This window comes from Mustela erminea, chromosome 6 (assembly GCF_009829155.1).
Source record: "Mustela erminea isolate mMusErm1 chromosome 6, mMusErm1.Pri, whole genome shotgun sequence".
NCBI classification, from domain to species: domain Eukaryota; kingdom Metazoa; phylum Chordata; class Mammalia; order Carnivora; family Mustelidae; genus Mustela; species Mustela erminea.
This window is the reverse complement of record NC_045619.1, coordinates 74,653,529-74,725,617: the sequence shown is the minus strand read 5'-3', so window position 1 is coordinate 74,725,617 and position 72,089 is coordinate 74,653,529. Positions and strand designations below refer to the sequence as shown.

General features: G+C 36.8%; 1 protein-coding gene and 1 pseudogene across 2 annotated transcripts; one reads left to right on the top strand and one right to left on the bottom strand.

Moving 5' to 3' along the window:
* Positions 1-44,634: 44,634 nt before the first annotated feature.
* Positions 44,635-50,023, bottom strand: LOC116593439 (dol-P-Glc:Glc(2)Man(9)GlcNAc(2)-PP-Dol alpha-1,2-glucosyltransferase). Of its 2 annotated transcripts, none has more exons than XM_032347721.1 (3): positions 49,656-50,023; positions 48,218-48,415; positions 44,635-46,444 (listed from the first exon to the last, which is right to left on the bottom strand). In XM_032347721.1, the coding sequence occupies exons 1-3, from the start codon at positions 49,836-49,838 to the stop codon at positions 45,389-45,391; spliced, it is 1,437 nt and encodes a 478-aa protein (XP_032203612.1). In that variant the 5' UTR covers positions 49,839-50,023; the 3' UTR covers positions 44,635-45,388. The 2 variants fall into 2 exon arrangements, with proteins under 2 accessions (XP_032203612.1, XP_032203613.1); XM_032347722.1 differs by lacking the exon at positions 49,656-50,023 and adding an exon at positions 48,687-49,209.
* A 2,812-nt stretch (positions 50,024-52,835) lies between these two features.
* On the top strand, positions 52,836-59,309 carry LOC116593528 (annotated as a pseudogene).
* The last annotated feature ends 12,780 nt before the right edge of the window (positions 59,310-72,089 follow it).

Here is a 72,089-nt window from a genome sequence, read left to right as displayed (position 1 = left end):
AATTTGTGACTATAGAAACATAGATGTTAAAATTGTAGCTTTGGAGTCAGATAGTCTCAGGACTATCGCTTTCTAGCTGAGGGAGTTTGAGAAGTTACTGGCACACCTCTTTGTATTCCACTTCACTTTATTGAGCTTTGTAGATACCGCATTTTTCACAAATTGAAGGTTTGCAACAATGTTGCATCCAGCAAACCTATGGGTGTCATTTATCCAACAGCATCTGCTCACTCTATATTGTCTCTGTATCCCATTTTATTAATTCTCACAATATTTCAAACTTTTTCATTATTATTATGTTTGCTGTCGTGATCTACAATCCGTGATTATGACTCACTGAAAGCTTAGATAATAGCTAGCATTTTTTAGCAATAAGGTATTTTTAAAATTAAGGTATGTGTATTTTTTAGACATAATGCTATTGCAGACTTAATAGACTGTAGTATAATGCACACATAACTTTTATGTGCATTGGGAAGCCAAAAACTACATTCGACTTGCTTTATTATGATATTTGCTTTATTGAGGAGGTCTGGAACCAAAGCCACAATATCTCTCAGGGTTGGCCTGTATACCTGAGTTTAGAAGTATAATAATCGTAACACCATTTAGACAATTGTTCAAACTTGGAAATTTGTTCTTAACATATATCCCTTAAACCTACTCTCTTCAATGTTCACCCCATTCTCAAATCCTAGCAATTCTATCTTCAACTTATATCTTGAATCTATTCTTTGTTTGCAAGGGCAACCCTAGGCGAGTACCACTGAGCAGATGACTTAAACAAGAGAAGTTAATTTGCTTACAAATCTGGAGGCTGAAAGTCCAAGACCAAGGGGTCAGCATGGTTAGTTTCATTCTCTCTCCCTCTTTGGCTTGCAGATGGCCACCTTCTTTCTTTGCCTTCACACTTTCTTCCTTCCATGCCTCTGACATCAACGTCATTAGAGTAGGACTCACCCATATGACCTCATCTTAACTCAGTGACCTCTTTACAGGCCCTATCTCCAAATCCAGTGGCATCCTGAGATCTTGGCAGTTAGGACTTCAACTTGTGAGTTTTGGTGGGACACAGTTCACCCTCTAACACATCTATTTCTCTTCATCTGACTGACACCATCTCAGACTAAAGTGCTGTCAATTTTACCTGTACTGCTGCAGTACATTTCTAGCACATCATCTGATAGCCACACATTTGTTCTCCACACAGCAGCCATAGGGATGTATTTTTTAAAATTCTGTATCAGATCGTGTCAGCTATTGTGGCTAGGGTTCCATCAGCAGTTCAAGTATTTTAAAAGATCTAAATAAAATAACCATTTCTTTTAAAAAAAGAACCTTAAAGTGTTTATTGAAAATGCTTCAGTATTTACTCTAGAATAATTTAAGATGCAGAAAGTAACTTGTATGAAGAATTTGGGGTTTAGAGAAATGAAGGCATCCATTCTTTCTGCCAATAAACATTGTTAGAAAACGCATCAGTATGAGAACTGTTCAAAATCTCATCCTTAAAAAATCTATAGAACATTATGCATCTTAACTTAATGCATCTTGGTTTTTTCTTTGTCTATTCTCTTTCTGCTGTCAGCTAAGTGAGTGGTGTCGAAATATCCCCTACGGGTCTTCCCATCTTTCTGGAGCCCAAACATGATGTCCTTGGTCTAACAAAGCAAATCTATCATCCTCTTTGCCTCCAAGATTTGCTCCCTCCTACCACTCTCCCATTTTTTTCAATGGTTCTAGTTGGATTTATTCTTCCCCACTTGTCCATGATGCCTAATTGCCAAATACTGTTGCATTTATCTTTACTTATTCCTCCTCTGACAACTCCATCTTTCTTCTCATTCTGACGCGAGTTACTCCTCTTCAGTGTTTATACATGGTTAAATCAATCCACATCCGTCCACTCTTTTTCTGTCTCAGTTTTTCACATCAAAAACTGTGCAACAACCATATTTAGCACATTTTTTAAGCCCATACATCCTCTGGTGAAATGAAATTGTAGTAGAATGCATAAATAAGTAATGGAGAAAACACAGGGCACTTGACTACTCTAATGGACAGTATCTCCCAAGTGATTTTCCAGTTGGAATATTCCTTAGGAATGGGGCCATATCTTACAATTGATTATTGTCCTTGTCTTTAGTTTGTTGGTTTTGTTTTTTTTCTCCCACAATAGCTAGGCAGTGCTTTGGTCATAGTATTGTATTGAGGAGAAAGACTAATCTATTAGTATCCACAGCCTCTGGCTGCTCTGCACTCAGTAGGAAGTATCCTGTGTTGGCTACTAGGTTTAAATTATACACATTAAAGTAGATAGAGAAAGAGAATAGTGAAGAGCCTATAGAGGGTATTTGCATCCACCTGGCAAGACGTCCACAACTACTCACCAAGTAATGAGATAAAAATTGGTATGGAAAAGAGGAAACTAGGAAGAGCTGAAGAAGATGAAGATATTTGTGCACTAGGAGTGAGACTATTTTTAGAAACTTGAAGTAGAGAAGAAAAGAATCTTAATCCTTTGATAAAATGCCTATGTAATACTGGAAATAAGGGGCAACAGAGAGAAGTTCTAAAGTTTATTTGTATGCTATGATGCAACCACTATGATTTTTTTTTTTAAGGAAAAGCAATAAAAATGTAAAATTGCTTTCAATTATTTTTTGACGCTGGATTGATATTTCTTTGAATGTGACTCCAGGACAGGCTGGGCATCAGATGGTTCTGGTGTCATTTTGAGTTACAATGATGATAATGCTCCAAACTCGTTCATTGTTTGATTGCTGTAGCAATTGTTAACATTCAGAAGTATGACTCCCAGTCTTTTCACTACTTCTATGAAATTTAGATGCATTCAATTCTCACTTTTATTACCTAAAAATACCATCTTATGCAGCCTCAAAATATATAATTATAATAATGCATACATGAACTGCTTTTCCTAGGTAACAAAAACAGCATGCATTTGTAACATCATTCATGCTGAAAATAATTAGGTAAAATATGTAGGATAGATATCATCTCCATTTTACAAATTAGAAAACATAAACTCATGAAGACAAAATACCTTTCTCAAGCTCATGAAAATAGGTGGGTAGAAACTGGCAAAGTGAAAAACTAAAATTTTGTCTTCAAATTCCAATTTGAGGGTTCCTTAGTGGCTCTATAATTCTTGTGTACATAGAGAGAAACACAGAGGTTTTTTTGCTTGTTTGTTTTACATTTAGCTTATGTTTTTCCTTTCCCTTTTTCTCTTTTTAAAACTTTCTACTTTTTTAAAAGATTTATTTATTTACTTGAGAGAGAGAGAGCTTGCACAAGAGAGGGGAGGAGCAGAGGTAGAGGGAGAGAGAAGCAGACTTCCCACTGGGTGCGAAACCGCATGTGCGGCTAGATCTCAGGACCCTGAGATCATGACCTGAGCCAAAATCAAGAGTCAGATACTTAACCAACTGAGCCACCCAGAAACCCCAAATTTTCTAATTTGGTAGAGGACTCAGTGGACAGTGGACTGTATGCACTAACCGACTGGGAGACTTGGAAGTTAATCTCTACAGGTTATCTCCTGTTGCCTTGTACTCCTCAGAAAGGAAGTTGCTCCTTTTATAAATTTTTCTTAGTTGAATCACAGCTTTGCTGCTTGCACACTGTGTGGCCTTGGGCAAGTTACCCACGGCGTTGACCTCTCCAGATATTTGTGATATCACAGGATGTGACAGAGTAAACATTCAAAGTATGTGGGCAGGCAAGAACATCTTTTTCTTTGATTTCTTTCTCTAATCAGTCCACCCCAACCTGCCCATTCACTTTAGTCTTTCATTTTAATCTCAAAAGAACAAGCTACATGAAAACATCAGTTTATCCTTTTCCTTCGTCTTCTTCTAGTTAATCCAGTTACATTTTGGTTCATTTGAAATAGCACAGATTTCACAGATACAGAAAATTTGTCGAAAATACTAAGTCAATATGATCAAAGACATCATCAATTCAACACTGTAAGACAAAACAACAGCAGAATAATGTAATTAGCTAACAGTGGCCTCAAATTCAGAGTAATGTAGAAAAAAAGAGGCAGCTTCAGCTTTGGCATTTTAAAGCTACCTTTACTGCAAGTGTTTTTATATGATTGTGGTTAAAAACATTCTATATATCATTGTTTAGTTGTTATCATTTTTTATAGCATGATGAGTCACTATAAATTTCTCTGCAGTTTCACTTTCTGGAAGAATGCAGAGCTGAACACCTTTCATATAAGGCAAATTACCTAGTAAAATTTGATCACTTGATCCAAGATAATCTCATGATTGATAAACATAAAATAGCAGATATAAGTTACTGCAGGAAATTAATTTAAAAGCTCAGAGCAACCATTTTTACAGTTTCTGATTCCACAAGATTCTAGAGTGTTTATTGATCACCCATTGGGTGCAAACTCTGTAACTAAGTGAATTAAGTAGTGGAAAGAGAAGTGACACAAACCTTCTATTATCTCACTGATGGGTTAGAATAAAAAAGGGTAGGATAAGAAGAAAAAAAAAACACAAAAACCATTGTAGAGATAATGCAAACCTAATGAGAAAGCATTCAATAATTGTCAAAGGGGCTCTATTTTTTTTTTTAATTTATTTTATTTGACAGAGAGATAGAGCCAGAGAGTACAAGCCAAGGGAATGGTAGAAACAGGCTCTGCACTGAGCAGGGAACCTGACATGGGACTCCACCCCAGGACCCTGGAATCATGACCTGAACTGAAGGTAGAGGCTTAACCATCTGAGCTACCCAGGCACCCCTCATCAAGGGACTCTTAAAAGAAGGAGAGATCACATTCCAAAATTGGGAGGAAGGCAGTGACCAAGACCAGTTAGATACAGCCTGGATGTCTGAATTGGGACTGGAAGAAAGTACAGTTTCAACAGAGAGGTTGGTAAACACTTTTTCAAGAAGCCACCTTTCAAAGTTGGATACATTTATCATTTTTGGATATAAGAATTTTCCAGCTGACTTCAAGTCACTTGATGGTAACTATATTTGCAAGACAAATTCAATTCTAATTTTTAAAAAAAACATTTTTAAATATATTAATGCTTTATATCTCATGTCCTCCTTTAGCCGTTTACTTTCCAATTGATTGAATACATTTGTCAAAACATATTTGACAGTACATTTTCTTATTAAAACCACACTATATATTGTTCATTATTATAACAAACTGAAGTATTTATTAGCCTGGTATCCAAACAGTTATTTGTTGTTTGAATTACATTGCAAAGTTTCACACATGTTGAATGCTACATTTTCAACATCCTATTTTTTTCCATTTAATCTTCAAGCATTCTAGTAAATGTCTGTGTTTTTCAAAAATCTTAAAAACACATTATTCCTTTAAAATAATTGGTAGGGGGAGTGCCTGTGTGGCTCAGTGGGTTAAACCTCTGCTTTCAGCTCAGGTCATGATCTCAGGGTCCTGGAATTGAGCCCCACATCAGGCTTTCTGCTTGGCAGGGAGCCTGCTTTCCCCTCTCTCTCTCTCTGCCTGCCTCCCTGCCTACTTGTGATCTCTCTCTGTCAAATAAATAAATAAGTAAATAAAATCTTTTTTTTTTTTTTTTTTTTACTTCATAAACACAGAAAACTTCTTTTTATTTTTTTTAGGATGTCAGTGAAATTGTGCTTAGATTTTAGAGTTGACTTCTTTCCCCTCTGGTTTTTTTTTTTTTTTTTTTTTTTTTTTTTATTTCCAGCATAACAGTATTCATCCAAAGGGGCACATGCACCCGAATGTTTATAGCAGCAATGTCCACAATAGCCAAACTATGGAAAGAACCTAGATGTCCATCAACAGATGAATGGATCAAGAAGATGTGGTATATATACACGATGGAATACTATGCAGCCATCAAAAGAAATAAGTAAATAAAATCTTAAAAAAAAAAATTGGTAGGAGTACCTGGGTGGCTCAGTCAGTTAAATGTCTGACTTCGGCTCAGGTCATGATCTCAGGGTCCTGGGATCGAGTCTCATTGGGGGAATCTGCTTGTCCCTCTCCCTCTGCCCCTTCGCCCCCCACCCCGCCCTGTGCTCATGCTTGCTCTCTCAAATAAATAAAGTCTTTTAAAAATAAAATAAAAATAAAAGATAAAATAATTGGTATATATTTTTCTACTACTTCAGAATCTAAGAGTAGAAAATCCCTCATGAGTCTCAAAGTGAGAAAATGAAGACCTACAATGGTGCTATGTTCAAAGTTTTTAACTTGTTCGTTGTAGAATTTGAGGTTCTTCAAATTTGATCAAACATTTTCTATTAAACTCACTACTTTTTGTTATATATTCTTAATATATTTCTTAGAAAAATGTAGTCTTAAAATTCAAAGGTTCCTGCAAGTCTTACTCTTCTTACACGTGGCCACAGCCTCAGCACTGAGCCTTGATGCTCAGAAGCAAGTGCTCTTAACCACACCAGCTCTTTCTTCTGGGGGTCATATCTCTTGCTCTAATGAATGTAACTTCTTTTCCTTGATTTTTCAGCCCAGATACGTGGTCTGTAGAGTTTTGCCTCACACAACTCACACATTCCTTATGCCTCTCTCCTTTCAATACTTTTATGTCAGAACTTCTGTTAATATCAATATTTCCTGTTTATATGTAATTATTTTTCAAAGCTGAAATTTTTAATTGCCCCTTTTTGAACTGTTTAGTATGATATATATCGTTCACTAATTTTTTCACTAAATTACTTTTGATAGTCAAACACATCAATTATAATCTTATTAATGGCCATGTGGGGTTGTTTTAGGTACATGTGCCAAGAGTTTAGCCACGCTACCCCATGCTGTTGCTGCCTTAGCATCCATTGTACTTGGCCAGGCAGCTTTCAGTGACTTTAAACTGGCACTAGCTCCCTCATGCAACTGTGTGCCCTAGGAGCAGCTATTGTGACTTTGTTAAACTAACATCTATTAAATAGAACCCCCAAGCATTACAGTTCAACAACAGACCAAAAGAGGAATTGAAATACAGATTATTACTCACAAGTCTGGGAGTACATATCTGCAATACAGATTACTACTCCCACATCCTGGAGAAAGTACCTGAAATACAGATCATTACTCCCAGGTTCTGGAGGAAGTACCCAGTACACCTCCAGTGGCCACAGGGGGGAGGTCAAGGCAGAGTGCAGAAAGAAAGAGAGGGCCAGGATCAGGTGCACTGCCTTTATTAGCACGAGGGGGTGGAGTGCTTTGAAGTTCCCAGGCTAAGGCAGAATTGATAAATTGAAACCAAAAAGAGCAGGAATTTGGTAAGCCATGAGGGGGTCTTATCTAAGGGGCACACAAAGGGAAGGCCTGGGAGGTAAGGAAGAATGTTTCCCATGAGGGTGAGGATGGTTGGGGCTGTCATACCAGCATCTTAACACTTGTGACTCTGTAGGTTGCTATCTAGGGTATGAGCTCAAGGGAGGGGTGGTGTCAATTCAAGACCCATCCAGGTCACTTGGCCATAGGAAATGGATGCTAAGACTAAATATTATGGAATAATTTAGCCCAATGCTCTGGAGCAATGCACAGAGTCGTAAGCAAATATAAATATAACTTCCCCAACAGAACTTGTGATCAACATTCTCTCCTGCCTCCCAGTATCTTCCCCTTTTGGTTTACCAAAACTCCACTCTTTTTTAGTTTGAATTAACCAATCTGGCTTTAGCCTGGGACTCCAAAGCACTCCACCATAGACCCTATTAACGGCATGCCCCAGGTCCTGACTTCCTGTTGGCATTCTGCCTGGACCTTCCTTTGTGGCCCCTGGAAACATGCCAGTAGTTCTTCCAGGCTTTGTGAATAACAAACTTTTCCATTTTGTTTCCTTTTGAGGTCTGTTGTTGAACCATGTCTTACCATCTGGCATCCTGTGCACCACTTAGTAAGTGTTAATTTGATAAATTCGTAACATACTTAAGTAAGTTTTTTATAAATTTTAAACAGTTTAAGGTTAATAGAAGAATTGAGAAAATAAAATGGAAAATGCCCAATACTCCATACCCATTTTCCCTATTACTATATGTTAGTATGGTAATTTTGTCACAATTAATGAATCAATATTGATATGTTTATTCTTAAGTAAAGTCCACCCCTCATTCAGATTTTTTTTTTTTTCAGCTAATACCCTTTTTTTTGTCCAGGATCCCATCCAGGCTACCACATTACATTTAGTTTTCATGTTTCTTGGCTGTAACTCTTTGGCAGATATTTATTGTTTTTGATGATCTTGACAATTTAGAGAAGCATTGGTGAGATATTTTGTAGAATGCCTCTAAATTGGTACATGTCTGATATTTTTCTCATGATCAGAATAAGGTTATGGATTTTGCGGAGGAAGTCCAAAGAGGGTAAGTGTCATTTTTATCACAGCATAGCTGAGGTACATACTATCAACATGACTCATCAATATTGATATTCCCATTGATCATGGGCTTGAGCTAGTATTTGTCAGGTTTCTCTACTGTAAATATGTTCTTTTTTCCCCTTTCTGGACTATATTCTTTAGAAAGGATCCACTAGTGTCATCCCATACTTAAGGAATGGGGGTTTTAAAAGAGGAGTGTGAAATTATAGTCTACTTCTTTGAGGGTCAAGTATCTACATAAATTATTTAGAATTCTCTAGACAGGAGATTTATTTATTTCCCTCCACTTATATATATTCAGTCATTTTTATCAGGACAGACTCATGGACATTTATTTACATTTGGGATTATAATATAATATTACTCTATTTTGTGATTCAATTGTTTCAGTTTTAGCCATTGAGAGCTCTTCCAGCTGGCTCCTGTAACTCTTGGTTCCTTTCATTGGTAGATGGTATTAGAAACCAAGTACTGCTTATTGCTCCTAGAGTCTTATTGCTTCTAGGTTTTCTCAGCTGACAGAGCAAGGAAGTGTTTGTGTGTATACTATAGATTATACTCTATATGTAGCCATCTGTGCTTATATTAAATTAAACATGAGTTCATACTGATATCTCCAGTATGATCCCTATAATTCATTAGGACATGGCTCATCCTAGCCTCCACTGTTTGCTTATTTAAGCCCTCCACAAAAACAGTAAGAAAACTTGTTCCCATCACCCACCATTTACTTACTATCTCAATTCCAGTATCCTGGCATAATGGTTTCAGAATTGCTAATGCATACTTCCCTGTGGGAAATTTTATCAAGTAGAATGCAATGCTAATATTTTGCTGAGTCTTACAGACAACAGTTATTTCCAAATTCAGAACGTTTTCCCTCCACTCCCTACAAGGAGGTTGTTTCATAGTTAGAGTCTTCTGTCACATTCTGTACTCCACCCTGAGATTCCTGACCTCCTAAAGGACTTTTTAAAATTTGCACACATCAAGGTTCACTTTTTGTGCTGTAAAAGTCTGTGAGCTTTGACAAATGCATAGGATCCCTTTCCACCAATAATGTCATACCTGAGAGAATTTAACCACCCTATAAAACACTTGTGCTTCATTTATTCAAGGTTCCTCCTTCTGAATGCATGGCAACCAGTGATCTATTTTTCATGTCTATAATTTTGCCACTTCCAGAATGTCACCTAACTGGAATCAAACAACATGGAGACTTTTAAGACTGACTTTTTTCACTTGCCAGTAAGTATTTATGTTGCATTCATGTCTTTTCATGGCTTGATAGAGCATTCCTTTCTCATTGCTGAGTAATATTAGTTTATGTAGATATATTTCCATTTTGTTTTTCCATTCAGCTATGGAAGAGCATCTTAGTTGTTTCCTGTTTGGGGCGATTATAAATAAATCTGTTATAAATATTTATGTGCAGGTTTTGCAAGGTCATAAGTTTTAAAACTAATTGGGTAAATAGTAGTGCAATTGCTAAATTGTATGGCAAGATTATGTTTAGCTTTGTTAAGGAATTGCCAGTCTTCCAAAGTGCTTCTACTGTTTTGTATTCTTACCAGCAATGAATGAGGTTTTTGTGTTGCTACACACCCTTGTCATCAATCAGTACTGTCAGATTTTGGTATTCCAGATATTTTAATTAGTATGTAAAGAGATCTCATTGTTGTTTTAATTTGTACTTACCTACTGAAAGATGGTGTTGAATATCTATTTATACGGCTATTGGCCATCTATATGTCATCTTTGATGACATGTCTGTTCCTATTTGCCCATTTTTAAATTGGGTTTTTGTTTTCTTGTTGACCTTTAAGAGTTATCTGTATGTTTTAGATACAAGTCCTTTATGTAATTTGCAGATATTCTCTTCCAGTCAATGCTTTTTATTTCCATCCTTTTAACTGTGTCTTTAGCAGAAGTTATTTTAGTAAAGTTCAACTTACCTTTTTTTTTCTTTTTTTGCTTTTGATATTATATCTAAAAACTCATTGACAAACCCAAGGTTGAGCAGATTTGCACCTAGGTTTTTTTCTTCTAAAAAATTAGAATTTAAAATGTATGCATCTGAGCCATTTTGCATTAAATTTTATGAAAGGTGTATGGTCTATATATAATAACTCTTTTTGAAAAGTTTGCCTGTGTGGCTAGTTCAGTAGCAGCACCGAGTTCTTTTCAATCTTGTTAAGCAGTGAAAAAGTTTGGAGGTTGAATTTTTCTCTCTATAATTTAACCTTTAGCATGAAAGCATTTTCTTGGATTTAACACTCTTTGCCAGTCCAAATATCTATGTTAAAATTTAGAGGGACTAGACCCTTAAAATCTCCTTGTATCTTGAATTTGTAGAAAATTTTTAGCTTTCTGTCACCAAGAAGAAAAGTCTTGCAGAAGATGAGAAGAACCTTTGAAATATTTTGTATCTTGTTTAGAAAGATGTTTCCTTGAGCCAAGTAACATAATTATGAGCTAGTACCTATAATTATTTAAATCTTAATAAAATAATTTATTGATCATGATTATTTTGTAGTCAGCATTATTAATGACAAATGAGATCTTTTTAGATTTACTTACAATTTTATTTTTACTTTTTAAAAAAGCATTGCCTTTGTCAGTTAAGTTACACAAATTTTTAACTAGAAAAAAATGTTTCACTGAATATTCCTAAAATAGCTGGTGGTTGGAGCAGTAAATTTCTCCCCATTTTTAGGAAGAAATAAAATAGGTATTGTGGGTAAATTTATAAGTGAATTAGGAAAAGCTCAGATTTCTAATTTCTATCATAACGTTTTCAAATAGGAAATCCTGCAGAGAATTGCTATGATATTGGTAGCATGTAGTAGTATTATGGTCAAGAAGAGAGACTAAGAGAATAGTATGTCTTTGATTAATCAAGAGGATGCCTCTGAAGGTTCCTAAGTAAGAATTTTCAGCAATCTCCTAGCCAGTAGCCAGAGCACATGACCTTTCGTGCTTTAGTACCAAAGTAGCCTTTTGGTAGTTGTGGAGCCAAACATGTTGAGTGGGGAAAGCAGTTAAGTATAGAATCAGTATCATTTGAGAATGCACAACTTCGCAAAGGGATATCATTACAACTCTGTATAATGCTGTTTTAACTATTAGCATGTCTCTGAGTGTTAAGCATCAGCCAAGGACTGAATTCTGAAGATATAGTATCTCAATTTATGCAAACATCACTGGATTGGAGCTTGACTCAGGTATAATTCTTTCCCTTCTGCCAAAATTATATTTAGATAGAAATGATTTTATTTCTTTTCCTTTTCCATCACAGAATAGAAAACCTTATTAGTTAGTGTCTGGCATCAGCCGTTAAGTTTAAGAAACAATTTCTTCCCAGATTTTTGACAGAGACTTCATTAGTGCCTCTCCACTGGGAGAGAATATACATAAGGGAGTATTTGCTTAGAAGGTTCCAGCTTGTGGTAAAACTGATAGGAAACAATTCACGTATAAATCATTGCATTACAAGGAAGACCGCTCTAATTACCATTTATACTTATGCTTAATTTTTCAGTATGTGAAACAGGAAACCTAAAGATGAAAGTGTATCAGCTTGCTGGCAAAAAAAAAGAAAAAAGAAAGAAAAAAAAAAGTTTTCAGATGATTTTTGAAAGAACCAACAAAAATAAGATATTATTAAATTTTGATATAAGTAGGTCACCTTTCATGCATAAGAGGATGAAAAGCACAATAGGTCAAGAAGAAGAAAAAGTTGGAGGTGATCCAGGAAAACAAGTGAGATTGCCACGTGATAGTAATGGAAAAGTCACAGGGTTGAGAGTCAGCACAACTGGATATTGGTTTCAGGTCTGCTGCTAAATAGCTATTTGATTTTAGGCAAAGTGATCACTTTTCTTGGATTCAATTTCTCCTTTTGCTCCATGGAGGTCACAACATCTGAGATTTCTTCCTCTTTCAGCTTCTATGAATGAATCCACAGAATGAAATAACATAGGTAAAAACATTTTTATAAATACAAAACTCCATACAACAGCCAGGTGATATTCTGATTGATGAATTTTCTTACCTGAAGAGGAGACCCAGGGCAGATTTCACAGCTGTTCCTGACAAGCGTGGAGAGTCTGTGTGCAGCTGGAGCACGTGCACACCCTGCTCCAGGCTGAACCTTGCAGGCACGAGGAGATTTGCACTCAAACGCTGCTAGAGGGATGGTGCCAGCCACAGCTGGTTGCCCAGAAGCCTTCTCAGCATTGCACATAGGGTGAGGACAGGCATGTAACAAACCTTGATTCTTGTAAACCTTTCTTGAAAGCAGACAATCTTCTTAGCAGAGTTTTACTTCCTTTAGCTTCTGAAAGACTAAAGAGCTTCCAGGCATCCTCGCAGATTGGGTTATCTTCAACTGGCTCTGATATTGGTAGCATTAGATGCCTTTGCATTAGCAGCGCCATGGATTAGGACTACATACTAGAAGGAAAAATGATGAGCATGACCCAATCTGTTGTCATTTACCAGCGTTCACACACACAGCCTTCATTATGTGAGAATGCTGAGCTCATGACACAGTTTGGGAAGGTAAGGAAAGTGACAAAATAAACACTTTTGAGGCAATTTCCTGTTTTACTTTGTTTCCCTAAGCTCTTCTTTTCTCCCCCATGGCTTATTAAAGGATGTTTTTTAAGGACTTCTGAGGGAAGATGTTGGACTAGGAGGACCCTACACTCACTTTGCTGCAGTTATATAACACCCACGTAAGTGTAAATAACCCAGAAAAGGATGTAAAGTAAAACACATTATACTTAAAACACGGGTGAGGGGCAGTATAAGTCTTTTTAGAATGAATTCAAACTTAAGTTGCCATCAACAGTGCAATATAGACTGTTACATGCACAAGATGTTATATATAAGCTTAATGATAATCACAAATAAAAAAACTGGTAATAGATATGCAAAAAAAAATTTAAAGGGAATCTAAGTATATCACTAAAGAAAAGAAGGAAATCATGAAAGAACAGAGAAAGGGAAGAAAGGAACAAAGAAGAACTACAAAAGCAACCATAAAACAAAATGGCAGTAAGTACATACCTATCAATAATTAATTTGAATGTAAATGGACTAAATGCTCTAATCAAAAGATGTAGTGTGATAGAATGGATGAACAAGACCCATCTCTATGCTGTCTATAAGGGACTCATTTTAGACTTAAAGACACATGCAGATTGAAAGTGAAAGGATGTATCATACAAACGGAAGTGAAAAGAAAGCTGGAGTATCAGTACTTAGACTGTAATAAGAGACAAAGACAGATAGTACATAATGATAAAGGGAACAATCCAACAGTAAGATATAACAATTATAAATATTTATGCATCCAAAATGGGAACACCCAAATACATAAAACAGCTAATAATAAACCTAAAGGAAAGAATCAATAGTAATACAATAATAGTAGGAGACTTTACACCCCACTTGCATCAATGGACAGATCATATAAAAAGCAAATCAACAAGGAAATGGTGCCTTTGAAGGACAGATTGGACCAGATGTATGTAACAGATATATTTAGAACATTCCATCCTAAAACAGCAAAGAAAACATTCTTTTCAAGTGCACATGGAACATTCTCCAGAATAGATCACATGTTCAGCCACAAAGCAAGTCTCAACAAATGCAAAAAGATTAGTCTTACCATGAATCTTTTCTGACCACAATGCTATGAAATCAGAAGTCAAGAGAAAAAATCTGGACAGAACACAAATACATGGAGGTTAAATAACATGCTACCAAACAATGAATGAGAAAACCAAGAATCAAAAGGAAATAAAAAAAAAAAAAATGGGGACAAATGAAAATGAAAATACAATGGGCCGAAATCTATGGGATGCAGCAGAAGTGGTCCTAAGAGGGAAGAACCATTATGGTACCCTAATTACCATTATGGCCTACCTCAAGAAGAAGAAAAATCTCAAATAAACAACCTAACCTACACCTAAAGGAGCTAGAAGAAAAGAACAAAGAAACTAGACCCCAAACCCATAGAAGGAAGGAAATAAGGATTAAAGCAGAAATAAACTGGATGCAAAGATGGTTCAATATTGGCAAATCAATTAACATATCACCCTGATGAAAGATAAACGCTCTATGATTATTTTAATAGATGCTGAAAAAACATTTGACATAGTACAACATCCGTTAATGATAAAAATGATAAAAACTCTCAACAAACTAGGTTTAGAGGGCACATACCTCAACAGAATAGAAGGCCGTATATTAAAAAACCCACAGCTAATATCATACTTCGTAGTGAAAAACTGAGAGCTTTTGCCCTAGATCAGGAATAAGACAAAGATGCTCACTCTCACCCTTTTATTCAACATAGTAATGGAAGTTCTAGTCTCAGCAATCAGACAAGAAAAAGAAATAAAAGGTATCCAAATTGGCAAGAAGAAGTAAAACTTTCACTATCGGCAGATGACACGATATTGTATGTAGGAAACCTTAAAGACTCCACCAAAAAAAACCTACTAGAACAGATAAATAAATTCAGTAAAGTCACAGGATACAAAATCACTATATAGAAACCTGTCCCATTTCTATGCATCAATAATGAAGCAGCAGAAAGAGAAATTAAGAAAAAAATCCCATTTGCAATTGCACAAAAAATAAAAAGTACCTGGAATAAACTTAACTGAGGAGGTGAAAGACCTGTACTCTGAAAACTGTAAAACACTAATGAAAGAAATTCCATGCACAAACTGGAAAAACAAATATTGTTAAAATGTCAATAGTACCCAAAGCAATCTACAGATTTAATGCAATCCCTATCAAAATACCAATAGCATTTTTCACAGAACTAGAACAAACAATCTAACATTTGTATGGAGTCATAAAAGACACTGAATTAGACAAAGCAGTCTTAAAAAGGAAGAAGAAAACTGGAGGTATCATAATCCCAAATTTCAAGATATACTACAAAGCTGTAGTAATGAAAACAGTATGGTGCTGGCACAAAAATAGACACATAGATCAATAGAACAGAATAGAAAGCTCAGAAATAACCCATGACTATTTAGTCAATTTATCTTTGATGAAGAAAGAATATGTAATCATAAAAAGATAGTGTCTTCAATAAATGGTGTTGGGAAAACTGGACAGGTAGAGGCAAAAGAATGAAACTGGGCCACTTTCATATACCATACACAAAAATAAACTCAAGATGGATTAAGGACTATAAAAATCCTAGAAGATGGCATAGGCAGTAATTTTTTTATAGCAGCTATCGCAACAGTTTTAAAGGCATAGCTCATGAGGCAAGGGAGACAAAGTAAAAATAACTATTGAGATTATATAAAAATAAAAAGCTTCTGCACAGGGAAGGAAACGATCAACAAAACAAAAAGACAGCCTACTGAATGCAAAAAGGTATTTGCAAATGATAATATCCAAAAAGGGGCTAACATCCAAAATATGTTCAGAACTTATACAGCTTAACACCAAAAAAAAAAAAAAAAATCCAATTAAAAGTGGGCAGAAGACATAAACAGACATTTGTCCAATGCAGGCATATAGAGGGACAACAGACATGAAAAAAGATGCTCAACATCACTAATCATCAGAGAAATGCAAATCAAAACCACAATATCACCTCACACCTGTCAGAACAGCTTAAATTAAAGACACAAGAAACAAGTGTTGGCCAGGATGTAGAAAAAAAGAACCATCATGCACTGTTGGTGGGAATGCAAACTGGTACAGCCATTACAAAAAACAGTGTGGAAGGTCCTCAAAAGTTAAAAATAGAATTACCACAAGATCCAGTAATTCCACTACTGGTTATACAGACAAAGAATACACAAACACTAATTTGAAAAGATATATGCATCTTTATGTTTATTGCAGCATTATTTACAATAGCCAAAATATGGAAGCAACCCAAGTGTCCATCCATAGATGAATGGAAAAAGAGATGAAGATGAATGGGATAATACTCAGCTGTAAAAAAGGATGAAATCTTGCCATTTTCAAGAGCATGGATGAGCTTACAGGGTATAATGCAAAGTGAAATAAATGAGTCAGAGAAAGAAAAATACCATATGATTTCACACTAAAGAGGGATGTAAGAAACAAAACAAACGAAAAAAGACAAAAAACTAGACTCTTAACTATGGAGAACAAACTGATGGTTACCAGAGGGGAGCTGGATGAAGGGAGGGTAAAATAGGTGATGAGGATTAAGAGTGCACTTATTACGATGAACACTGAATAATGTATAGAAATTGTTGAACTATATAGTACACTCAAAACTAATACAAAACTGTATGTTCATTATCCTAGAATTAAACAAACATAAATAAAAATAAAAGATGATTTTAATTTGCTTGCTGAGGAGGCAATAATTTTTGTTGGGCTCCCCGCCGAGGGGAGGAGGCGCCCGGGCCAGCCGGAGGCCTCTCCTTCGGGCTGAGCGGGATGGCGAGTGTCGCGAACCCGGAACGCACCCACAGAAGACACCGGGCTCGGGAGGTCTGTCGAAGCAGGATCTCGCTTTATTGAGCAGGGCAGCGACTTATATGGGGTGAGGGAAGGGAAGTGAGGTCAGCAAAGTGGGGGCCAATGGGGATGTGCCGTGTCGGCGGGAGTTGGGAGAGACACGCCCTGCAGGGGGTGGAGGCTCGCGGGAAACAGAACTGATGGGAAACCGAAACCGCCACTTTGGCGCCTTTGTGGTCGGCCATGTGGGTTCCCGATCCGGAAGAGAAGGCCACCCGGCGCCATCTTAGCCTCTTGGGGCCCAACAAATTTTGATGATAAATTATCAAAATGTTATTGAAAGATCAATTAAAAAGTTTATTCCTGTCTATCCAGTTTATCTCTTGCCACCTACAGACAACCAGACATTAGTTTCTTCTGTATCTATTCAGTATTTCTTTGTATCCAAATGAGTGTATGTGTGAGTGTGTGTGTCTTATTTCTCTACTTCTCCACAGAAAATGTTGCAAACTAAATACACTTGGACGCTCCTTGTTCTGCCAAACTTTCTAAGATAGTCTGCCATTTAGGCACTCTGTAATGTTCAGGTCACATGATCCCATTTACAGTAAGCAGAAAAAGCAAAGTCTGACTCATTGAGGTGGTTATTCCCCTTCTGAGGAGGAAATTAAATCCTATGTAGCATTGCTGGGGATACAGCAATGAAATAAAACAAGTTCATTCCAGTTTGATGCCTGGCACATTCTTTCACCCCAAACACATATAATCAGATAATCTCACCCAGAGGTTATAGCTATGCCTGCTATCTCACAATCTTGCATCTACTCATCCACTCTTCTGCCTGTACTCAAAATAGTAGCCAGACTTGTTCTATTAAAAACATAGGTCAGATGAGAGCATTCATGCTCAAAATTCTCTAATAGATTCTCATCCCCTCTGAGTAAAAAACCAAGTCCATACAATAATACCATTAGGCCTTCATGATCTAGCTCCTTTACTTCTTAGTGAAACCACATAATAATAAATTAAAATAAAATATAATGATAGTAAAGACCATTAAAAAATTAAACAGTAATATGTGGGAGAATTTCTTTCCATTGAGCAATATTAAGTACTTAGTATACACAGATTACTGTTTAAACTTTAGATATAAGAACAGTTATGATTAAACACTAAGTACAGGCATTGGCTTAAATAAATTTCCTTTTACAAGGGCATCTTTATATTTAAGGGAAATGGATAGGAATACATGCTTTTGTTGTTTTTGCTGAACCATTGTCCCACCTAGCCATTAGCCAGAAAAAGCCAGAAATCACAGCAGAAAAAGAATTAATTGACAATGGTAGACCTAGACAGGCTGAATTGAAGATTTTGAATCCTTTGGCATTTCTCAGAATTCAGAGACAGTCTCAGTAATGAAATAATTAGATGTCTTATAAATCATATATAAATCACAACTTATAAAATGCTATTTTGTTCTACAAACCAATGAAAAGATCCCAACCATACCTTCTTGATCATACCCATAAGAAGGAAAAAAAGTGGTTGGCTTCATTTGTTTATAAATACTAAGTCAGATATTAAATGCTAGAAACAAATTCCAGCCAACTAATGAGAAGACTTTCAGATTCTAATGATTTATTTTCTTCCACGTAACTTTTGGCAGAACAAATTATACTGCTAAAATTCCCAAATGATATATGAGGGGGAAAAAAAAAACTTTCAAATTCTTGAAGGAAATACTTCACACTATTCATCACAAATGTATTCCAGACTCTCTTAACACATGCTATAGTCATACTGTAGACACTCAAAAATATCTATTGAATGCATGAATCAATAAATGGACAAGGTAAGTCCTTGTATATTTCTCAGTAGAAAGGAAAAGTCAGGAACACCTAGGACATTTTTAGCCCTATGTTTAGAACAGGAACCCCCCCGCCCTTTGGAATTCCTTCTGTCACATGTGTGTAGTCAGTGCTGAATCCCAGTGAAGCAGCATGGCTAGCAGAAAGAGCAAGATAATCCTGAGCTCATATCATGGCATCATGCTTACTGAGTGAGGGATCTTACATGAGTTACTTCTGTGTTTCTTTGCTGTCTATAAAATTGGGTTAATACTACACTGTTCACAGAAACCTAGTGAGGATTGAAGGAGATAATGTGCATATAAATCTCAGAGTCTTTGCCTTGCTGTTACTGGAATACTCTTCCTCTAGCTATTCCCTTCTTCACATTCAGGATTCAACACAAATATTTTCTTCTCCAAAATGCCTTTATCTGTTTCAAGTGTCCCCTTCTCTAACCCTCTCTGTCATATGACACTTTTAAAATGTTCTTCGTAGCACTTAGTATTATCTCAAATTATCTGATTCACTGATTGTGTTCTGCCTTTTCTATTAGACATAATTTCCTTGATACCAGGGACTTTGTTTCCCTAGTTCACTGCTCAGTTCCCTGCTCCGAAAATAAATGTATTGAAATGAATGAATGACAATTTCTAGCCCAGAGATATAAATTAAAAAAACATTAGTTTTCCCCCTCTTCCTGAGGGAGGGCCAATATTTGACATGGCTCAAAGCATATAACACATGATCAATAAATTTGGGGGAAAATAGGAGAAATTTCTGTACTATTAGAACCTCTAGACACATGCTTACTAATACATCCTTTGGTATCCTGTATTAATTTTGATTTGCACAGGCATGTATATGTGACTGTTTTAGTTCACAAAACATTGCTCTCTTCTTAAGGTGAACCCATCTGGCCTTCCCAACACCATCTCTATACAAAGTTGGATAATAATGTCCCTTGAGGTTATAGACAAATAACATCTTTAGCCAAAAATTCACCTCAGGATGATCAGAGTTTGCTTCTTTATCACTGTTTATGGTGTCTTAAGAGCAGTGACTAGTTTATAAAGGGATTTTATTTTCTCTTTAACTAAGAACAGTGATTTAAGAGGGGGAAAAAAAGCATTGCTCCTGGACTTGGTGAAATGGCCCCAAAAGTGAGTGAGACAGTGTTGTTAACCCACAAAACATCTTTCTAGACTCTTCATTGATAACAAGAGTTTATATAATAAGGAGCTTGGGAGGTTCTCTGTGGCTCAAATAAAATAGGGAAGCTACATATCAGCTGACCAAAAATCAAAACCAAAACCAAAACCAAAAAAACAAAGGTAAAGGGCGTCTGGGTGGCTCAGTGGGTTAAGCCTCTGCCTTTGGCTCAGGTCATGATCCCAGGGTCCTGGGATCAAGTCCTACATTGGGCTCTCTGCTTGGCAGGGAGCTTGCTTCCCCCACCACCCCCCCGTGCCTCTCTGCCTTCTTGTGATCTCCATCTGTCAAATAAATAAATAAAATCTAAAAAAAAAAGAAAAGAAAAAAAAAGGAGTTGACAAGAGAATTAACTTCCTTGTTTATGGAAATTTAGCTTTGTCCACAATACCAAATTTCAAAAGGTACAAAGTCCTGTTGCTCTATAATTCAAAGAATTTACCCTACAATGTGGAACTTTAATTTATAAATTACTGTAAGTCATTTCATTACTTATGAATGTTTTATTTATATCCAGTAGTACCAAGTACTTGTGCTGTTTCTTCGTAGAATCAGAGTAAAATCAATACCCTTTATAAAACTGATAATGCCCACGCAAGGAACATGAAATAACATAAAGCTCAAACAGGGCTAATTTTGATTATGAAGGTGAAACGAATCCAGTGTAAGAGTTTCTGACAGGTTTTGCTTTACATGATCATTTACTCTCTAGTCAAAATTACATTTAGTCCTTTTATTCCCCAGCTGTCCAGATAAACTTGGGGTTAATTATTTTCTAATTCCGAGTCCTAAATTGCATGTTTCAGAGGAAAAAACCTATAAATGTATTTCACATTCAGTCTTTTCAAAGAGGAACCATTGTTGGTTTTATAGAACTGCAGGAGTGGTCTAGTAGAAATCTGGGAAACATCCAACCACTACCTGCCCCAAACATACAGACCACGGCAGACTGACTTGAGCGTCTCCCCTGAAGCAGCCTTCCTCATATTGAACCATGGCTCTGCCACTTACTAGCTGTGCGAGTTTGGAAGTTATTTAATCTTTTTGTTCTTCACTTCTTTCATCTGTAAAATGCACATAATACAGAATTATACCTACTTCATATGATTGTCTCCAATAGTTCCTGCAAGAATTAAATTAGTTAATCATGGAGAGTTCACAGAACAGTGCCTGGCATGCAGTAAAATTCAATAATTTGTACTTAATGATGATAATAAGCTTCTCCAGCTCTGGAGCCAGAGTAATCAAAGGTAATGGATGGAAGAAACCTCAGTCCAAATCCTTCCTTCCTCTGTGATCGCCAAGCTGATATGATACAAACACGAGTCCTGCTGATCATTCTTCCTGCCTGAGTGGAGAAATCTGGCTGCATTGGAGAGAGTAAGTTAACAGACAAAGAGAAATAGAGAGGAGACCAAGATGGGGGAAAAGAAATTCCAAAGCCCGGTTCTAACCCTGAGGTTCTAAGAAGGGCTTAGATTTTTGAGGTTCTTTCTTTCATCTTCTAATAAATTCCTTCTTGTTTTACTTTGCTTTTGCTTAAGTCAGAGTTGTTTTGTTACTTACTGCTGATACCTCTCACTGGAGCATGGGGCTACGTAATGAAATGGATGAAGTGAGCAGAAAGATCACATACTCACCTAAGGCTTGCCAGACTTCAGTCTAGCTCCAGAGTCCATTTCCACCAGGCTATTTCTTGAGGATTCTTTGACAATGGCTTCAGGGACAGAAAGACGGCATTGAATGCACTCAGGAAAGTAGGAGAAGGGGAGGGGAAAAAAGCAAAGAAAAACAAATGGGTAGTCTATGGCTCTATGAAATAGAAACATTTTCTGTTTTTGTTTTCCAGGTACATGGCTTCAGAATTTTGGAAATAATTCCAAGGAAGGTGGACTCCAAAATATTTAGAACATAGATTAATCATTTCAATAAAGGTAGACCCACAAGAGGACTATTTTAGATAGTTACTTAGATATATATAACATCACCTATTTACTAAGGTCAGTGTAATCAATCGTTGAAAATATTCTAAAAGAAAAATTCGGGGTTCTGGTAACAGTTGCAATATACTCTTTGAGGACTAATAGATTATATTATATATTTTTTGTACTTGAGAGATTGAGAACCACATAATTCAATGTTATATAGCATCATCTGAGCCAAATGTCTAAAAATGTCTAATGATTTCGCAACTCATGAACCAAAACATATGAACTTATAGTAAAATGTTTAGAATAAGTAAGTTTATGTATTTAAAAATAAAGTATTTAAGGTCACGGAAGTGAGTTAAATTGCCAGATTTGGCAACATAAGAGAGTAAAAACATTTGCTGTTTATTCTATCCACAACTTGTTTTAATATCAGTTGTAATTACAAATGAATTAATACTTTTAAAAGTACAGCCACATAGGAGTATAGGAGTCAGTTTCCCCAAAATCCATCCAAAGTGATTGCAAATTCTTCCCTTCTCCTTATCCACGCCCTTGGGGAATACCCTTCCATAATGACTCTGTCTTGGCTCTGTAATTCACTTTGTCTAATGAAACAGTAGCAAACATAAAATAAGCAGAGACTTGAAAATTGCTTGTGCATCTTAACTTGCTCTCTCTTGCTGCTCTTGAGAATCCCAATACTATGTGAAGGAGCACAAGCTAGCCTGCTGGAGACATATGGCCCAGTCTTCCTGACAACTCCAGTGAACAGTTAGCTACCTTCCTTGTCAAAAGGAAGACTTGTGAGTCTAGATGAGACCCACAGGAAATCACCCAGTTGAGTCCAGTCCACATTGCTAACTTAATCAGAATCATGAACTATATAAATAGCTGTTGTTTTAACTATTTTGACTCTCTTGGATATCCCTTTTATGTGTTGATCTATAAGAGTTTAAAAAAAGGTATTGATATGAATGTAAAATTTTACAGAATTACTTAATAAAGATTATAACTTCTTATTACATCAAATCATGCATGGGTTAAATTATTGTGATTTAAGTCACCTTCAAAGCACAAGAACATTCTCATTAATTATAAGAATTGTCTATTTAAATTGGCAAGGCCTGTGACATAAATGAAAAATTGTATATACCCAAAGACGAGTGAACGTTTTGCTTTGTTCAGTTTTTTGTTGGAATACCATTATGGGAAGATGGCATCCAATAACAGCCTATTTATTTATGTAAACACACACAAAAAAAACAAACAAAAACCTTTTCTCTCACAACACTGGTAAATATAACACCAAAAATATTACATTCACATTTAAGCAATAGATCATTATGCATACAAATTAGAACAAAATTAATGCTGCATCATTGCCATTATTTGACATGCTTTAGGAAAGAGAAAAATTGAGGTATGACAGTTCACTATTTGAAAAGTATCAATGTTGCAGAAAATATGTAATATTCAAACTAAACCTCAGTGACTCAGAGTTCCAAAACATCTTCAGAGAGAGCTGTGAAATTGGCTACCTGAAGAATTTATCAATGAAACTGAGTGACAAAGGATATTATTTTAAAATGGGGTAATGGGGTAATGACAAAAGAAACATGGGCTGCAAATACAGCTGCTGATGTTGCAAAGAGCAATGCTTTTTATCTTTAGCCTCAATGCCCTTTCTATAAATTGTGCCTTGATTTTCTACTATACATTTAGAAGCAAGAGTATTTTAATTTTAAATAGTGTTGGCCAGACATTTACTGGTGATATGGCCAAATGTTTTATATCATTGTGAACTGCCAACCTAATACTATAATTCTAATAATCAAAAATACAGGATTTTCTTTTTATAGTTCTGACAAACACAACACACACATTTCTAAGTAAATATTTGTTTAGAACATTACTTATCTCCCAATAAGTGGTAACTATGTTTCTAAATAGTACATATGTAGATGTAGATGTCAAAATAAATATTTCAATAATTATATAAAATATTCTAGGTGTTAATAGTATAAACATTGCTACAAATTGAATTCCTATTATAGGATCTTATATGTCATTTTTATTTTAAACTAGTAAGGCGTTCTACTTAAAAATACATTGACCTCTAAGCATCAAGGTAGTTGAATGTCAGATAAAGAATCAGGAAATGAAAATTGCATAGAATGTTGCTCGATTTAAATCTGACTTGAGTTCTATATTTAAAGAATATAAAGTTGTTCTAGTTTGGCATCCTTAGGCATCTAGTTATTCATATTTATTCAAGCAGTCAGTCAAAAACAATTTATTGCATATTTGCTGTATAAGTGCCTGACATTTGTGAATACAACAGACACAGTTCTTGACTACATGAAGCTCATACTAGTCTAGGAAGGAATAAAGACAAGGAAGCTGTCAATTTCCATGGTATGATAATGTCTATGAGAAAAAGTGAAAATACTCAGTTATGAAGGAAACAAAATCATGGAAGGTTTCCTGAATATATCTTCTTATATCTTGTTTTCTCATTGGTATTAAATTATACATACTTATACAGCAATGAGGACTTTCAGATACTTAGCAAATGACTATTGATTGATCCAGTAATTATATTGCTATGGGGCTCTAAGAAAAAACTTGGAAAATACAATCACACATACACATCTAAGTTTATTACAATAAAATGTTTCTGTTTGTTATAAAGAGTGGTCTATTCCTATATTGGATGACTCCATGGATGCTCTTAGGAGAGCAGCTCTAAAAGGATAGCTTCCGAATAAAGTTGGCACAACATGTGGCACATGTTGGCACAACATGTGACCTTAATGTAAGTAACCAACATGTGTTCTTAATGTAACCAACCCTGTTATGGAGGTCATAATTCACTGAACCAGTAATTGGTATCTAAGTTGAAGGGGTTTATTTATGGATCATATTGAGTGAGTTCTAGTATGGTTCAGAGTGAAAGCCTACCAATTTTGTACATTGTGAGTGGGAGTGAAAGAAGACAGATTCAATTTGAACCACTGTGGGTTTTGGTGTAGGGAAGGAGATAGAGGACCTTAGAGAAGGTGGATATTTTGAACTCTGGTTTTATGTCCAGTGATGTTAAGCTGTTGTCAAAATTCTCCATGAGGTTTGCTATACACTCCAGTTTTATAAGCACTGGGACTTACAGTCACAAATGATATAGACAGGGAGACAATAGCCTCTCCTAATTTATGTTTCTTTTTCCACTCTCAATGACTCCCCTTAGCTTTTCCTTACTTCATTAAAAAGCTCAACTAATGTGACTCTAAAAAATGTAACATATGTAACATTTTTAGAACATCAAAGTGCTGTTTTTTAGAAAACAAACTCCTTAACTATAATAGTAGCAAGTATCTAAGTTACAAAATAGTTACCAAAATCCATGTCTTTTTGAGTTAAAGAAACACATTCCACTTTAATGGAAGAAACCATTCCACAACACTCCTGCAGATGGTTAAGTAATGATTCAATTATCTAACACTATTTAACACTATACAAGAAATACTATCAAAGTTAATTGAACTATTTGGAGTCACATTCAGTAACTAAGACATATCCTTTACTGGTGTGTGTTTACAGCTATCCAATCACTTTCATGTGTATTTCCTTTTCTCATTTGATCTTGGCGGGCTCACCTACTTGGATCACACATGTTGAAGGCAGAATCAGGATTTGGATCCAGGTCTTCTGATGCTAGCCTGAGTGTCTATATTTTATAGGTGCCTTACTACTTCAGAGGAAAGACAATCAATTAGAACTTACTATACAGTAAATAGAAAGTTCTTTTATTTTTATTTTATTCAATCATTTTCTCCCTTAGTTGTTAGAGGGAAGTTATTCTAATAATAAAATAGAGTTATATAAACTAGAATAATTTAAATGCTAATTTTGATTATGATTTAATTATCCTTTTAAAATATTAAGCCCAAATTAAACCGTTAAGAAATAAGAAGGCCACATTTGATCAGAATTTTCTTCCTACATGATTGCCAATTATTTGTCATAATGAGCTACTTTTCTTCCAAAGACTGCCATTATTTCAATTTGATAAGAATTTGCTAATAGAGGAAAACTGGAGTAGGGAGAAAGCAAAATTATACTAATTCCTTACAGTTTAATGATAAACATTTAACTGGGAATTTACTAAGAAAAATAATAGTACATCTGGAGTATCACAGAGCACATGCTAATAAATTTATGATATTCCAAACTGAATTATTTATTTCTTGAGACTGAGAAAATATCACTGGATGATAAATAGTCCATGAAAGTTTTCATATAGATCAATGGACAAACCAACATAAAGAAAGAGCCACTATAATATCAAATATTATAAAAAACAGAGGACCCATAAATAGTCTATCAAGTCATATCATATCACTGAAAACCATTTGGAGACCTGCAGAAACTTCCAAATTACATTTATTTCATCTAAAATGAATGACTATTTAAAAAATTCACTTCCAGAATGCCTGGGTGGCTCAGTTGGTTAAGCACGTGCCTTCAAACAGGGTCATGATCCTGGGGCCCTGGGATCAAGTACCACATCAGGTTCCTTGCTCAGTGGGGAGTCTGCTTCTCCCTCTGCCTGCTGCTCCCCTGCTTGTGCTCTCTCTCTGACAAATAAATAAAATCTTTAAAATAGAAATAAAACATTCACTTTGTATGTTACTCATATAGCAATACAAATACAATTACTTTGCTTTCTTCCTTTATCAAGTAACCAGTTATATAGAACAACTCAGAGAATGGCTGACTTCTTGTCTAATGGCCGGATATAAAGGAAACAAGAATTTCTCATCAACAAAAGCTTTTGGGAACTACTATGTAATCATATATAATATGATATATATATGCATATATATATCACACATATGTGTGATATATATATTTCACAGGAATGAAAGCTGTGTTTATAAGATCCAAGGTCCAGGTTTGACTGGTACTTCAAATGAAAAAAAAGTAGAAAATAGAATTTTTAACATATTCTTAATAATGGGAAGTGAAATGCAGTTGTAATCATCTGATTCAAGTTTGCACTGGTCACATTTCCAAAATGCCCCCTGACAAACATAAGCAAGCAATATTTGTCTAAAGCTAAACATATTTAAAGAATGTCTTTCAAAAGTAATGAAAAAAATCATTAGTATTTGTAACATTATGTGGGTAAGTAAAATAATATAGTTCCTGTTACACTCACAACTGGAAAAGATGTCCAAGATTGCCACCTTCAGTGCAAGTGGGGATAATGCATTTTGAAAACAAGATACGCAAAAAGGAGATTAATAGTTGCCCAGTAGTTATTCCCACTAAGGAATTAACATTACTCTGAATTTTGATTGTGTAAGCAGAGATAGTATGGCCTTTCAATCCAGACCATATTATACTCTTCTTCCTTTTCATATCAGTATTCTATATGAATTCCATAAGAAGTGATCCTCCTGAATAAAATATTTTAATTTAGAAATTCTCAGGGTCAACAATGTATGAAGAAATGTTTCCTCTCTGGACTACCCTTTCCTGGTGGTCCTTAATTTTTCTTCATCTTCCTACTTCACTTTCTTCCTTCTTTTCCTAGCAATGTTCCTAAAGTTCTCATGCTCATTGTCTCCAGAAGTATTTGTACATAGGTGCAGGTGGGCAGTGAGGGGGGTGGGAGGGATGGTGATGACTGGAGGCTTGGAGGGGGACACACATGGATGGTCTCATAGAATACTAAAATGTTAATGCTTGATTAGCCATAATGTGCTAGTTTCCCCTGCATTATTTCAAAAAGGGACAAAATGATCAAGGCATAGATTTCTAGGTTGGTTAATTAAAGATTGCTCTCCTAGATCAGAAAGCTCTCCCTTGCTTATGAATCTCCCTAGTCCAAGGGCCTCCTTACACCTCTGCAACTTCGCCGTGTATTTGGTCACACAGTCATAATACCAAACAGATACACAGTATCATTTAAAGTTAGCATTCCAGATCAGGCCAGATTTCTTAATCTACATTTGGTTCTCCCACCATATTTTTAGAGACAGACAGATTATAAAAGAAACACACTGACCAGTACCTACTGAGAAAGACTAATATAGTACCTGCTTCCTCTCATGAAACGTTCCTCCTGAGAAGACTACATGTCTCTTCCTGGCTTCAAACATTTCAGGCCAAACGTTTTAGGGTGCCCCCCCCAACTTCATGTTCCTTATTAAGAATGCCCTTCTCCAATTAAGAAATTGATTCCATTTACAATAGCACCCAAACCCATAAGATATTTAGGAATAAACCTAACGAGAGAGGTAAAGGATCTACACTCTAGAAATTACAGAACACTAATGAAAGAAATTGAGGAAGACACAAAGAGATGGAAAAACATTCCATAGTCACGGGTTGGGAGAATAAACATTGTGAAAATGTCTGTGCTGCTCAGAGCAATCTACACTTTCAATGCAATCCCTATCAAAATACCAACAACATTTTTCACAGAGCTGGTACAAACAACCCTAAAATTTCTTTGGAACCAGAGAAGAGCCCAAATTGCCAGGGGACTGTTGAAAAAGAAAACCAAGCTGGGGGCATCACAATGCCTGATTTCAAGCTATATTACAAAGCTGTGATCATCAAGACAGCATGGTATTGGCACAAAAACAGACACATAGATCAATGAAACAGAATAGAGAACCCAGAAATAAACCCTCAACTCTATGATCAACTAATCTTCAACAAATCAGGAAAGAATATTCAATGGAAAAAATACAGTCTCTCCAATAAATAATTTAGTGCTGGGAAAATTGGACAGCTACATGCAGAAGAATGAAGCTGGACCATTGTCTTACACCATACACAAAGATAAACTCAAAATGGATGAAAGACCTAAAGGTGAAACAGGAATCCATCAAAATCCTCGAGGAAAACATAGTAACCTCTTTGACATTGCCCACAATGACCTCCTTCAAGACATGTCTCTAAAAGCAAGGGAAACAAAAGCAAAAATAAACTTTTTGAACTTCATCAAAATAAAAAGCTTCTGCACAGCAAAGGAAAGTGTCAGCAAAGCTTAGAGGCAACTCATGGAATGGGAGAAAATGTTTGCAAATGACACTATGGATAAAGGGCTGGTATCCAAGATCTATAAAGAACTTCTCAAACTCAATACCAAAAAACAAGAATCGAGCAGAAGACAGGAACAGGCACTTCTCCAAAGAAGACATACAAATGGTTAACAGACACATGAAAAAATTTTCAACATCACTAGCAATCAGGGAAATACAAATCAAAACCAAAATGAGATACCACCTTACACCAGTTAGAATGGCAAAAATTATCAAGACAGGAAACAATTATTGATGAGGATGTGGAGAAAGGGAACACTCCTAAACTGTTGGTGGTAATGCAAGCTGGTGCAGCCACTCCGAAAAACAGTATGGAGGCTCCTCAAGATGTTAAAAATAGAGCTACCCTATGATCCAGCAATTGCACTACTAGGTGTTTACCCCAAAGATACAGATGTAGTGAAGAGGGCCACATGCCCCCCAATGTTCCTAACAGCAACGTCCACTATAGCCAAACTGTGGAAGGAGCTGAGATGCCTTTCAGCAGATGAATGGATAAAGATGTGGTTCATATATACAAAGGAATATTACTCAGCCATCAGAAAGGACAAATACCCACCATTTGCATTGATATGGATGGAACTGGAGGGAACTATGCTAAGTAAAATAAGTCAAGCAGAGAAAGACAATTATCATATGGTTTCACTCATATGTGGAAGATAAGGAATAGCAGAGGAAGAGGGGAAGGAAAGGAAAACTGAACGGGAAGAAATCAGAGAGGGAGACAAACCATGAGAGACTCTGGACTCTGGGAACCAAATTGAAGGTTAGAGGAGGGAGGAGGATGGGGGAATGGAGTAACCAGGTGATGGATATTAGGGAGGGGACATGTGGTGAGGAACACTGTTGTATGCAACCAATGAACACTACATCAAAAACTAATGATATATATATGTGGGCTAATGGAACATGTGAAAAAAAAAATGAATGCTCTTTTCCCTAGTCCTTACCACAGGTAACAGGATCTAAGGAGGTGACATGGGCAATTCCCTTCATCTTCATCTTCTGGCTATCCTCTCTCAAATAATAGCTTTGTTCTTCCAGCCCCACTTATAATAGGGTCTGTTTGTAGGATGTATGTTCTCTTTGCTCCTCATTGCCTACAGCAGAACATTGTTTTCTTCATAAAAATAATCTCAACTCCTTCCAAGCACAGGCTGTCCGATTATACTTATTTAGAGATATTTATTATAGCACCCTGTCTAAAAGGGCAGGTGGTCCTAGAGTCACACTTCCTATGTTTACAGTTTCCGTTCCCTTGTACTTCAATTTCCTCAATAAAATGGGGATAATAGCATTTGCCTCATAGTTATTATGATGCTTAAATAAACTAGTCCATATTTAAGACTTAAACTGGTGCCTAGTGCATAGCAAGTGCTCCATTAATGTTGGTCACTATTGTCATCACCTACTGCTCAAGTGGGATAATTTTACTGTGCAATCTGTCCATGCCTCTTTACTGTGTCTGGAATGTTTTTTGTTTTTTGTTTTTTTTTTACAATGTCTTTACCCATCCCCCTCAAATAGTCTCAAATGTAATTTTTCCCATGAAATATTTTTGTCAGATATAATCTCTATCTCCAAGTCAACTCCCAAGCTTTATATTCCACCTTAGTGATTATACATTGCATTAGTTAGCCCCCAATTAAAAGATGAGATACTCTTGTCTGGAATAGATTAGTCACTTTTGTGTTTTTTATACAATTCTTATATAAGGGACCTTGAAATAGCTGTTGGATTTAATTACAAATTTTATGATTTACTATATTAGTGGACCATATTAAAAGTCTGTAACTTACTGTTCCCATATATTTGTGGGAACTCTAATTTTTAGTTCTTCAAAGCAAAAGTAACACCCCAATTTCCTTATCCATAAACAGAGAGACTATGCATAATACATGACAACTATAATCAAGACGATAGTCCCTGGGCAGGTAACGGCAGTGGAACTTTTATCATATTAACTCTTCTGCAGACTGACAAACTTAAAAAGGAAAAAAACAAAAACAAAAACAACAACAACAACAAACCCACACCTATTTAAAAGCACTGAAGAGCAAACAAAAGCAGGCAGGAACTGGATAGGATTTGATCATTGGAAGATCCCATTGGGTGAGATCCATGCTTATATGATTTTTTCTGAGCCCAGGAAGCTGCAACATCACTGTCTTGAGGTATGAAAGGATGGTGTTTTGGGTGGCTAAAAATTAAGAAGGGAAATCCTGGAAAGGAGGGGAACATGGAGGAGAAACCCCAAACCAGTGTTTAAGTTGTTGGCTGAGGGACGCCTGGGTGGCTCAGTTGGTTAAGCAGCTGCCTTCAGCTCAGGTCATGATCCCAGCGTCCTGGCATCGAATCCCACATCGGGCTCCTTGCTTGGCGGGGAGCCTGCTTCTCCCTCTGACCCTGCCTGCCACTCTGTCTGCCTGTGCTTGCTCTCATTCTCTCTCTCTCTGACAAATAAATAAAATAAATAAAATCTTTAAAAAAAAAGTTGTTGGATGAAATATAAGTGGGGGAAACTCCATGAAGCCCAGTAAAAAGTAAAAACTGGATGTCTAACAGAGCAGAACTACAAGTCCAAGGTGATTGTCCAGTAGTTTAACTGCCTTCCACTACTATGAAAATAAAAGGAAGATTATATACTTATCTAAGCTAATGACAGGCACTCATTACAGATGCTTACCAATATTATTCAATTATTTTAAGACCAATAAAATGAAGGACTGGTGGGTGGTAGGCAAAAAAAAAAAAAAAAAAAGGAGGACGAATCAAGATGGCGGAGAAGTAGCAGGCTGACACTAATTCAGCTAGCAGGAGATCAGCTAAATAGCTTATCTAAAGATTGCAAACACCTGCAAATCCATCAGCAGATCGAAGAGAAGAAGAACAGCAATTCTAGAAACAGAAAAACAACCACTTTCTGAAAGGTAGGACCGGCGGAGAAGTGAATCCAAAGCGTCGGGAAGATAGACCTCAGGGGGAGGGGCCGGCTCCTGGCAAGCGGCGGAGCAACGGAGCACAAAATCAGGACTTTTAAAAGTCTGTTCCGCTGAGGAACATCGCTCCAGAGGTTAAACCGGGGCGAAGCCCACGCGGGGTCAGCGTGGCCTCAGGTCCCGCAGAGTCACAGAAGGATCGGAGGTGTCTGAGTGTCACAGAGCTTGCAGGTATTGGAACAGGAAAGCCGGCTACAGAGACAGAGCCAACAGTAAGATCACAGCTCGGTGTTACCTTGAACCGGTTGCAGGCTCGGTGAGCTCGGAGCCCGGCTGGAGGTCAGGCAGACAGGAGTAACTGGGCGATGTTCTCTGAGGGCGCACTGAGGAGTGGGGCACCGGGCTCTCGGCTCCTCTGGGCCGGAGACCAGGAGGCCGCCATTTGTATTCCCGTCCTCCGGAACTCTACGGAAAGCATTCAGGGAACAAAAGCTCCTGAAAGCAAACCTGAGCGGATTACTCAGCCCAGCCCCTGGTAAGGGCAGTGCAATTCCGCCTGGGGCAAAGACACTTGAGAGTCACTACAACAGGCCCCTCCCCCAGAAGATCAACAAGAAATCCAGCCGAGACCAAGTTCACCTACCAAGGAGTACGGTTTCAATACCAAGGAGAGCAGCAGAATTCCAGAGGAGGAGAAAGGAAAGCACGGAACTCATGGCTTTCTCCCTGTGATTTTTTTTAGTCTTACGTTAATTTAATTTTTTTCTTTTTCATTTTTTGTTTTTTTTCTCGCCTTCTGGAAAAAGTTTTTTTTTTTAACTTTTACCCTTTTCTTTTTTAACGTTTTTTAATTAGTTTATCTAATATATATATACTTTTTTATATTTTTCTTTATTTGTTTTCTTTTTTTAAATTCTTTTCTTTTTCTTTTTTTTTTCTTTTTTTTTTCTTTCTTCCTTTTTGAACCTCTTTCTATCCCCTTTCTCGCCCTTTACGATTTGGGATCTCTTCTGATTTGGTTAAAGCATATTTTCCTGGGGTTGTTGCCACCCTTTTAGTATTTTACTTGCTCCTTCATATACTCTTATCTGGACAAAATGACAAGACGGAAAAATTCACCACAAAAAAAAAAGAACAAGAGGCAGTACCGAAGGATAGGGACCTAATCAATACAGACATTGGTAATATGTCAGATCTAGAGTTCAGAATGACAATTCTCAAGGTTCTAGCTGGGCTCAAAAAAGGCATGGAAGATATTAGAGAAACCCTCTCAGGAGATATAAAAGCCCTTTCTGGAGAAATAAAAGAACTAAAATCTAACCAAGTTGAAATCAAAAAAGCTATTAATGAGGTACAATAAAAAATGGAAGCTCTCATTGCTAGGATAAATGAGGCAGAAGAAAGAATTAGTGATATAGAAGACCCATGACAGAGAATAAAGAAGCTGAGCAAAAGAGGGACAAACAGCTACTGGACAATGAGGGGAGAATTCGAGAGATAAGTGACACCATAAGACGAAACAACATTAGAATAATTGGGATTCCAGAAGAAGAAGAAAGAGAGAGGGGAACAGAAGGTATACTGGAGAGAATTATTGGGGAGAATTTCCCCAATATGGCAAAGGGAACAAGCATCAAAATTCAGGAGGTTCAGAGAACGCCCCTCAAAATCAATAAGAATAGGCCCACACCCCGTCACCTAGTAGTAAAATTTACAAGTCTCAGTGACAAAGAGAAAATCCTGAAAGCAGCCCGGGAAAAGAAGTCTGTAACATACAATGGTAAAAATATTAGATTGGCAGCTGACTTATCCACAGAGACCTGGAAGGCCAGAAAGAGCTGGCATGATATTTTCAGAGCACTAAACGAGAAAAACATGCAGCCAAGAATACTATATCCAGCTAGGCTATCATTGAAAATAGAAGGAGAGATTAAAAGCTTCCAGGACACACAAAAACTGAAAGAATTTGCAAACACCAAACCAGCTCTACAGGAAATATTGAAAGGGGTCCTCTAAGCAAAGAAAGAGCCTACAAGTGGTAGATCAGAAAGGAACAGAGACCATATACAGTAACAGTCACCTTACAGGCAATACAATGGCACTAAATTCATATCTTTCAATAGTTACCCTGAATGTTAATGGGCTAAATGCCCCTGTCAAAAGACACAGGGTATCAGAATGGATAAAAAAACAAAACCCATCTATATGTTGCCTCCAAGAAACTCATTTTAAGTCCGAAGACACCTCCAGATTTAAAGTGAGGGGGTGGAAAAGAATTTACCATGCTAATGGACATCAGAAGAAAGCAGGAGTGGCAATCCTTATATCAGATCAATTAGATTTTAACCCAAAGACTATAATAAGAGATGAGGAAGGACACTATATCATACTCAAAGGGTCTGTCCGACAAGAAGATCTAACAATTTTAAATATCTATGCCCCCATCGTGGGAGCAGCCAACTATATAAACCAATTAATAACAAAATCAAAGAAACACATCAACAATAATACAATAATAGTAGGGGACTTTAACACTCCCCTCACTGAAATGGACAGGTCATCCAAGCAAAAGATCAGCAAGGAAATAAAGGCCTTAGACGACACACTGGACCAGATGGACATCACAGATATATTCAGAACTTTTCATCCCAAAGCAACAGAATACACATTCTTCTCTAGTGCACATGGAACATTCTCCAGAATAGATCACATCCTCAGTCCTAAATCAGGACTCAACCGGTATCAAAAGATTGGGATCATTCCCTGCATATTTTCAGACCACAATGCTCTAAAGCTAGAACTCAGCCACAAAAGGAAGTTTGGAAAGAACCCAAATACATGGAGACTAAACAGCATCCTTCTAAAGAATGAATGGGTCAACCGGGAAATTAAAGAAGAATTGAAAAAAATCATGGAAACAAATGATAATGAAAATACAACGGTTCAAAATCTGTGGGACACCACAAAGGCAGACGTGAGAGGAAAATATATAGCGGTACAAGCCTTTCTCAAGAAACAAGAACGGTCTCAGGTACACAACCTAACCCTACACCTAAAGGAGCTGGAGAAAGAACAAAAAGAAACCCTAAGCCCAGCAGGAGAAGAGAAATCATAAAGATCAGAGCAGAAATCAATGAAATAGAAACCAAAAAAACAATAGAACAAATCAATGAAACTAGGAGCTGGTTCTTTGAAAGAATTAATAAAATTGATAAATCCCTGGCCCGACATATCAAAAAGAAAAGAGAAAGGACCCAAATAAATAAAATCATGAATGAAAGAGGAGAGATCACAACTAACACCAAAGAAATACAAACTATTATAAGAACATACTATGAGCAACTCTACGCCAACAAATTTGACAATCTGGAAGAAATGGATGCATTCATAGAAACATATAAACTACCACAACTGAACCAGGAAGAAGTAGAAAGCCTGAACAGACCCATAACCAGTAAGGAGATTGAAACAGTCATTAAAAATCTCCAAACAGGGACGCCTGGGTGGCTCAGTGGGTTAAGCCGCTGCCTTCGGCTCAGGTCATGATTCCAGGGTCCTGGGATCGAGTCCCACATCGGGCTCTCTGCTCAGCAGGGGGCCTGCTTCCCTTCCTCTCTCTCTGTCTGCCTCTCTGCCTGCTTGTGATTTCTCTCTGTCAAATAAATAAATAAAATCTTAAAAAAAAAAAATCTCCAAACAAACAAAAGCCCTGGGCCAGACGGCTTCCCGGGGGAATTCTACCAAACATTTAATGAAGAACTAATTCCTATTCTCCTGAAACGGTTCCAAAAAATAGAAATGGAAGGAAAACTTCCAAACTCATTTTATGAGGCCAGCATCACCTTGATCCCAAAACCAGACAAGGATCCCATCATAAAAGAGAGCTATAGACCAATATCCTTGATGAACACAGATGCGAAAATTCTCACCAAAATACTAGCCAATAGGATTCAACAGTACATTAAAAGGATTATTCACCACGACCAAGTGGGATTTATTCCAGGGCTGCAAGGTTGGTTCAACATCCGCAAATCAGTCAATGTGATACAACACATCAATAAAAGAAAGAACAAGAACCATATGATACTCTCAATAGATGCTGAAAAAGCATTTGACAAAGTACAGCATCCCTTCCTGATCAAAACTCTTCAAAGTGTAGGGATAGAGGGCACATACCTCAATATCATCAAAGCCATCTATGAAAAACCCACCGCAAATATCATTCTCAATGGAGAAAAACTGAACGCTTTTCCGCTAAGGTCAGGAACACGGCAGGGATGTCCATTATCACCACTGCTATTCAACATAGTACTAGAGGTCCTAGCCTCAGCAATCAGACAACAAAAGGAAATTAAAGGCATCCAAATCGGCAAAGAAGAAGTCAAATTATCACTCTTCGCAGATGATATGATACTATATGTGGAAAACCCAAAAGACTCCACTCCAAAACTGCTAGAACTTGTACAGGATTTCAGTAAAGTGTCAGGATATAAAATCAATGCACAGAAATCAGTTGCATTTCTCTACACCAACAACAAGACAGAAGAAAGAGAAATTAAGGAGTCAATCCCATTTACAATTGCACCCAAAACAATAAGATACCTAGGAATAAACCTAACCAAAGAGGCACAGAATCTATACTTAGAAAACTATAAAGTACTCATGAAAGAAATTGAGGAAGACACAAAGAAATGGAAAAATGTTCCATGCTCCTGGATTGGAAGAATAAATATTGTGAAAATGTCTATGCTACCTAAAGCAATCTGCACATTTAATGCAATTCCTATCAAAGTACCATCCATCTTTTTCAAAGAAATGGAACAAATAATTCTAAAATTTATATGGAACCAGAAAAGACCTCGAATAGCCAAAGGGATATTGAAAAAGAAAGCCAACGTTGGTGGCATCACAATTCCGGACTTCAAGCTCTATTACAAAGCTGTCATCGTCAAGACAGCATGGTACTGGCACAAAAACAGACACATAGATCAATGGAACAGAATAGAGAGCCCAGAAATAGACCCTCAACTCTACAGTCAACTAATCTTCGACAAAGCAGGAAAGAATGTCCAATGGAAAGAAGACAGTCTCTTCAATAAATGGTGCTGGGAAAATTGGACAGCCACATGCAGAAAAATGAAATTGGACCATTTCCTTACACCACACACGAAAATAGACTCAAAATGGATGAAGGACCTCAACGTGCGAAAGGAATCCATCAAAATCCTTGAGGAGAACAGAGGCAGCAACCTCTTCGACCTCAGCTGCAGCAACATCTTCCTAGGAACAACGCCAAAGGCAAGGGAAGCAAGGGCAAAAATGAACTATTGGGATTTCATCAAGATCAAAAGCTTTTGCACAGCAAAGGAAACAGTTAACAAAATCAAAAGACAACTGACAGAATGGGAGAAGATATTTGCAAACGACATATCAGATAAAGGACTAGTGTCCAAAATCTATAAAGAACTTAGCAAACTCAACACCCAAAGAACAAATAATCCAATCAAGAAATGGGCAGAGGACATGAACAGACATTTCTGCAAAGAAGACATCCAGATGGTCAACAGACACATGAAAAAGTGCTCCATATCACTCAGCATCAGGGAAATACAAATCAAAACCACAATGAGATATTACCTCACACCAGTCAGAATGGCTAAAATCAACAAGTCAGGAAATGACAGATGCTGGCGAGGATGCGGAGAAAGGGGAACCCTCCTACACTGTTGGTGGGAATGCAAGCTGGTGCAGCCACTCTGGAAAACAGCATGGAGCTTCCTCAAAATGTTGAAAATAGAACTGCCCTATGACCCAGCAATTGCACTATTGGGTATTTACCCTAAAGATACAAATGTAGTGATCTGAAGGGGAATGTATACCGAAATCTTTATGGCAGTAATGTCCACAATAGCCAAACTATGGAAAGAACCTAGATGTCCATCAACAGATGAATGGATCAAGATGTGATATATATACACAATGGAATACTATAAAGCCATCAAAAGAAATGAAAGCTTGTCATTTGTGACAACATGGATGGAACTAGAGCGTATCATGCTTAGCGAAATAAGTCAAGCAGAGAAAGACAACTATCATATGACCTCCCTGATATGAGGAAGTGGTAATGCAACATGGGGGTTTAAGTGGGTAGAAGAAGAATCAATGAAACAAGATGGAATTGGGAGGGAGACAAACCATAAGTGACTCTTAATCTCACAAAACTGAGGGTTGCTGGGAGGAGGGGGGTTGGGAGAAGGGGGTGGGATTATGGACATTGGGGAGGGTATGTGCTTTGGTGAGTGCTGTGAAATGTGTAAACCTGGTGATTCACAGACCTGTACCCCTGGGGATAAAAATATATGTTTATAAAAAAAAAATTAAAAAAAAAAGGCTAGTAGTACAGAGTCAATGAGCCATTAGCATCCAGTTTAGAGAATATGTTAGACGCAATAAATTATTATAAAACATGAATTTATTTACAAGCAAAATGAAACCATATCTGAACAAACTTTTTAAAAAAGAAAACAAGTATATCTTTTATTCTTATAAATAGATTTACTTAAAAATCAGTTTTAAATGACATAAAACCACAATATAATTGTAGAAGTCAAATAAACATTTCAATTTTACGGCATGGTTATCTAACAAAATATAAAACTTAAAAGCTTCTACAACATGTATTTATATGTTTTTTAAAAAAAGATTAAGCTTTTCCAGTCAAAATTTTTAAAAAATTCCAAAGTATGTAATGTTTGACAATTTGCTTCCAAACGGGAGTCTCTTTGGAGAAATTAAGTAATAATTTTCAAACAACTATGCTCCTCCATTTGGTAGCTGGAATCATCTAATTAAAACAAAGGTCTTTATTTCAATGTAAATATGACTAAGACTCCAATCCTGAGGGTTTTCTTGTTTTTTCCCCTCCCTTAAATTCTTAAGTACATACACGTTTCACTCTGAGATACTATCACCAAAACAGAACTGCAGAAGAACATGGCAGATGGAAGATCTGCCTCTGGAATACTCAAAATTAGTGTGGGCCTCATTGTCCTGACTTATAAATATAACCACATTCTTCATGCTTTTCTTTCTAAAACGCTATTATTGGAAGGTAGACTTGATGCCCTTCACCCTTTCCTCCATCAACTGATAAGTTAATGTGGATTCTGGAGTCAGCCTGCTTTAGATGTAAACCCCAGCTCAGCCAGTTATTTTGTGATCTTGGGCAAAATATTTAATCTTCCTATATGCAGTTTCTTCCTGTGCAGAGTGAAAATATTAAAAACGGTACTGATCCCACAGGTTCAGTATGATTCATAAATATGGGTAAAGCACTTAAAATAGTGGCTAATTTAATGATAAAGGAGTTTCCAAGTTTTTACCATCATCATTCACTGACTGTGGGAAAAGATCTCATCTATACCATATGAAGTAAAGAATGCCATATGAGAAGATATATTAGGTTATATCACCTAAGACAGGATTACACAACACAAAAATGATTGTTTTTTACATTTACCTTAGCTTCATATAATTTAGAAAATATTGTGAATAACATTATAATAAATAGACATGGATGACTATAAATTACTTTGTAGTTCAAAACTAAAACTATAAAAAAAGTTAACACAGATTAAGAAAGTTTTAGTACCAGAACACTCAGAAATGTAGTACAATATCACCACCTAGTGGATACTGCATTTAAAAACATTTTATAGATATTGCTTGCCCTATTTATCTTGAGGAAAATCCTTTTCAAATAGAAGCACATTCTCTTCACTAATGTAAAGGGGATTTAAAAAAATAGAAAACAAATTTAAACTACATTAGCAGTACGCTTAAACACTACAGCTAAAAATACGTCCTACTAAGTTGTATATCTCAAATTTATTTCTAAACAAGTAGAGTTAAAAGTACAGTTTTTGTTCAGAAATTTAAAATATATTAAATACAGCATGCAATCCACCAGAAATACTTCACCATGACTTATTCATTAATGCAAAAAATATTAGTTGTAACAAACTTAATGAATTTCAAATCACTGGGTTGTGAGACTCCTTAAAAAAACATTTTAACTCTACTTACTATCTGAATCTCTTCTGAAGTATTCCTGATAAACAGAAATCTTGTCAATGAGTGGAGAAACTTAGTTTTTTCTGGATCTATTCCCAGAGAGAGACTAAAAAATTACACAATGTACTTTTTTTTTTTTTTAAATTAAATCAGCTGAAATCTGTTGGCCCTTGATATAAACTTCAGGGAATAAAGAACAGTCCAATCCTTCTTCCAAATAATTACTCAATTATTAGAGCTTATCGAATTGTAGGATCTATATTTCTCCAAGCTAAACATCCTAAATATAGTTTTAAAAGTCCTTTCTCATATAACTATCTGTTCATGCTCCTTTAAACAGCTGCTAGCATTTAAAAAAATGACTACATACAAAAAACAATAGGTCATGAATTTTCTGGCTAATGCGGAGTCAAGACAGATTATCACCTCTCTCTCCGTATTTTACTTCTCCTAATGAAAAATTTTCTCACTGAGGCAGATTCTCAGTTAAAAGGCTTGGTTGGGGGGGGGGGGCAGGGGGAGCACCTGGGTGGCTCAGTCATGAATCGGCTGCCTTCAGCTCAGGTCATGATCCCAGGGTCCTGGGATTGAGCCCAGCATCTGGGCTCCCTGCTTGGAGGGAGGCTTGCTTCTCCCTCTCCCATTCCCCATGCCTGTGTTCCCTCTCTTGCTGAGTCTCTCAGCAAGTAAACAAATCAAATAAATAAACAAAATCTTAAAAAAACACGAACAAAAAAACAAAAACAAAAAAACCCTCACAGGCTTGGGAGTCAAGTCAATCTATGTTCAGTGACAGCGCTGACTTTGGGGACTTGCCTGATCTGCCTTAACTTTAGTTTCTCCAGCAGTGAAAGACAAATCAGTATCTGCTTCATATAAATATAAGTTGGATCAAATGAGACAATGTTTACAAAACAGCTAGTACAATGCCTCGAACACTGTAGGTACTCAATAAATGACAGCAATTATTAGTTACCATTAGTTTTCTCCCCTCTCTTCCTAATTTTTTATGTCCCCTCAACCCCAATGGTTCAACTGAACTGAATCATGGTAAAGTTCCAGTCTGTGTGAAAAAATATCAATACAAAGCTTAATATTTATCTCCTCAGAAAAATACCACATCTCTTTTTGTCTGATGGTGAAGCACTGGGCTCAAATTTAATTAACATTGAATTCATCAAATGCCTAATTTTTAACAAGAAAATATGATATTATTGGATTTCTTTACCGTGGCAACACTTCTTACCCTAGAAATAATTTCCAAATGTTAAAGAATTTCGTGTTAGATTCATGGGTAAGTGTTAAAAAATATATCATCTATCCATTTTTATTATCATTTTCTCAGCTATATTGTTTTATATTGGAAATGTCTGTCATATTGTCCACATTTAAATACATCAAAAAATACCCTAAATAAAATGTGACAGTTATCCCTAAAATACTAAAATGCAGCCTAACTAAAATAACACAAATTATTCATAAATGGTTGAAATCTCTTTTCCCTTAAGAGTTTAACAAGCATCAAAGTTTTACTGCTATTATATTTTAATGGTTGAAAGTTACTTTTCTTATTTTAAATAAACAGCAACAATTTTGAAATCACATCCTATTATAATAACATATTTACAAGTAAATACATGTGTAAGTTTTAAACACTACAGTAAATAAAAAAAGTTAAAACTAGGTCAGAAAATTTAGGCAGAAAAAAGTTTAGGATGGCTTTCATTAAGAAGCATGTGATTTATTTCCTAAAATTAGCTTATGGTTATATAGTATGATTTTTCTAAGACATTCACTTCATCCTATACTAAAAACTTCATTCAGTATACATTTATTTGACATTTACTATATATTTATGAACTTTATGGATATATGGCGGGGGCTGAATTATTTCTGAAATACGACTAGACATATGTCAGGCTAGAATAACCAGAGTCATGACAAATACTGTTCTCATTTGAAATGAGGACAAAAGACTAAATCACTTGGTTTATTAAATCTAAAGCCGCAAATACAGAAATCCTAACTTTCATGTTAAATGCTTTTTCTACAAGCCCATGGTTCCTAAGTCATATTTAAATTTCCATTCAAAAAAGCTTTTTCATGATACTTTTTTCTTGTTTCACTTAAAAAAATTCTAATTGCCTCAAAGATAATAAATGCTCTCAACCTAATCAACATGAATTCATTTTTCCTATCAGTATTTTACTTAAATACTAAAATAACTAAAATAACTGTCCACTAATAATGAGGCTCTTTTTTCTTTTCTTCTCCTGTCTTCAGCAATTATCAAGAAAAAAATAAAAATGTCAAGCATAGTGGCAGTTAAATTCAAACTAGAAATATACTACATTTAGATATTTATCTATTAGAAATAAACTATATTAAAGCTACTTAAATTAATGTACTTCATGACAGAATAAGCATGTTCCAGAAATAACTTTAAGAGGAGGAGGAAGAGGTCAGACAGCTAACACAATTTATCTTACCAAAATGACATTCTATGTTTAGTAAGCTCAGGAACATTGTATTTCCAAATAATTTTAAAACATAGATACATTAAAAAGATCCCTAGGTATCCAGTAAAAGAAAACATAAATATGTGAGGAAACACACAGCACGCTGCAAGCTTACTGACACCATAGAACAGAAATACTTTTTATCTATGGAATTTCATGTAAGATAGAAAAAGTTCAAAAAGATTTATTACAAGGCTTAAAAATGTATGGACTAAATCTTTCTATGACATTCTTTAAAATAATCCTACTTAAAGATTTCAATAATAATTGCAAGGCTCCACAGCCTGTCCAACTTATCAGTACTTTTCTTAAAATAATCATCTTTTAATCAAGAAATTCAATTACATTTAACTTCTTAAAAATTCATGTCAAAAATATGTACTCAATAATTCTTGAAAAATATGCAAAACACAAATGCAACTTAGGATGTTTCTAAAAGCTACACTCCACAGCACCTTTTAATTCACAGTATTCTTTTTTAAAATGTTAAGTACTGTATTTTATATACTTTATAGAAAACAAGGAAGGTTAGCCTGTTTCTGAGTGTGGATTTCCTCCAAACAATCTCTTAAAATAGCAGGAATTTAACACTTACAAATAAACTGGAACAGTGATTCCCCCAATCTATGGAGTGGAATGGTCTTCTCATGTTTGTTAGAATGGATTAGAGGGAAAGTTTTTGCAACTCAGAAATATTCCTAATCACAAAAGCCTTACATTAATAATAACAGATAAGGAAGTAATTTATTTTGATATCCTGGAACTCAGATCTTCATTATAATATAATAATTTGTGTTTTCTTACCTAATTACCAAAAAACAAAATGAGTAAAGACATCTGTCAACAATCACTGTTACAACCAGAGTCAATCTACTTTCTAAGTACTGAACAGAATACAAGATTGCCCTGTACTTATTACTTAAGACTGTACCTGTAATTTTCACCTGTACAATTCTATATTTGCAAATGCAGAATACTTTCCACATCTACCCACTGTTTAAAACCCAAAGCACAATCCAACATTAAAGACAAAGTAATTTTTTCACAGTTATTTTTAAGTTTACAAATGTAAAGTGAGATTAAAAAATAAATTGTATTCACAGTTCTGTTTTCATGTCAAAATTAACATGTCCGAATAATACTTTTCTGTAATGGAATGACAACACAATGAATGTACAAGAAATAGTAGACACAGAATCCAAACACTCACACAAAAAATCCTATCTAAGAGGTAGCTCCCTAACCTACAAAATAAGATTAGATCAAATGATTTCTAAAGTTCCTTTCAATTCTATTTTGGATAATGGAATCAAATACCAATTACCTTTTCTTTTGTAATTACGTTATCTCAGAATTACCTTTCAGTAAAGGCATAATTTAAAATATCTCAGCAAAGGAATTATTTCCTACTAATTTTATGAGGTTTATCCTAAAATATACTTTGGTAACTTCAGTGGGTGAAAAGTATCCCACAAAAAAGATGTTTACTTGGAACCTGTAAATGTGCCCTTGTTTGGTAAAAGGGTCTTTGTGGACTTAATTAAAGATCTCAACATGAGACCATCCTGGATTAGGGTAAACCCTAACCAATGACATTATCTTTATAAGAGAAAGACCATGTGAAGACAAAGGCAGAGATTGGAGTGCTGCATCTGTAAACCAAGGAACAGCAAGAACTGCATGCTAGATTCTCCCTCAGAGCCTCCAGAAGTAACCAGCCCTGCCAACACCTTAATTTTAGACTTCCAGCCTCGAGAGCTATGACAGATATTTTTTTTAAGCTACCAAGTTTGTTGTTATTTGTTACGGCAGCCATAAGAAACTATACAGTAACGTATTTTAGAATGAAAATCCCTTTTAAAAGGTATTATCATCAACGCATTTTACCTTCGTCCATCATACATTTCATACTAAGAATTAGCGAAAGGGAGGCATGGTTGGCTCAGTCAATAGTGTGCCACTCTTGATCTTGGGGTCATGAGTTCAAGCCCCACATTGGGTGTAGAGATTACCTAAATAAATACTTAAAAAAATAATTAGTGGGGTGCTTGGGATGCTCAGTGGGGTAAGCACCCAATTCTTGATTTCAGTTCAGGTCTCAGGGCTGTGAGACTGAGCCCCACATCGAGCTCTGCACTGGGCATGGAGTCTGCTTAAGATTCTCTCTCCTTCTCTTTCTGCCTTCCCTTCCCTGCATCCCTCCTCCAGCCACTCACATGTGCATGCACTCTCTCTCTCTCTAAAAAAAAATAAATAAATAAAACAAAAGTAAAGAGTTAGTGAAAGGGGTTGATCATTTCTAGACTTTTAACAAAAATCAACAACTTAATTACAAGATAAACTAGATGAGCTTCTAATTCATAACATTATCTTTGTGAGTCTATTTTGCCTTATGATTAAAATTATATTTACTGAAATGTTAAGTAACCTTTCAATCAAGAATATTACCTGATCATTTGCAAATTTTTTCAAATACTTTGCCTGCTATTGCTTTCTGAAGAGAATTAATAAATAAGTTTCAGTACTATAAAGCTCAGTTTTCTTAAACTAATACTTACAAATTTTTTTCAAACTTTTTGAGTGGCCAGCATTACCAAAGGGATATCATGAAGTAACTGTAAACAATTTCATTTTGCATTATTTAGGCTTATGGAACAAGTCTTAAACTCTTCTCAGTTCTTTACCACTTCCTTGGATTTATTATATATGTTTAAAACACATATATCTGATGTTTAAAACACAAAAAATCTGATGTGATCTGTGGACCACTATTGTCCCCAAAAGAAAGTCCATTATTTTTACCTGTTCAGTTGTTCATTGTGGAGAGAGTCTAAATAAGTCTATTTTTAGAATTCAATATATATCTCCAATGTTACCACATAAACCTCTGAATGTCCTGACTATTTGGCCACTGGAAAGTCTTGTTCAGGAAGACATAAAAAGTTAGGAAATTAACAACTGCATAGCAACCCAGTTCACAAACAAGCCTAGATATAGGTGGCAGAGGTATGTTAAGCCTATAAATAATATAAGGTAAAATGAAGTAACGAAATTCTAGCAGTTTCTGAGGTACTGTAACAGTAAACAAGCATATGAAAAACATTAAATTCCAGAATACTGACTTTGATTTCAAGGAGTCAGCTATACTCCAACCAGCAAATATATATATTGGAACTAACAAGTATTTCACAACCTCGTATCTTTGAAAAACTCTTTTCCATACATAGAATGTATAATGTCTATTATCTGCAAGCAAGTATTTATGAGCATAAGTGAATTTCCAAACTAAAAATAGAGAGACTAAAGTAATCACAAGAAACTGAATTCTACGTTTCCAAACTAAGCTAAGAAAAGCCCTAATTTTGCTAGGAGACAATAGGTGAGGAAACGAAAAAAAGAGAGTAAAAGAGAAAAAGTAAAAGAGTTGAGGAAAATGTAGACAGGCTTCATGACTACTTCGATCACCAATAACGATCCCACCATTAACAACTACAAAAACACAAAACAGAAACATTAGAAGGATGTAGGGCCAAGTCAAAAGGAAAAGCATACTCAAGTTCTTAAAGGACATGGAATAAGCCAAAAGAAACTGAAAAATTTTCCTGAATTCTGAAAATGGTCCTTTAATAGGGGGAAGCCTCTCCTCCTTTTTCTTTTGTAGCTCAGTTTTCCAAGCTTCAGTTAATTTTTGTGCAATGATGTTTCCCGCGCAGAAGACAGCCCAGATGATATTAGTCTGACGAAACATGAAGCCACAAAATCCAAGCAAAGCTGAAGTTTTATGATTTCCATAAAGACACATCAAATAAGCAAAAAGAGTAAAAAACATGGATCCTGCTTCTGTATAATAAAGAAAGTTAAAAAAATAGAGTGTGGGAAATACTGCTAATGTTAATGTTGACAAGATTCTCTGGACACTTGAGGCAGCCTAAGGGGAAGAGAAAACACATGTAAAATTATTTTCACGATAAATATGCCATTTCTGCTAAGCTAACAGAGATTAATTTTTAAAAAATCTATCTGAATCTTAAGTAAAATTATTTAATATTAATCTTATTTCTAGTTTTGCAAAAACAAATATATATTTGTATATATTTGTGTATATATATATACAAATATACATTTGTAAGGATGCTTTCTGGTAACTTTTAGTTATAGCAATAGGTTTGGAAGCCATGAAGACAATACACGTGTATGGCAAAGATTCTATGTCCTGAAATACTTTGAGTCATTCAGCAAATAGTTAAGGAGTTACTGTATGGAAGACACTGAACTAAATAAATACTATAAGGAACATGCTGATGAATGGGACATGGGGCAATGGTTTCACTTCCCTGAACTTTAATTCGTAGTGCCTCCAGTGAGCATTCGCTTAGCCATCATCATCAATTTCTTTTAAAGATACCCCCTTCTAAACTCTACAGTAGAGAGAAAGTAAATACTCATATAACATTTATACTACTATACCCAACGATCTTATTGTTTCATGATGAACTTTCAGGGTTTTTCCTGAAAATAGTGGGCCCAGTCGAAAGCTAAATACTTTTAAACTTTTTAATTAAAAAAAAAATTTGGTGTTTTTCACAGACTATTTCCCATTTTGAAAGCATTCTTATCTCCTGAAATTTTATTCTCCACTTAATTTAAATCACCAATCAGACCATGCCATTTTCTGGGTTAAAAATAAAGGCTGTTCACCACTTACTAGATAACATTCAAATCCTTTCTGTGACATATAAAGACGTTCATGACTTCACCCCTATTTACTTGTCCAGCCTCACGTCCTTACACGTTATAATCTAGTTATTCCAAAAAGCAATCCTCTCTGCATCTTGTTGCTCAACTCCTCTCTACCTTTGCTTGTGCTTTTTCTACTGTCAGATTTCATTCCCCAACCTACAGTCCTGTCTGTTCACCAAGATTCAGCTCAGGTAGCATCTTTTCTGTGAAGTCTTACCCAATGCCACCCATACATCTTCCTGCCAGTCAGCCTGCAAAGTAAGTGCTCCTTTACTCCTCTACTTCTGTGTCCTCATCTTTTACCTATCTCCCTCTCACAATTTACACTATTGATATCATTTAAGCTAAAAATAATTATTATAATTATATAATTATTATTATAATTATTATAATTATTGAGCCCTTACTATTCTATCAGGCATTGTTCTAAACACCTTCCACTTATTAAGCTCCTGTAGACCTTACAATCCTGTGATGCGGATTCTATATTATTCCCATTTAACAGATGAAGACAAGGCATCACTAGGGGTAACCTGCTGAAAGTAACACAACTTGTAAATGGACAGAATTCAAAGTCAGGCAATCCACCTCAAAATTTCTGAGGTAAATGTAGGTATTCCTGTTTTCCCTAGTGAAGACAGAAGTTTGGTAAAAACAACAACAACAAAACCTTATTTATTTCTGTGGTCTTAGTGCCTAGCACACATAACAAGCACAATAAACATTTACTGAACTCATCTGATTCACAAATATTTATTTCAGGTCTTATAAATAAATAAGTTATTCAAATATTTAAATACAGATTTCTTCCAAAACAGGGGTAGAGGGATTGCTTTTTAGCTTAACAAAATATTAACACAATGAGTAGAAGATACTTTTCACCAAATCTCATAAAACCAATTTATCAAAATGGTGCACCTGACTACACATAAACTTGCAATAAATTATTTTGGAAACATACCTTGTGTCTGGGTTGGACCTTGCGGAAAAGCAAATACAACAAATAGAAGTTGCCGACACTGAACAGAAGATTAACAAATCTGAGCATTCCAATGGAGCAGACGACATGTTCTGACCATCCAAAGATCCAGCTGGCAGGTTTGACCACTCCAACTGACAGCAGGTATAAGCCAGGTAACGTAGTAATCATGGGATCCCACTTAAAAAAGGAAAGCCAACAATGAAGCAAGAGCAAGATGAAACACTGACAGGATCAACACAAGGAGGTCAAGCTCAAAACCGTCTCTACCGACAATCAGACATTGTGAGAAGTTGTTCTGTGACCCAGTGGTTAGATAAGACCTCAGCAGGTCAAGTGTCTCCTCTAAAAAGCTGTGCTTACATTTTGCCTCTGTACCTGTTTTGTGCGGAGGTATCTGTCATCAGTAGGCAGCAATAACTTAAAATCAGTTTCCATGTCCAAGACCTACCCTGCAGACACCCTGAAGAGTGTTCTGGTGACTTCCAAGTGTTCCAGTTTTGAAGTGAGGAAACATTGGCTAGAACTCTTAAGGTTTTGGAGAAAAAGAAGCATCCAAAGAGATCACACCACATGCTCTATAATGATAGCTAACATGTACTGAGCCAAGAATTGTGCCAAATCCTCTGTATTTAATCCTGCAAAATGCCCTATAGTAGATCCTGCAAGAACTTTCTCAGATGAGTAACCTGAAACTTAAAAAATGTCCAAGGTCAGGTAACTAGTAAATTACAGCACAAAGATCTAAAATCAGGTCTTTAACCACAGACTTTATATTTTTAGCCATTATTCTATATTGCTTTCCCAGAAAAGGAAGGATAATACATCTACTTTATTTCTCTTTATATTTACGGGGCCTAACATGTATTCCAACATGATGCCGCTTCGCTGGGTGCCACTTTACCCAGTTAACAGAAGGTTCTAGAAACACCCAGGATGGAATGAACGGAACTTGACACTTCTTGGTGGCTGAAGGTCCCGCCCACCCCCCACAGTATCCCATGCTACCCACTCCCTATGGTACCACAGAGCGAAGCCCTCAAGTGAACTACAGTGAAGTTTTCTGTCATTTCCAAGGGGCAGCCCATTGCCTGTGATCTGGAGATTGGGAGAGCTGCTAAGAGGGAAACGTTATGTGGCGTCTGGGTTGTACCCTGCGGTAAAGCAGACACATCAGTTCATCCCCCAAAACACCACTTCCTAGGACACACATCTTCTTCTGCTGATTTATTAAACAAATTCTTCACAGACCTCAGGGACAGGAACAAGAGATTATTACCCAGCTGCTTTCATATTCCGAAGCTGGAAGGGTAGATGGAGGTACCAAAGGGATAAGGCTGGAAGAAAGTAGTGGGGGTGGGGGTGGGGGTCGGCCCTCTCCGGCCTCTCCGAGGGTGGGGGGACAGGTTGGGGACCCCACCTGCGAGAGGGAGAAATGGCCCTCACAGTAGCGCTGCGCCTGCGGTAGGTGGAAGATCTCGTCCATGTAGGGCTCTCGCAGCGCCCGGCTGAAGGCGGAGAAGAGGAGACAGGACACTAAAAAGGTGCAGCTCAGGGCAGCCGAAAAGTAGTAACCCTCGAGCTGCGCCATTCCTGCCCCCATAGCCACGGCCCAAGAACCGAGTCCTGGACAATCTGTTCCGGGTTCCCGAGCGTGGGAACTCGAGCTTGGAAACTCGGGCTCGAAATGGGCGCGCAAGGCGGGACTGGCCGGACAGGACTGAGCACAGCCGGAAAGCAAAGGATGCTGGGAGAGCGCGGACCCTGAGCTTCCGGAGAGATCCGGTCACTGTTTCCGGAGTGACGAGTTTAGGTAACGGACCGGGCCGTTGGCCTGTCAATCACGCTGCGCAGGGCTCCCTGGAGTGGTCAGAGCCACGAGAAGGGGCGGATCTCGGAGTGCACGGGCCCCGCAGATTCGCGGCTTGACGCTTTGAAACGAAAGCTGCCGCGATTTAGCCCCTAAATTGCATTTGGCTTTTTTCTTGCTCATTCCCATCCCTTACCAGGAGATGGCGTCGCTCCCCTACGTTTGCAATCCCCAACGCCTGAAAATTTGCACGCCTCCCCCCCATTTTTCTATCATGTGATCTGAATTGAAACCTGTGATTTCCTCACCTGTGGAGGGTGGGGGTGGGGGAGGGTTGATTATGGAAGCTAAAATTAAGGCTTTCAGATTAAAACTTCGAGGTCCCAGAGACCCTTCGCTGTGGAATGAACTTAATCAATTAGAGGATTTGGGGGGGTTAAAAAAGTACTCTTTCAGAATGTGGGTTCTCTCGAAGGGGATTTAGTTAAATCGGCCAATCATAGTGTACGCTAATAACCAGATTGCAGTCCTCTATTAGGAGTTGGGGAAAGCAATTATTTTAGGATTTGGAGGTGTTTTAGATAAGCCTTTCCTGTGCCCGCAAGTTTGATTGTTCCTGTTAATATCTCTATTGCAGTATTTTATTTTTATTACTAAATAACAAGCTTTGGCAGTTTGTATCGCTTATATGTGAGGTTCCACTGTTAGGAGTTAGTTGGATAGGTAGTCAAGGCCATGATTCCCAACAAGAAAATACGGAGTCAAGACAGCTAAAATAAAACAGCACTTACATCCTGTTTTGCAGTTTGGACAGGACTGCACGAACATTTTGCTTTGCAGCCTTTGCAGAAATGACTTCTGCAAAACATGCTAAAATAAGACAATTAGGGCGCCTGGGTGGCTGGGTGGGTTAAGCCTCTGCCTTTGCCTCAGGTCATGATCTCAGGGCCCTGGGATGGAGCCCCACATGGGGCTCTCGTCTGAGCAGGGAGCCTGCTTTCCCTTCTCTCTCTGCCTACCTCTCCTCTCTACTTGTGATCTCTCTCTCTCTGTCAAATAAATAAGTAAAATCTTAAAAAAAAAAAAAAAAAAAAAATACAACCACAAAGCATTTGTCGATATCACAGGCAAGGAGCAGTTAAGACATATAAGCCTCCTGATGTCAGAAAATAAAAAAGAAAGGAAAAGAAAGAAAAAAAAGACCATCAGCACAGAGACATTAACCTAATAGGTAGACAGATATGTGACCAAAGCTCTGATTGGCACAACCAGCACACACTGATTGCTTAAGATAGTTCAGCAAAAGAACTCATTAAAAACCCCTAAACATAGAAACCCTGAAGGCAACTCTCTCAGTACCCCCTTCCTCTCCTGGAGCTTTGTACTTTCGATCACTAAACTTTACATTGCTGCCCACCACTTTTCCACTGGCCTACCTCTTCATTCTCTGAAGAGGCATGACCAAGAACCTGGGCACTAAGGGGACAAAAATCCTGTAACACTGCAAATTAAATTAAAATTGGTGGGCTTAAATTGGTGAGCTATTACAGGTTGTGTAGATTTCACATATTTCTTGTATTAGGATTTAGGGGCAGGAGGTGGGAGAGAGTTTTTGAAGCATGCTTAAAATAATTTATATCTTATAATTTTGCCTTGAGCATAGTTGCAAAGTTAGGCAAAGGGCACCTGGTTGGCTCAGTCAGTTAAGCTCTGCCTTCAGCTTAGGTCATAATCCCAGGGTCCTGGGATCTAGTCCTGAGTTGGGCTCCCTGCTTACAGGGGAGTCTATTTGTACCTCTTCCTCTCCCTCTGCCCCTCCCCTATGATGGTGCAATCTTTCTCTCTCTCTCTCAAATAAATAATTAAAATCTTTTTTTAAAAAGGCAAAAAGTGGGCAATTTTCTGTTGGAGTTCTAAGGATAGATAGTGTGCACAAGAAATAAACATTTGTTGATTTTAGCCATTCAGATTTTGCATTTATTACTGTCATAAACCTTAGCCCATCCTGATCAATTCTGACATTCTTAATTTGATGAACTCACTTAGAACTGCATGTATGAACTCTGTGGAATGCTCATTCCCAAATAGTGAGTTTCCCTAAAGATTGTAATTCTAATAATTGAGAAATTTGTTTAAGGACTGTCTTACTTTGAAGTGATAGTCCAAATACCTTTCTTCTTTTTACTGAATGCTTTTCACTTGCTGCTGAATGGAAACACTGACCACTTGATAGTCATAATTATTCATGAGACGGCTTACTCAGTTCCAGGTGACAGTTCTAGCTACAGCAGGATACTGGACCTTGGGCCAAGATTATAGATGATGACATTCAAAAAGCAACTTGAGCTTTCTTTTTTATTATCTTATTTTATTTAAATTCAATTAATTAACATATAGTGTATCATTAGTTTCAGAGGTAGAGTTTAGTTCTTCATCAGTTGCTATAAACATCCCATGCTTTTTACACAATGTGCCCTCCTTAATGCCCATCACCCAGTTACCCCATCCCTCAACCCACTTGCTCTCCAGCAGCCCTCAGTTTGTTTCCTGTCGTTAAGAGTCTCTTAGGGTTTGTCTCCCTCTCTGATTTTGTCTTATTTTATTTTTCCCTCCATTCCCCTACGATCCTTTGTTTCATTTCTTAAATTCTACACATAAGTGATGACACCGTTTGTTAATTGTCTTTCTCTGACTTATTTCACTTGGCATAATACCCTCCAGTTCCATCCATGTTGTTGCAAATGGTTATTAGCCAGTACTGTAACTCTCTACTGAACATATCTCGACGGTATGAGGTAGGGTGACCAATCTTCTTGGTGTGTTGAAGACTTTCCAGCTGTAGCCTTGCAAGTTCTAAGAAATCTTTCAGTTCCAGACAAGCAGAGATGGTTGGTCAGATGGAAAGTTATACCATACAAACCAAAGCAAAACTTCCTACATATCCTGTATAACAGTGGTTCTGGAAGTGTGGTCTCTGGACCAGTAGTAGCAATAACGTCACCCAGGAACCTGTAAGAAATGCAAGTTATTAAGCAATGCTGGAGACTTATTGAAAGAGAAACTGTGGGGGTCTAGCCAAGGAATCTGTGCCTTAAACTTTCTTTTAAAAACCAATTATTATTTTCTTAAATTCTCAGGTCAACCTGATGTATGTCTAAGTTTGAGAACACTGTAGTCCTCTACATCACCTTTGCTCTTCTGGTCACTTGTGCTGCCTTGTCACCTCTCTAGGACCTTTTCTTTGTATTTTTTTCATCTTTTTTCCTCAAGGAGAGGAATTTAGCTTATCCAATTCTTCATCTCCAGGTTTTACCCTACTGAAAAACACGAAGTTGATCCCTAAACAACATAGAGATTTCTTCTTCCTCAGCAGATGGAGAAGAGAATTTAAATGGTTACAATTGAATAGTTTTCTATTACATAAAGTCATACTCAAATACAATATAACTTTTCTTTTTTAAAAATCTCTATGTAAAGAGGAACTGTTCTTTTTGGAACAATGAGTAGCTGAATAGTCCTGTAGCTATTGCTGCCAGTTAAATGAGAAACATTCCAGGGAAGAAACTTCACAAAACTTTTGCCCTTAAACTATACAAACGTTAAAGAAACCATAAATTGATTATTAAATGGATTAAGCTATTACAGTGATGAAATCAGAGTACCACTAAATCAACCAAAGTGAGAAAGTTTAAAGGAAGACAATAACAATTTAAAATTTTACATTTTTAATAAACACAGTCATAGGACCTTACTAATTTAAAAATTTCAGAGGTTAGGCTGAGATTTATAATACAGATGTTATTACTGAGAAGACACGCATCCAAGTTAATGTGAAATATTGGGGCACCAGGCTGGCTCAGTTGGTGGAGCGTGTGACTCTTGATCTCAGAGTTGTATGTTCGAGCCCCACATTGGGTATGGAGATAGCTTAAAAATAAAAAAAATTTTTAAAGATTTTATTTATTTTAGAGGAAGAGAGAATGAATGAAAGAGAGGGCATGGGGGGAAGGGTCAGAGGGAGAAGCAGACTCCCTGCTGAGCAGGAAGCCTGATGCTGGACTGGATGCTGGACTCTATCCTGGGATTCTAGGATCATGACCGGAGCAAAAGGCATCTGCTTAACCACTGAGCCATCCACACACCCCTAAAATAAAATCTTAAAAAAATGAGAAAAATAAAGGGGAGATCCTGGAGCATTTTTTAAAAAAGGAAATTAAAAAATTTAAACAAGGGTTTCAGTTTGTGGGTTTCCCTTTTGGTTTTAGAGGCAGAGCTAGAAGACATGGGAGCACTCTTAACACTGATCATTTGGTGCCCTGCACCAATTGAAAGAAAGTTTGGCATACATTGAAAATATTGTTCTATAATTATTTGTATGGTATTAGTGTAGTGAGAACAGAGATAACCTGAATTTTCACTAATGAAATGTAAAGGCAGAAACCTTCACTTAAGCCTTATTTTCACTGCACAAAGGAGAGATGTAGGAAAGTTCCTGGTCCCTGGTCTGCCTTCTTTTCAGTTTCCTTTTGGTCTTGTTTTTTGTTTGTTTGTTTTGTTTTTTGTTTTGTATTGCTTTTCCGAATGAGCCAACAAATCATATGAAAAGAATTACAATTATTTAATACAATAAAATGAAGTAAGACTTTGTTTATTCCTGTCTCAAAGCTCTAGTTTCTGTAACTGCCAGGTTTTGATGACCAGTGACATATCTATGCAAAAATGGTTGAAATATATCCGTGTATTAAAGAAGTGGTTTTTCAAAAAACTTATTTCCACTAGAGGGTGCTGATAGCTTCACATCTTCTACCTTTCCCAGACTGATTCCAGTAGCATTTTAGCTATGTTTATCTCAAGGTCAGCACTTAAAATCTGCCTAACAGGACAGCCACCCAGTTTGGCTGTTTATAGTTTTTAAAGCTTGTTATTTTCAGTATTAACAGTTCATCAGCATTATTTGTTTATATTGAGGTTCATTTTACATATGTAATTTGAGAGACACCTTGTGGTAAGCACAAATTTAACTTAAAAAAAAAAAAAACCACAATTAAAAAGATTTTTAAAAACCTTTATGGTCTGTCCAGGTGTATAACAGGACTTATTTTTAACTTGGTAACTTAAGAAATACAATGTAGTAAATATCTAAGCACAATGTTTCCATTTTACCACCATCATTTAATACACTCTTCAACTCTCAATCTGAAATTTGCCCTTTCTTTTCTTTTTGAGAATTCAGTGCTCTGTGAGTGAAAGATTATTTATCAAGCTAGCCTAAACAAAGGTGGCTTCTGGGTAAATGGCAAATTTTGTGTTTTCTCTCCCGAACGTGGGTACTCTGTGGCTGTAGAGAGAGGCTGGTGACAGTTAAGTTTTTCCACCTCTGCAGTCTCTTGGTCAGATGTTTTATTGTAGCAAAAGCAAAACCTGACCAAACTCCTCAGCAAGTGGAAGTGTGCCAGCTCCAAAAAGAGGCAGGAGCAGCCATAAAATCTGTTTGTAGGCGCAAAGAGCTCTTTTTCTCTGCCGTTTGGTACATCTCCTGGCCAGCACTTCATGCTTGTCTTGTTCTGGAGCAGATGTGGTGATATTCTTACAGTACAGTTCTGCTCTTCGGCAGAATGTTGTTTTTGTTTTGTTTTGTTTTGTTTTGTTTTTTGTTTTTTTAAAAAATATTTTATTAATTTATTTGAGAGAGAGAGATCACAAGTAGGCAGAGTGGCAGGGGGAAGGAAGCTCCTCGATGAGCAGAAAGCCCGACGCAGGGCTCAATCCCAGGACCCTGAGATCATGACCTGAGCCAAAGACAGAGGCTTAACCCACTGAGCCACCCAGGTGCCCCCAGAATGTTGTTTTTAAGTGAAGAGAAACTGAAGTGTTCCTTCTGGACCTCGAATGCCATGGGTCCTACTATCACTTAAATAGCAATGATGCTGTCAGTCGAAGAGTTCTTCTATAAAACTCACATTAATGGCTGCAATTTAAAATATGAAGATATAGGATCTTTTTAAAAAAATAACCTGAAAAAAATAAATATATTGGTTTTATTGAGATATAACTTATACACAATAAAATTCACCCTTTTATGGGAATAGTTCTATGCCTAATCCTTCATAGCCACCAATACACCTCCCAGAGAGTGTCTTTGTGTGCTAATTAGCCAAACTCAAATAGTTAAATCAATGATAACCAATATGTTAATTATTATTAACATATTAATAGTTGGTGTAATATTTTGATTCAACTTAACAAATTCACAAACATATTATTTCCCGATCTGATATAAATAGAATAGCTTTCCTAAAATATTATATGCTTTCCTTCATGTAGAAGGTATCATAAATGGTTATGCACTAACTGCTTGCACAAGTTTGTAATCAACTCACATTCAGTGCCACTGATCTAGGCAAGAAGCCCTGGAAATAACATTTCTGTGGAAGGATATTCTTTTTTCAACATGTTTTGTCATGATTTCACTATTAATGTCTTTTATCTGACACATCTACTGTAAGTTTAAGGCCAAGGTTGACAGACATTTTCTGTAAAGATCCAGATAGTAACTATTTTCAGTGTTATGGCCATATGGTCTCTGCTGCAACTACTTAACTCTGCTGCTGTAGTGTGAAAACAGCCATAGACAGTACATAAACACAAAAGCATGGCTGTATTCCAATAAAAATTTATTTACATAAACAAGTAACAGGCAGGATTTGACTTACTGATTATAGCTTGCCAAGGCCCCCAGTAAACCTAATAGTTTCCAACTTATTTATTAAGATTAAAATCTCAAAAACATTTTGTAATGGTGATATAAGCAATAAATAATCAAGGCAGCATTCAAAAGCCTATATGTCCTGTGAACGCCAACAGTATTATTTCAACTAAGACTAGCTACTATTTACAACCTGAGTTAACATAAACACATGCTCTTTCTTCCATCCCAGCCCCAGCTCTATAAATGTGCTACCTTGGGACAGTGAATCTTTTGGGAAATAGTTTAATAAGGCCACCAATAAGTCATCAATTCATTAAATCTTCAACTATACTTCTGCATTAGAGAAGAACTTATCTAGATCATCGAATTTCTGGGTATTTCTCATTGAGAAGGAGAGGGCTATTGCTTCTAAGAAAGAGATTTTGGGGACCCCTCCTGGCTTGTTGGTCTGTAGGAATACTTCCTTACTGAGATTCCTTGTTGAAAGGCACTTTAACGAGGGTCAGGAAAATATTGAACACTTAGCAGCTGGTGCTGTCTGAATCGTATATTTCAAAAGGGAAATAGCATGAAAAATGACCTTGAAAGTGAGGCAATTTCTGCAGTTCAGAAAGATGTGCATGAATTTTTTTTTTTTTAAATACCTGCTAACTGTTATACAGGAGAAGGTTATAGGGAAGAGCAGGTTTTCAATGATGATGACACTGGCTTATATTACAAGGATTTTAGCAAACACACTTATATGACTCAAATGGGATGGATTTTGTTTGACAAAAATACTGTGGCCAGAGACTTGCAGGTCAGTATTTTGCTAATTTAGTGTTTGTGATGACTTTGTAGAACATACCAGGAATGAGAATCAACTGTGTATCACTTTAAGCAGAAATATTCAAAGCCACTGCCATTTAGCTTCTTGTTTTATTCCCTCTGCCATGAGAATATCAGGACCAATATAGGGACTGTTTCTTAAGCCTGAGTTCTGAAATGGGAATGCACAAAAAGTAGAGTCATAGTAGCCAACCTGCAGCTATCTATGTGCAATGTGAATGAGAAATAAATGTTGCCTGAGGTTGTTAATGCTGTAAAGCTACCTAATATAATGCACTTATCATCTTGCCAAAATTATTTACCAGTGAAAAATGACTTATGTAAACACTTGATAACAAGTAACATGTTCTATGTCTTATACAGTGTCAAACACACAGTAGCCCTCCATAATTATTGAATGAATGAATAAATGGATGAAATAAATTAAAGAATTAGGAGATGTCATAGGATATAATATCACGCACATTTGTTTGGGAAGGATAAAAGTCGGTACAGTGACTGGGGTTCTTTGTTCCTCCCCATTATGCAGGCATCCATTCCTTCTTGTGCAGGACACATTCCTAAGACATGATGGGGAAGACTGGGACTAACTGATTTGACTACATCAGCCTTTTGGTCATTAGAGCTGCTTTTGACCCTGGCAGAGTGGATATTGCCTCTATTAGTGACCCCTTAAACTGATTGCAACTTCATGGTCCAGTATGATTCCACCCATGGCAAGTTCAATGGCTCGGTCAAGGCTGAAGCACGGAAGCTTGTCATTAACAGAAAACTCATCTCCATCTTCCAGGAGCAATATCCTGCCAACATCAAATGGGGTGATCCTGGTGGTGAATATGCTGTTGAGTCCACTGGTGTCTTTACCAACTTGGAGAAGACAGGTCTCCCTTATGGAAGAAAAATGGTCATCATTTCTGCCCCTTCCGCTGATACCCCACATTTGGAATGGGCATGAACCATGAGAAATATGACAACTATCTCAAGATTGTCAGAAATTTCCTCTGCACTACCAAGTGCTTGGCTCTTTTGGCCAAAGTCATCCATGACAACTTTGATATGGCATAAGGATTCAACCACAATCCATGCCATCACTGGGTGGCCCCTAATGGTCCCTCTGAGAAGCTGTGGCTTCATGGCCAGGAAACTGCTCAAAACATCCCTGTTTCTACTGGCACTGTGAAGATTGTGGGCACAGTCATCCCTGAGCTAAATAGAAGCTCACCGACATTGCTTTCTATGTCCCCATCCCCAAAATGTCAGTTGTGGATTTGCTCTGCAGTCTGGAGAATGCTGCCAAATATGATGACATCAAGAATGCAATGAAGCAAACATTGTAAGTTTACCTGAAGGACATCCAGAGCTACATTGAGAACTAGATTATCTCCTGCAACTTTAACAGTGACACCCACTCTTCTACCTTTGATTTAGGGACTGATATTGCTGTCAATGACCACATTGTAAAACTTATTTCCTGATATGACAATAAATTTGGCTACAGCAACAGGGTGGTGGACCTTATGGTCCACATGTCTTCCGAAAGCCCCAGGACCACCAGCCCCAGCAAGAACAAGAAAGGAAGAGACAAGCCCTCAGCTGCTGAGGAGCTCTTGCTCTTATTCATCCTCCAACACACTGAGTCTTCTGATGCCTGCACAGTCTCCACCCCAGACCCAAGAAGCCCTACCTTGTCCTGTACCATCAGTAAAGTACATTGCACCCAGTCATAAACAAACAAACAAACAAGGTCTTTGGGGATTACTTGAGGACATGGGAATAGATTGGGTCCTGGAATCATCATAAAGCCATTTGTCCAACTCTGTGCAATACCATTTGCTCAAGGATCTGGTACTAATTTAGCCTAGAAAAGAGTTTGGTGAAGCTTGAGTGAGTGATGAGTCTTGTGCTTGATGTGCTTCCAGTAAATATTTAATAAATATCTGTTGATCATAATGTCATTTTAAATAACATTTCACGAAAAATGCATCCTGCCTCATTAAAATAAGGAAATAACTAGAACCCAGGCATACCTCATCATGATTATATTTCTTTGATGAGCAAATGAGTGATTAAAAAATTCCATGTTACTAAATCAAGGCCACAGCAACACAATTTTACTTTCTTCATTTATTTTGAAGAATTCATTTTAGCTTTAAATATTTATGACAGTTTTAAGCATGCTCCCAAATGTATTGCCTTGCTTGGAAAGTATAATTAAATCTCTGCTTTGGAAGATATTGATATTATTAATGTGTCAGGATAAATCTGAAAGCATGGTGTGAAAATGAGAACACTAATAGCTTAGTCCAAGTCACTACCTTTCTGTTTGAGAAACTTTATTTTTTTTTTAAAGATTTTATTTATTTATTTGAGAGAGAGAAAGAGAGAGAGCATGAGCAGGGGGAGGGGCAGAGGGAGAAGCAGACTCCTTGTTGAGCAATGTGCCCAGTGTGGGGCCCAGAATCACAGGAGCATGATCTGAGCCAAAGGTCAATGCTTAACCTACTGAGCCACCCAGGCACCCCACTTTGAGCAACTTTAAGCATTATGTGTACATGATGAATCACTTTTATCCAGAAGAGTAAAAGTTGATGTAAAATCCACTTCCTTAGGATTACTACCATTTTTTCCTTTCTTGGCATTGCAGGGAGGTGATATGTCATTTATTTCACACCTGACATTTTGTAAAAATAGTAAAATGTAGCATAACATCTTTTATTTGTGTCTTACAAGGTTTTCCTACAATACCGTAGTTGTTCCAATCCCAGAAGACTCTGTCAGCTTTGACTCTGCCAAACTGGACCAGTTACTGTTACTCCAAGGAGAACTTATAACTGTATGTTGGTCTTTTTTATGTTTCTTAAGTTTTACACTGACATGCTAATTTAAAAATTTTAGAATTTAATAAGCAGTATTTTCTTAATAAATCAATGAATTACTGCAAGTATAAAACAGAATTTGAGCTTTAACCATTTATTTATTAAAGTTCATTTGTAGAATTTGGTTAAGGGGGAAAAAAAGCTTCATGTGAATCTGAGAGACTTTGATACATAGTCATTCAATAAAGCAGGTGATTAATATATTAACTATAGCAGATAAAAATATTTGTCTGACAAATTTCTGAGAAAACCAATGCACCTGTAAAAATACTCATAAATTAGATTCATTTATTCCTAGGATTAGAGAAAACTTCTCGAAGATGCTCAGGCTTATAATAAGGAAAAATAAAATTTAATCAGATATCAAAAGGGAGAGGAAGAGCTATTGGGAGAGAGCAACATGTGAAAAGGTAAAGATATATCGAAACATGCAAGTTTTGAAGAAGTTCATTCAAATTTTACTTTCAGGAGGAAACTATAGAGAAATACACACACTTTAAACAAAGGCTATTTGAACCCCATCATGTGTGTTAATATTTCACTTCATGAGAGGATCTCGACATTATTCCAAGCTGAAGGATAAATGACAGGATAACAGCTCTTTAAGAGTTATTGGTCCTCAAAAGTATTTGGTTTGGTTTTTGTTTTTGTTTTTGTTTTGTTTTGTTTTAGAGAGAAAGAGAAAGTGCAAGCAGGGAAGGGCAAAGGAAGCGAAACAGAGAAACTTAAGCTCAACATGGGGCTGTAATTCTTAACCCTGAGATCATGACCTGAGCCAAAATCAAGAGCCGGACACTTAACCAGCTGAATCACCCAGGCGCCCCCAAAGTATTTGTATTTTCCACGCTTTATTGTCCACAGACATGCTCACTTTACTGATCTTTGAAGATAAATCAGATCAAACTTGGGCCAAAATTCATGTGGTTAAGAGAAGTATAGCTATTTCTTATATACTTTTTTATAAGAACTTGCACTCTAAGGAAAATGGAATCTTTTAAAAGATGAGGACTGAGATTACCTCTAAGTCAACACTTTATCTGTTTTTGAAAGTAAATCTGTGCTAATGGAAAACATCATTTTCCAGCATGAATTAAATTATTGTGCTCTATATTTCCTGCTGGAGAGAGTAGGTTCCTGGCAATATGAAGTTACATTTGCATTTTGATAACATACAGTTTTAGACTGTTCCCTTCAAATTCAGAGAAACACAAATATATTATACCAGAGTATTCTTGAGAGAAATATAAGTAGTCCATTATATTTCACCAAACACATTTATGGAACTTCTGATAAAACCTACAATATTTATAAATCAAGCAGGCAAGTAACAAAATATCTTACTTTTCATAAAGTAGGATGCATGCATCTGTTTCATCATTGATAAGTTTATCTCACTTTTCCAGAAGGACATCAATAATCTAAGAGAGTTGTTTCCATTACAGGGAGATTCTTAAATGTCAACATGTGAATGTTGTATACACTAGGATACAGATGCAATGTTTAGATTCTTGTCAATATAGTCTTGGGAATAAAAGTTGTTTTTTTGTTTTGTTTTGTTTTGTTTTTTTAAGATTTTATTCATTTGACAGACAGAGATCACAAGCAGACAGAAAGGCAGGCAGAGAAAGAGGAGGAAGCAGGCTCCCTGAGAAGCAGAGAGCCAGATGCGGGGCTCGATCCCAGAACCCTGGGATCATGACCTGAGCTGAAGGCAGAGGCTTTAAACCACTGAGCCACCCAGGCGCCCCAAGTTTTTTTTTTTAAGCCACAAATTTACAACAAAACAATATGGATAATTTTTCAATTATGTAATAATTTCATTGTGTGAAAACAGAATACAGTAACAAAAAAGAGAGTTTCTTTATAATCAAATAACCTAGCTTAATTAAAGAAGGATTCAACTTTTAAAATATCAATTTGTATACAACTTGCAGAAACAAATTTATTCAGTGAAGCCAGAAGATATGTAAAGACATCAACATTAAAAACAAACATGCTTGGAAGACTTGATACAGTACTAAATTCTATAAAGTTTTTTTTATTGTGACAGTGCCCACTCAGTAAGAATTAAAAAAGTAATCTTAACCTAAAACTTGATTATACACAGCATACCAATAATTCTAATTTGATTTGCTTTCAAATTTACACAGTGATTTCTTCTGTAGTCTCTTTTAGCCATAATGTGAGGTGTAATGTCATAAATAAGAAGGATTGAAGAAGTTAACTTAATTATGCAAGAGGGTAGACCATCTAACTTCAAGTTTATCATTATTTATAATGAACATGATGGGAGAATAAGAAGCTATGTGAGAAGAATTTACTGAAACTATAATGCTTAATAAAGAAATGGTATACATGGAGAGTGTGGGTGGCTCAGTGGTTAAGCCTCTGCCTTTGGCTCGGATCATGATCTCAGGGTCCTGGGATCAAGCACCTCATCAGGCTCTCTGCTCAGCGAGGAACCTGCTTCTGCCCCTTGCTCCCCACCCCGCCCAACTCTTTGCCTCCTTTGATCTCTCTCTCTCTCTGTCAAATAAATAAATAAAATATTTTTTAAAAAATAAAGAAAAGGTATACATACCCAAAATCCTATTTCCAAGGTGTCTACTCCATCATAAAGCTTCTTAGTTTTGGGGCATCTGGGTGGCTCAGTCAGTTAAGGGTCGGTCAGTTAGGCATCTGCCTTTGGCTCGAGTCATGATCCCAAGGTCCTAGGAAGGAGCCCCACATTGGGCAGCCTGCTTCTGTCTCTCCCTCTGCTTCTCCCTTTGCCTGTCACTCTGCCTACTTACTCTTTTCCTCTCTGTCAAATAAATAAATTTTTAAAAAAGGAAACTTCATAGTTTTGAGACATAACGTATATACCCAGCTTTCTTTTAAAATAAAGAATTCTATCTTTCAACAAGTATTTGTTGAGCACGAAGATTAAGGGAAAAGCAGTTAAGATAGGAATGATTCCTTTACTCATGGTCTGTCATCTAGCATAGTGTCTTTCAATGGATGTCTACTAAAGGTATAGAATTCCTCATAAGAATTTTAAATTTTTTATTTAAATTTAAAAGGATAAATACATAAAGGTAAGTTTATTCTAAATAAGTGCTGTCCAGGACTGTCTATGACAATGAAAATGTTCAGTTTTATGCTGTTCAACATGGTAGCTACTAGCATGTGTGGCTATTAAGTATTGAAATGGGACTAGTGTGATGAATGAACCGAGACTTTAAGTTTTACTTCACTTAAAATAATTTAAACTAAAATTTAAATGTTCACATGTGCCTAGCAAAGACCGTGCTGGACTGTGTAGTTCCAGATGTTCTCGGAGTTGAACAGTGCCATTTGAACTAAGCAATTCAGGGCTGGGTTTTTTTTTTGTTGTTGTTGTTGTTGGTTTGTTTGTTTTATTTGTTTGTTTGTTCATAATCAGGCTTAACTATGTGAAGCCCAAATTATATCATGGCCTCCCATCCTATTAATCAAGGTTTCCAAAGAGTTTAAATATTGAAAGATAGTGGGTGTTTTCAGGCATCACAAACTGGTAAATAAGAATGCCTTACTGAAAAGATCCAATGCCTAGTAGCAAGTATGCAATTCAGGCTTTAAGTAGTGATTTATGTCCATTAAAAGAGCATTACCTCCCAAATTAAATTAGTATCAGCAAATTGAAACACGAACTTTTGAAATTCATTATTTAATTTGTAAATTTACTTTGTGAAGAAAGATTTATTTATTTTAGAGAGAGAGAATGAGCATGTGTGTGTGTGGCGTGCGCGCGCACACACACACACACACACACACACACACACACACAGGGAAAGGGGTAGAGAGAGAAGCCCTAAGCAGACTCCCTGCTGACCACAGAGTCAGAGGCAGGACCCACGAGATCATGAAAGGAGAGAAACCAAGAGCTGGACACCTAACCATCAGCACCCAGGCCCCCCTACTTTGTGTATTTGTATAAGATCTGTAAACCAAAAGGGTTTGCCTAATTTTGTGATTCACCTATTTAAACAACAATGTACTTTAAACAATTTATCAATACTGAAAACACCATTCTTTTTCCTTGAGAAGGTATCATTAATCCCTCAAAGTTTAGGAGCACTAGAGTAACAAATTATATGTCAGTCATTATCCAACTGGTTTATGTATGTATGAAGCTTGCAACTTAGGCAATTTATATGAAATCCAATAATTGATAAATGATTTATCCACTTCCTAACCCCTGAAACCTGTGAGTATGCTACCTTCTAATGAAAAGGGTAACTTGCAAACGTGATTACATTAGGGATTTTAAGACAAGAAGCTTATGCTAGATTATATGGCACCCTGGATGCAATCGCAAGGGTCCTTTTAGGTGGAGGCAGAAGGTCAGAGTTAGAGAAGGGAATGTGACACTGGAAGCAGAGGTCAAAGTGATGTGAGAAAGAAACCCCAAGCAAAAGAATGCAGATGGGCACTAGAAACCAGAAAGGTCAAGGAAGTAGATTCTTCCTGAAGTCTCCGAGAAGAATGAATTTCGACTAACACCTTGATTTTAGTCCACTGAAGCCCATTTCAGACTTCTGACATTCAAAACTGTAGGATAATGCATTTTTTTTGTTGTTGTTGTTAAGCAGTTAAGTTTCTAGTAATTTGTTCCAGCAGCATAGGGAAACAAAAACAACAAGCTTATTCAAACAATGCCTGCAGATAATAGCATCCTTATAAGGTTGTTTAAGGTCCATTTTCATATCCCTCAGCCCAACCCCTTCCTTCCAGCTTTAGTGGCAATAAGGGGGAATCTCATTCAGTAACAGGAGACTCTCACGGAGAATTTCTGATAAACGCATTCTTCTCCCTATCATATTTCCAGTGGTGGTTAGTAGCTAATTAATTATAGATTGGATATATCTTTGAAAGCACTTAGCTTTCACAATCTGACTTCACATCCACTTAAATTTTTATCAGAAAACAGAACAAAATTAAGTAGACACATTTGGTCTAGAAAAGAAGCTGGAAAACTTAGGATGTTGCAAAGATGTTGTACAAACAGCCAACAGGTGTATGAAAGGTGCTTGATATCACTAATTATCTGGGAAAAGCATATCAAAACCACAATGAGATTATCACCTTACACTTGTTAGATTGGTTATTATTAAAAAAGAGAAAAGATAAATGTTAGTAAGGATGTGGAGAAAAAGGCACCCTTGTATTGGGAGAAATGTGAAATTTTGCAATTGCTATGGAAAACAGTATTGAATGTTCTCAAAAAGTTAAAAATGGAAATATCATCCAGGAATCCCACTTCCAGGTATTATTTATCGATAGGAAACATAATTAGTATCTTAAGGAGATATCTCTACTCATTGCAGCATTATTCGCAATAGCCAAGATATGGATACAACCTATGTGTCCACTGACAGAAGAGTGGATAAAGAAAACATTGTGTGTGTGTGTATATATACAAAAACTATTTTGCAGACTTTATGAAGAAAAATTCCTGACATTTGTGACAACATGAATGAACCTGAAGGACATTATGCTAAATGAAATGAAGCAGACACAGAAAAACAAATATGCATGATCTCACCTATATGTGGAATCTAAAAAAAAAAAAAATGAATTCATGAAAGTAGAGTGTAGAATGTTGGTGCTACAGGATAAGGGGTGGGAAAAATGAGAAGATGGTGGTCACATGAATCAAAGGTTCAGTTACACAGGATGAATAAATTCAGGAGATCTAATATGTATAGAATGGCAACTACAGTTAACAATAATGTATTTTATACTTGAAATCTGCTAAAGAATTGATCTAAGGGGCTCCTGGGTGGCTCAGATGGATAAGTGTCTGACTCTTGATTTCGTCTCAGGTCATGATCTCAGGGTCCTGGGATCAAACCCTGCCAGGCTCTGTGCTCAGCGGGAAGTCTGCCTGAGATTCTCTCTCTCCCTCTGTCCCTCTCACCATGCATTTAAATAAATAAATACATCTTTAAAAAATAAGAATTGATCTTAAATATTCTCACCACATACAATCATACCCTATGAGGTTATGGATGTATCAATTAGCTTGATTGTGTTGATCATTTCACATATTATATATGTGTATAAAAACATCACACTGTGCATCATAAAATATATAAAAAGAATACTCATACTTTTCCCATAGGTGCTGGATAATTTTAATGTTCATATAAATATCACAGAAAATGACTTATATATATAAAATGGTTGACAAAATAATATAAAATACCATTTAATTCCCCCCCCCCATAATATTCTGTACATCAAATTTGCTGATCCATGTTTTAATGGGGAGAGAGCGGTATCTTTTTCCCACCACATACACTTAGTTCGGTAAATGGTGTAATCACCCTGTTAGTCTCATGATGGTGCTATTTCCTGTTTTTTCACATTCAAGTTTTAATTTCTCTCTGAAGTATAGTTTTTAAAAATAGAAAGGATATCTGGATTTATTCATTATAAATATATACAATCAAAAACTATTTTTACTTTATTTAAATGTATTCAAATAACTCTATTTGTAATAGGGGAATAACAAAATCACTGATGTTGATAAAATTCCCAGATTTACAAAGCTGGTGAATTTTTTATGTTTACATAAAACCTGCCAGACTGGTAAAACAGCTAGAGATGACCATTTTACTGCTGAGAAAAGTTGTGTCTAAATATGTCAACATACTAAAAGTCATGCAGATGATGAAGTGCTAAATCTGTGACTTAAGCCCAGTTCTTGGCACTTCCTTCACCAAGATGGCTTTTTTGGCTCATTGGTGAGCCAGTCAGTAAAATGAGACACGGCCTCCTGACATCTGGAAAATTAGAATTTTCCATCTGGAGAAACAGTTGATTTCATTATAGAACTTAAGATAGGATATTAGTGAAAGAACTAACAGTTGTGTTGGAACTTAGAAATTTCAAAAAGTTAGCAACTTGATTAATTCACCTTTCTTAGGTTTTATCTTCATTATTGAAAAATTTCTCATATTTGAACATTGTATATAACTTGTAACTGGCCATTCACTTGCATGTTATGGTGTCCTTCCTTGCAATTGTTGATGGATATATCAGCTATGTAATACTTGGTAATAGCTGCATTTGCACATTATCTGATACAGTCTTCATAACAACACTCTGAGTTACATAATATTTTTTGCCTAGAATCTGAAGCTCGAAGATTGAAAACCCTGTACAACTTCTGCAACAAGCTCTTGGCCACCTCACAGCCTTTCTTTCCACCATAATATTGTCTACCACTAAATTTGAAGTGAGTTATTGATTTTTGATGACAGATCCCTGCAAGTCAAGTAAAAGAAGGTCCCTGGAGAGGGCATGAATTGTTTCTTTTCTATAAAATGTTCCTTTCCTAAGTGATGGCTAGTGACGGATGTGAATGATCTCTCCATGTGGTAAGAATAAGAGGGAACAGAAGAGTATTTTAAAAGAGAACTGCCAAAGTTCCAGGGAAACCTTTAACCAACGTCCTATCTGTGGACAAAAGAAGGACTGAATGTGACCCCAGTAGAGATGACCACAGAGCCAACCAATGAACAAGGAAGCCACTACAAATAAGACAATGGCCCAGGTTAGACCAGCTCAAGCACTACTGACAAAGGGGAGCTTTGCCCTGGAAGAGGGTACACATTACAACATGACTCTTCACACAGTATTCGCAGAAGATCGAGGAGCGGTGTGGTTGAAGAGTTTCCTGAGACAGAATGATACTTTGGAAGGCATTTTATTTACCTTTATTTTAAATCAAAATTTACATTTTGATTCCCTGAAAGTAACCTATATAGATTCTTGTTTCTGTGCATGGCTTGAAAGTAAAGGTCACAGTCACACAAAGTGAAGCATACGTTGTCAGTTTTGTTCTCTGATGGATTCTGATCATATAGAATAATTTGGACACATTTTAGTCTCCCAATAAGCACTTGTTGAATGAATGAATTAATATCTCCCTATATGCAAGCAACCTCCAGTATCCCAAACATAGCAGTACATTTGTTTAACACATGAACATAGCAGCTACTTTTAGAACAAATCTAAAATGCTGTAGAAATAATCTAGTCTAATCTCCTCACTTTGTAAATAAAAATGAGGTCCAGGAACATCAAGGTGGCTCAATCAGTTAAGAGTCCAACTCTTGGTTTCTGCTCAGGTCATGATCTCATGGGTCATGGTATCAAACCCTATGTCAGGCTCTGTGCTCAATAGGGAGTCTTCTTGAAGATTCTCTCCCTCTGCCCCTGCCCCCATTCTCTCTCTTTCAAATAAATAAATAAATCTTAAGGAAAAAAAAAATAGATCCAGAGAAAGGACATTGTTTAACCAAGGTCACACAGAATCCAGAAATCTAGGCAAAAATAGAGAAAATAGGGGCACCTGGGTGGCTCAGATGGTTAAGCATCTGCCTTTGGCTCAGGTCATGATCTCAGGGTCCTGGGATCGAGCCCCACATGGGGCTCTCTGCTCAGCAGGGGGCCTGCCTTCTCTCTCTGCCTGTCTCTCTGCCTACTTATGATGGCTCTCTCTGTCAAATAAATAAATAAAATCTTTAAAATAAAAACAACTTAAAAAAATAGAGAAAATGATTCTGTTTCCAATTCAAGTTTTGAGGGTTTAAAAATTTAATTTAATTTTATTTTATTTCTGTGTTCCAAAATTCATTATTTATGCACCACTCCCAGTACTCCATGCAATACATGCCCTCCATAATACCCACCACCAGGCTCATCCCCCTCCACCCCAAAACCCTCAGTTTTTTTCTCAGAGTCCACAGTCTCTCATGGTTTGGGACTTTTGTTTGTTTGTTTTTGTTGGCTTTTGTTTGTTTGTTTTAACCCTTCCTTTTTATTTATAACATAACGGAACAACATCTATAAATTGGTTAAAGGAGATTTCTACAAAAGAAGCAGAAACTAGTTCTTATATAAACACCAAAAACTCAAGCTTATTTCTGGTTGTACCCTTTTTTCCCCCTAAAGCTTTATCTCAATGACTGCTAGCATGCTTCTGTCGCTACTGCCTCAATGGCCTGTTATGGATGGGGATGGCATGAGATTATTCACATTTGGCTTACTCTTCCCTCTTTGTAATGGAGTAGAACAATGTAGATTGTCTTGGTTTCTGGAATAAAATTGGTATTTACTAGTGGTTAAACAAACATTTGAAGAATGCATTTACACAGTACATGATTTTCTGCTAGAAACAGAGATGTAGTCAGGTGCTGTGGAATGAAGCTGTGGGCTGCATATATGCCTGCATGGCACTTAGCGCATTTGCCTGTTGTTATTTGTATAAACCTATGGTGCTGACTGGAGGGTAACTACCTCCCCAGAAGAGTGCTAACGAGTTATCTCTGCTATATCACCCACAGTATACATTCAGGTTGATCGCAGAGTTTTAGTAAATCACAAAGTTGTGGAATTAGAATAGCATAATAGTTAAAACTGTAGGTTTGTAACTGAAGACAAATCTGGCTTTGAAATAGCTATCCAAGGTGCTTACAGACATGTGAACAAATAACTATATTGTAATGTATGATAAGTATGATAAGAAAAACTCATACAAAGTATAACATTATGATCAAATATGAAGTGATTAATTCTGAGAAGTGGGTACCGAGACGAAGTGATATTTGAACTGGACTTTGAAGGGTAAATAGGAATTCATGGGAAGAAAACTGTAGAGTAAGATATTCCGGGCAAAGAAAATGTGTTGGACAAAAAAGGACAGAGGTGCAAAAATGCTTGGAACACACAAGGAACAACAGATAGTTCAATATTGTTAGTATGCACAAGATGAATTCTGTTCGGTCAACCAAGTTAGATGGCAAAGAGCCTTGTGAACTAAAAATACTGGTTTTCATCTTGTCATTTTCAGATAATTAACTTTTAGTGGGCATTATGCCTTACAATACAAAACATGCTACACAGAAGCTCATGCATTTTTATAAATGTAGATTTTATGACGATCTATCTATCTATGCATACAAGTGAATATGCAGATAAAGATTCAGTGTCTTCCACCACCTTAAGATCTTCATAAATATTTTTTGAGTAGCTGAAAGGACAGGAAATACATCTAGAAGACACTCTGGCTACTAGGTTAGCTTATTGCTTTTCCCCAAGGTCCTGTACGTGCCAGTAGTCTTTTGATTTTCCAGCAAGCTTTCTGGAAACTCTTAACAAAGATTTTTGGCATGTGTACATATGCTTTTTAAAAAAAATATCAGGAACTAGAACATATTCATCTCTATAGTGATCTTTGTTCGACTGGAGCAGACATTGTGGCCTATGTGTTTCACTGAAAATGAGGAGTTCAGAGTGCCATTGGAAGAAAAAGCTCAGCCTCAGGCCACTCTGAATACAGAGGAAATGTGGTCGAAGTACAATATGTTTCCTTGGGATCAGAGTGTGTTAGACCTTGGGCAAAAATAACCAACACATCTGCTCTGCGGAGGCCTAAACCAGAAAATCAGAGAAACGGTGTGTCAGACTTCAACCCAGGTCAGTGGATGAAAGTCATTCTTGAAGCAAAATGGTATCCTATGCCTATGGCTTAGCCTCAGTAGACAAAAATTGTTCTGTTTTGTTTTTTTAAAGATTGTATTTATTTATTTTAGAGAGAGAGAGATTGAGTGCGAGCAAGCAGGGGTAGGGCAGAGGGAGAGAGAGAATCTCAAGAAGACTCCCTTCGGGGCACAGAGACCCATGTGGGACTCGGTCTCAGGACCCCAGATTATGACCTGAGCCAAAGTCAAGAGTCAGATGCTTAACTGACTGAGCATCCAGGCACCCCCATTTTTTATATAGATGAAACATTGTAAATGTTTTCTGTGCCAAATAGAAGCAAAAAAGGGAAACACTTCATACATGATTTAGGAAAAGCCCATCTTGGGCCATTGCAAAATAGACAATGTAGTTACTTTGTAAAACACTGTGTGCATTATTAACTGCATGTAAAGTGACTACATGGGCACGTGACAATGTTCATGAAGTGATAGTCATGATGACTGTGAAGATGTTCACCTTTGGTGCTCCTTGCCAAGCCTCCTGCTCGGAAGAGGTTTTGCTGTCCTATCACCTTTTTCCCACCAATCAAAACGTGCATACCTCATTAATGGCTGCTCCCATCCTTGGGAGCTTGAACAGGTAAGTGATTCACCTCTAAACATGACATACTGTGTCATCAGCTACAGACTAAATCTTGTACAGGATATTCACAGAGGAAAAATAATTGTGGGAATTTAGAACACTATGTCACATCTATCAGGAAATGTGTTGTAATAGAACAGACTCCTGCTACACAAATTGCACTTTGTGGACCAGAACCAATAATATCATTTGAGAATTCACAGAAAAATCCCATCTCAGCCCCAACACAGATCACCAAAGGTGATTTGTAAGCATATGAAAATTTGCAAAGTACTTCTTTATACTTTATGCATTTAGAGTACAGGACCCATAGTAGGCACATGATATGAGTTTATTTCTGATCCTCACAGGTTTTGAAGAACTAAACTTTTGAAATCTTAGTACCAGTTCCAGGGCTGAGGACATAGCTGCAGAGGACAGGGCTGAGGGCATTTGCTGCTTTCTAATTATAGAGAAAGGAAAAAGAAAAGAAAGG

Excerpts from the sequence above, each read along its gene's own strand:
- LOC116593439 (XM_032347721.1), bottom strand. The coding sequence starts at position 49,838 with ATGGGGGCAGGAATGGCGCAGCTCGAGGGTTACTACTTTTCGGCTGCC. Across the intron at positions 48,416-49,655 it reads GCCATTTCTCCCTCTCGCAG|TGGGATCCCATGATTACTAC; the intron begins GTGGGGTCCCCA and ends TCCTTTTTTAAG. Across the intron at positions 46,445-48,217 it reads AGGTCCAACCCAGACACAAG|GCTGCCTCAAGTGTCCAGAG; the intron begins GTATGTTTCCAA and ends TCTTCCCCTTAG.